At 44.0% G+C, this 54802-nt stretch overlaps 2 protein-coding genes across 3 annotated transcripts in view; one reads left to right on the top strand and one right to left on the bottom strand.

Annotated features, from left to right (window-relative positions):
• The window catches only part of LOC120051530 (OX-2 membrane glycoprotein-like), an 8945-nt gene extending 3468 nt beyond the window's left edge, over positions 1-5477 (bottom strand). Inside the window, exons 1-4 of the mRNA XM_038998456.1 lie at positions 5195-5477; positions 4646-4730; positions 4165-4506; positions 360-686 (exon numbers count right to left, since the gene is read on the bottom strand). Coding sequence (XP_038854384.1) covers positions 360-686; positions 4165-4506; positions 4646-4685 — 709 coding nt within the window. The 5' untranslated portion in view covers positions 4686-4730; positions 5195-5477. The remainder of the gene's footprint in view (positions 1-359; positions 687-4164; positions 4507-4645; positions 4731-5194) is intronic.
• An 11680-nt stretch (positions 5478-17157) lies between these two features.
• On the top strand, positions 17158-45500 carry LOC120051529 (OX-2 membrane glycoprotein-like). 2 transcript variants are annotated; one of them, XM_038998454.1, is made up of 8 exons: positions 17158-17344; positions 22335-22411; positions 22531-22612; positions 22821-23144; positions 26945-27274; positions 32376-32651; positions 36560-36661; positions 44888-45500. In XM_038998454.1, the coding sequence occupies exons 3-8, from the start codon at positions 22537-22539 to the stop codon at positions 44890-44892; spliced, it is 1113 nt and encodes a 370-aa protein (XP_038854382.1). In that variant the 5' UTR covers positions 17158-17344; positions 22335-22411; positions 22531-22536; the 3' UTR covers positions 44893-45500. The 2 variants fall into 2 exon arrangements, with proteins under 2 accessions (XP_038854382.1, XP_038854383.1); XM_038998455.1 differs by lacking the exons at positions 17158-17344; positions 22335-22411 and having other exon boundaries at positions 22484-22612.
• Positions 45501-54802: the final 9302 nt, after the last annotated feature.

The following is a 54802-nucleotide window of genomic DNA, read 5'->3' as shown; positions in this document are numbered from 1 at the left end:
ATATCATCCTTCATTTAGCTTCCCTGAGGGGCAGGAAACTACCCAGAACTCAAAAAAACACCTGACTCTACAGGGAGTGACTCATGATTCTTTACCACAGTAGTCAACATGAAACTTAACTGGTGAGATTAGATAACAGCACTACTAGCATCACAACATTAGGCTCTTGCAACCAGCCTGATCTCATTGTGCTCACCATTCTGTTAGAATGTTAGAATAGTGAGCTGTCGCATGATCTGGCTGGTTCACTAGGCTATCCTAACATGTCACTGGGGATGATGATGTTTTCAATGCTGTTTTCAAGTTGAACCATTCTGTACTGACACGCTAAAAGTATATGACACATCAACATCACGTACCCTCTTCAACCTCACTCTCTCCAGGGAGAATAGGAAGCAGGACCCGCTCGTGTCTCTGTGTCCTCATCCCATTGTTTATGATACAGTCCACATATCCCCCTGAGCCTGGCAACAGTTGGAGGGTGATGTTGCTATTGGCTGTGACAGTTTGGTCTTTGTTAATGACAGTCCAGTTGTTAGGTGTCTTTATGAGTGCTGCTGCAGAAATGTTCCATTGGATCCAAGGTGCTGGTTTACCTGTGGCAGAGCAGCTGACCACAACTTCCATGTCTGCTTTAGGTTCAGTGCTGGGGACTTTTTGCATTGTGGCTCTCACTTCAGATAAACCTTAGAATAGATGAAACAGGGAATATTAGCTAATATTGATTTTATTTATTTTACAAAGCAGGTCAATTAAGAATACATTATTATTTACAATGACAGCCAAAGGAATCCTGTGGCGCAGGATGCGGGGATTAAAAGTCTAGGACAAGACAGTCAACACAATAAATCTGAGAAGTCATAATTCCATTTCATATTTTGGTTAAAAAGACATAATAAACCCTTGGCCCATACTGTATGATTCAGAAATCATGCCTTAGGAAAGGTCCCACTGTAAGACTTTTCTGTAATTTCAACAGTAACACTGTAGGATGCATAGTATAATACCATACATGTGTTTCACAGGATTCATGCTGTAGATTTTACCCATAATGCAGTGCAATGCTGAAAAATATTGTTATTAACTGTAATTCAGAAGCTTCCTGTAAAAATTACTCTAACATACTGTAATGACCTGACTAGATCATAAATTAACAATTGTCCAGACAGAGGTTTGAGTTTGCGAATTGGCGGTTTATTAAACCATATTTACACAGGCTACTGTTTGGCCGTAGCCCACGCCAAATAAATGAACGATAACCACAAACCAATCGTGACCTTCTCTTGTGAAGCCCAGACGTAAGAGGGAGAACAAAGGCTAAACCTGGTCTTAACTTCCAATGCTCCATCCCCCTGCCCAACCCCCCTCCACGCCACTCCGCCAACCGCCAGGATGGCCGGCATCAGAACATTCCAGGCATTCCCGTGATTGGCAGATAGCAGGTTGATTGGCATGTCGGACCCCGCGAACACTGGGTACTGGTCAGTACAACACAACCACCTACTAGCCTAACACATAACACACAGCTGTCTGTGCGGGTCGCTACAATACTGTTTTTTTACAGTAATAGTTTATGCCTACTGTAGATTCAAATGATCCGTTTCAGGCGCCAACCTCATGCTGTCGGGTGAGACACATGAAGCTCACACTATTTTAGTAAATATATTTTTGAAGCGGCTGTGAAGTGGAATAATATTTTCAGTACCTTACCTTGTTTATAAGCATATATATTGCTAGCCAACCTTGAATTATTGCATGTTTCTTTAGCTAATCTAGCTAGATAGCTGGCTAACCTTTGCTAGCTAGCTAGCTCAAGTTGACAAAAGCCATTTCGGTCTGCTCTTAATTGCTCGTAGATATCTAGCTGTGCGACCTAGAAAAACATCAGAGAGAATATTGTAATTATAGGCTGTGTCGCAGCCTCTGAGTGCCATAGAGAATACACTCAGCGCAGATTCGTGACCTTCATTACTACAGAGAAAATGGCTTGTTCTCTAGCAGTTCAAAAGATGATTGACGGTCCGCATTGAACACATAAACCGCGTTGTGGGCCGTACTTGCGAGCCGCTAAAACTGACGCGAATAACCAGTGCACCATATTGTACCGAGGTGCCTGCCGACCTAAGGTGCAGTACAACTGGTCAGCTGTAGCCTAGCAGTGTCGTCGGTGGAAACTAGTAACGTGGCAAATTTCCCCCTCCCAGGATAATACAGTATTTCAAGTAGGATAGCAGCCAACACAAGAAATAACTAATATTGGTAGCCATCTAGATGTCACCGTTATTTATTCTACTCAATGGGGAGAACATAAATGACAAAAACACCAGGACAGAGGGCTACCTCCTTAGCTGTCACAACCATGTGTGATTCGGTTCACTTGGCTCTTATCTGCGTGACATAACTCATCGTTTTGTAGCCCATAATTGTCCATATTGTCTCCCGCTAACCATTTGTTTAATGTAAAAAAAAACATTGTTCCATAATATTAAATATTAGCTAAACCTGTTCACTTCACCAGTAGTTCGTAAACATTTGGTGGTGTAACAGATGTGAAATGGCTAGCTAGTTAGCGGTGGTGCGCGCTAATAGCGTTTCAATCGGTTACGTCACTCGCTTTGAGACCTTGAAGTAGTGGTTTCCCTTGCTCTGCAAGGGCCGTGGCTTTTGTGGAGCGATGGGTAACGATGCTTCGTGGGTGACTGTTGTTGATGTGTGCAGAGGGTCCCTGGTTCGCGCCCGTGTCGGGGCGAGGGGATGGACTAAAGTTAAACTGTTACATTGATGCTGTTGACCCGGATCACTGGTTGCTGCGGAAAAGGAGGAGGTCGAAAGGGGGGTGAGTGTAACGGATGTGAAATGGCTAGCTAGTTAGCGGTGGTGCGCGCTAATAGCGTTTCAATCGGTTACGTCACTTGCTTTGAGACCTTGAAGTAGTGGTTCCCCTTGCTCTGCAAGGGCCGCGGCCTTTGTGGAGCGATGGGTAACGATGCTTCGTGGGCGACCGTTGTTGATGTGTGCAGAGGGTCCCTGGTTCGCGCCAGAGTCGGGGCGTGGCACAGCTGTTATAGTGGCACAGCTAGAAATAAAAATGTTGTGAGTCTGGTAAAATACCATTGCCATTTCCATTGTTTTATTTAACTTAGTCCTGCATGTTGGAGCTCTGAATCGGAAGATCCACGAATGCACCCAGTCCCAATTTGAACTCCCGTCTCTCTCTCTCTTTGGCTTTCTCTCCCCCACAGCCCACACGCACAGGAACTCAATATCGTTTTTACCTTAGTGTAATGATTCTCTTATTTGGTTACATATGTGTTAACTTCTTGTTACTTATTTTGTCAATTATGTTGTTAATTCGTATTTAATGTTGTTACCAATTTGAATAAATGTATTGTAAGTTACAAATGTGTTGTTTTTCTTAAATGTAGATTTCAGGTAGAATTTCGCTGTAAATTTGCAGCATTATCCTGGCACCAGAGTTGGCATCTTAATAATGTAATTTTGCTTTACAGTACCATTTTCCTTACTGTAAAACATTACAGCATCCATTTACATGTACTGCAAGGATGCTGTAATATGTCTTTACAGTAAGGTAAATAGTACTGTAAAACATATTACAGCATCTCTGCTGTAAAGCAAAAATACAGTATTAAGCTGGCCACTGTGGTGCCAGTGTAATACTGTAATTTTACAGGGGAACGTTTTACAGTGATACTATAAAGGTTGACTAAAGGATTATGGTATTTGGCAAAGAATCAGATGTAAGGGCCTTTAGGCTTCGTTTTTCACAGGCAGCCCAATTCTTATATTTTTCCACTAATTGGTCTTTTGACCAATCAGATCAGCTCCTTTGCCAATAATTGGACAAAATTTCAGAATTGGGCTGCCTGTGTAAACAAAGCCTAACATTACCCTCTATTTTATGATTTTGCTCATAGTTGTGAATCATATATGTATTGTTACGACTTTATGAATACTGTATAAGACTGTTTTCCCAAACGGATTCTCTCCAAGAATACCCCCAGAGACTTTTTAGGGTCCTATACTACCAGCACACCTGATTCAACTAGGCCTAATTAAGGGCTGGATAATTCGTTGAGCAGTTAATTGGTTAATTAATTAGTAACTGGTAAATTAGTTAATTCGTCAATTCATTTGTTGACTAACCTTGAACGGTAAGACAAGTCTGCTTGCGTATTGAACCACTCGGGTAAACATTGAAGGAACAAATATAGCAGGCTTCGTCCGCCCATGTTACATTGTTCACGGTAATAGACGTCCAGTTGAGAGATGCCTCCGTGAAAACCACCTTGCCTCGGTGCGGGTCTATGATTTGAGCGCCAAACCGCTTGCTGTAGGTGGCCAGATTCTCCACCGAGTCGTCTTTGAACAGCCTCTGCCAGGTGACTTGCAGCACACCTGTCGGGTCTGCATGGGTGCAGGTATATGATGCGTCGGCATTGAAGTCAACCCTGGTGTCTCCTCTAGCTACGACGTTGACAGAGACGGCTAGAAATGGAAGGAATGTTAACAGGTAAATAAAAAAGTTTAGCCTTACAAAAAAATCAATGACCTGTCAAACGTGGGAAATGTTCCTTTATCTTATACGACCAGAATCAACTGGTCAGATCCATGAAAAAGAACGTACCTTCAGACAGCACGCATAAGATAATTAGGTAAGTGTTCATTCTCAGCTGGTGGATGTTGACAGCATCATGTTTCTGGCATTGGACCTTTTAAATATTGAGTGAAAGTGAAAGTTGGTGGCTGCGGTTGGGCGTTAGTAACATTAAAGTGACCCCATGTTTCCTGTAGCCAACGTGACATACTGTAGAATAAACATCGATAATGAAGTTGTCACGGAACTAGAATGAGTAAGTGATTCTATTTCTATGGAAGAAACAAGGTTGTTCTAGTATTTCTGTGTGGCTCACAATAAGCTTAATGTCATACTGCAGCTGCACTAAAAATAACCAGAAATGTGAAAAATACTGTATGTCTTTGCAGTTGATATACAGGGCCCCCGCGTGTAGATTTTGGCATTTGCGGGTAAAGATGTCTATTTCAACAGCCACGTTGACGAGTGGTCATGGCTCCACAGTGCGAGCATTTCACTCGCATTTGTGAATAAAAAAAAAGTCAAGTATGATCACATGTATAGTTAAATAAATGCTGCAGCAGCTGTTTTGTTTCATACCTGGTAAATTAATCGCACAAAGTCAAAGAACTACGAATCTTAAATAGCCTATTCCACCTCGCGCTGCAACACTGCATGGCTAGAGGCTTTTCTCCCGTGAAGAACGGAGTGAAAGATACATTTCCATATCAGCAGCGCTGTGCACAGGCATAAAAATAGCTCTAATTTACTTGAAAAAAATAATATTGAAGTGACAGTTCGTGTGTTTCTTGGCTATTTACATTTTGTTCACAAGCTAGGTTGATTTTGTATGTTTGAGTTTCAACTGCTAGGGTAGAGAAAACAACGCTTCTAAAGGCCAGAATGACTCAATTCAAAGGCACAAACACGACTCGAGTCACGTTACCACGGTAATCACCCGCCCTTTAAAGGGGCAGGGGCATTTTGTGTCATGATATTTTGGTTAAAAGTCGAAGGTCACAAAAAATGAAATTAAACAATATACCACATTACTTCTTACGAGTATAACATTACAAAGCATGCTCATACGTTTTTGTGTGTGTGTGTAATCTTTGCGCAAAAAACACATTTTGTTTTGTAAAAATCTGAGTAGCTGGTAGATTTTGGTCGAACAAAAAGTACATGTTATGCCCTGTTGACATAACATGGTTCAATGGCACTGTGTATTTTCCACTTGAAGGCAACCACATCAAAGGCATTATTAAGGCTACTGTAACCACAGCTAGTTCCAAAGCAAGTCTGCGTTGTTCCAGGTAAAATAGAACAATATAGTCTCCTAAATACCAGATTAATAGTCTTCTTAATATGTATAAAAGATGAAACAGTAAAAAAAAACAATAAGAACAAAGCATAAACTGAAGTCAATCTACATACAAAAAGTTTTGTAATGTGGGGAAATAGTGACTCCATGTTGTTGGGAAGAGGGTGAGGATTGTACTGTATGATCTAATGACTAGAAAATAGTTTCAAGGTAATTACTTATGTGTGTCATTGGAATTTACAGATTTGTCACTCAATGCTTGTCATTTGGATTTGCTGTTCTGGGGTGCAACCAGCAGTTTGTATTATTCTGTATGTAAATCTGAAACCTCCATTGAGTATGATCCGTTACGTTCGTTAGGTATGTATTCATTTGTGGATATCCATCACCTATTTCTAGACTAGGTTAGGCATTAGGGTTAAGGTTAGGGGAAGGTTAGGAGTTAGGGGAAGGTTAGCTAAAATGCTAAAGTTGTCCGTGATGAGATTCAAACACGCAACCTTTGAGTTGCTAGACATTTGTGTTATACATTTTTGCATTAAGTAACCATCTGTCTTATGTATGTAACCATACCAAACATAACATTATATATTGAGTGTCCTGGATTTAGCTTTACTATGTTACGTCTATGAGACCAGACTGGTGGTAAGGGTCATGTGCATGCTGAGGGGATGTGCAGTGAGGGACTTTGTTCCCACATGTCAAAGCAAATGGAGAAATTTGCAAGATGACCACTGCCCCAGAGTCTTGTATCCAAAAGGCATTATAGAAAAGGTGAAACCGAAAGATCTTTGAGTTTATCACTAGAAGCTAATGTCATAACCTTAGTATAATAACATAGTTAGATATGTTTTTTTATACTGATGTTTATTGTAGGCTGTCATAAAACATATTATATTCTCATAAAATGTCATATAAATTCCTCCTGTATCTCAGGCGGCAGGTAGCCTGGTGGGTAGGAGCGTTGGGCCAGCAACCATAAGGTTACTGCTGAATCCCAGAAGCGACAAGGAAAAAATCTGTCATTCTGCCCCTGAGCAGGGTTGGATTAAATGAGGAAGTCACATTTCAGTTGAATGCATTCTGACTCGCTATCCCCCTTTCCTTATACAACTGACTAGGTATCCCCCTGTCCCTGTACAACTGACTAGGTATCCCCCTGTCCCTGTACAACTGACTAGGTATCCCCCTGTCCCTGTACAACTGACTAGGTATCCCCCTGTCCCTGTACAACTGACTAGGTATCCCCCTGTCCCTGTACAACTGACTAGGTATCCCCCTGTCCCTGTACAACTGACTAGGTATCCCCCTGTCCCTGTACAACTGACTAGGTATCCCCCTGTCCCTGTACAACTGACTAGGTATCCCCCTGTCCCTGTACAACTGACTAGGTATCCCCCTGTCCCTGTACAACTGACTAGGTATCCCCCTGTCCCTGTACAACTGACTAGGTATCCCCCTGTCCCTGTACAACTGACTAGGTATCCCCCTGTCCCTGTACAACTGACTAGGTATCCCCCTGTCCCTGTACAACTGACTAGGCATCCCCCTGTCCCTGTACAACTGACTAGGCATCCCCCTGTCCCTGTACAACTGACTAGGCATCCCCCTGTCCCTGTACAACTGACTAGGCATCCCCCTGTCCCTGTACAACTGACTAGGTATCCCCCTGTCCCTGTACAACTGACTAGGTATCCCCCTGTCCCTGTACAACTGACTAGGCATCCCCCTGTCCCTGTACAACTGACTAGGTATCCCCCTGTCCCTGTACAACTGACTAGGTATCCCCCTGTCCCTGTACAACAGACTAGGTATCCCCCTGTCCCTGTACAACTGACTAGGTATCCCCCTGTCCCTGTACAACTGACTAGGCATCCCCCTGTCCCTGTACAACTGACTAGGCATCCCCCTGTCCCTGTACAACTGACTAGGTATCCCCCTGTCCCTGTACAACTGACTAGGTATCCCTCTGTCCCTGTACAACTGACTAGGTATCCCCCTGTCCCTGTACAACTGACTAGGTATCCCCCTGTCCCTGTACAACTGACTAGGTATCCCCCTGTACCTGTACAACTGACTAGGTGTCCCCCTGTACAACTGACTAGGTATCCCCCTGTCCCTGTACAACTGACTAGGTATCCCCCTGTCCCTGTACAACTGACTAGGTATCCCCCTGTCCCTGTACAACTGACTAGGTATCCCCCTGTCCCTGTACAACTGACTAGGTATCCCCCTGTCCCTGTACAACTGACTAGGCATCCCCCTGTCCCTGTACAACTGACTAGGCATCCCCCTGTCCCTGTACAACTGACTAGGTATCCCCCTGTCCCTGTACAACTGACTAGGTATCCCCCTGTCCCTGTACAACTGACTAGGTATCCCCCTGTCCCTGTACAACTGACTAGGCATCCCCCTGTCCCTGTACAACTGACTAGGCATCCCCCTGTCCCTGTACAACTGACTAGGCATCCCCCTGTCCCTGTACAACTGACTAGGTATCCCCCTGTCCCTGTACAACAGACTAGGTATCCCCCTGTCCCTGTACAACTGACTAGGCATCCCCCTGTCCCTGTACAACTGACTAGGTATCCCCCTGTCCCTGTACAACTGACTAGGTATCCCCCTGTCCCTGTACAACTGACTAGGTATCCCCCTGTCCCTGTACAACTGACTAGGTATCCCCCTGTCCCTGTACAACTGACTAGGTATCCCCCTGTCCCTGTACAACTGACTAGGTATCCCCCTGTACAACTGACTAGGTATCCCCCTGTACCTGTACAACTGACTAGGTGTCCCCCTGTACAACTGACTAGGTATCCCCCTGTCCCTGTACAACTGACTAGGTGTCCCTCTTTCCCTATACAACTGACTAGGTATCACCCTTTCCTCTTGTCATACCTGATTATGTACAGTCTTAGCTGGGAATAGTATTTGACCAAGCGGGAGGGCTGAGTCAAGGTTACTGTAGAGTAGAATCATAAATGAAAGAGAAACCGTCTGGGCTGCAGGGTTATTTCAATACTCTGACCACTCTCAGCCTCAAATCAAATGTATTGGTCACATGCACGTGTTTAGCAGATTTTATTGCGGGTGTAGCGAAATGCTTGTGCTGCTAGCTCCAACAGTGCAGTAATATCTAACAGTTTCACAACATATACCCAAAAAAGACTTAAATCTAAGTAAGAAATGGATTAAGAATATATACATGTATGTCAGAGCGGCATTGGACTAAGATACAGTGGTATAGAATACAGTATATATATGAGATGTCCAATGCCGCTCTGACATATATGTGTGTTTATATGGTCTCAGTGTTAAGTGTTATGCTGAATCCAGTAAAGGATGAGCAGTCAGAATGATACTTACAGTAGCCACTCCTTATCTGATGACTAAGCTACTGTAAACTTTGATATCCTGTGATTGAGTTCAAATGTGTACTGAGTCATCTGGTAGAACTGTAGGTAGCCTAGAGTTGGAGAGGCGGACCAGTAACACGAGGGTTGCTGGTTCGAATCACAGGTCCGTCAGGAAATACAGTATGATCCAGTGACGCTGCACCACAGCTGACACGCACCCTCAGGGTATGCATATTTCACTGTTTACAGTGTCAAAACACTGTATGGTGCCAAATGGATGTGTGTAGTTGCCATAGAAACCCCTGAAAGGAGAAATAGAGCAGCAAGGTGTTTTTAATCTGAACAAAACATTTTCATTATATCTTGGGAAGTACCTGCCTCATATTCTGGTTGGCTGGTGTGGTCTTATGTTACTGTGGTGACATTGATACATGTGAAGCTGTCTCACTCAACCAGAGGATGATTCCAGCTGCATCTCAATGCTTAAATCTAGAAACACAGACACTGAAGACAGACAATACATTTTCTGAAGTATACATCTTTCTTTGATCAATTAATGTAGAATATCCAGCATATGGACCATAAGGTACAGAACAAGTAGCAAACACTCGGTGGCACAACAATAAAAAGGTATGGATAGAAAATGCAGGACACAATCAGACGATGCAAGAGAATAAAGTAGACGGCCTGGGTCATGGAGAATTGTTGTTTGTTGAATGATTGCTGTGTTTTGATGTATTTTTGCTGAGCTCTTTTAAATGTTTTTTTTTTTTAAGCATAACCCTGAGGTTGGGACTGGCCAGAGTACTGTAATATCCACAGCAAGTTCCAAACCAATTGGCTGCTAATGCTCCACCCCAGAAGCTAAACACGCCTACACTTCATTCATAGGCCTAAAAGATAAGAACTTAAAATACAACTGCAACAAGAATAGCAGCATACATTTCAGTCAATTTACATAATTAAATGTTTTACAATGTGGGAAATGATGACTCCATGTTATGGGAATAGGGTGAGGATTTTATTTAGAGATTTTAAATCTATTACAGTAGTATGTGTGTGTCATAGAGGTTTACAGTTTTCCCTACATGCTTCTCACATGCCCAAAGTATGTGCGATTCTGGTAATTGAGTCAGCAGGAAGTTCCCCGATGCTGGTCCTGAGTCTCCTTCCGGTGTTAGGGGTCGTGGTCATGCCCGTCATGCCGAGGAGATTCATTACTTTGTTGCGTCATGACTTTGTTCCCACAATTGAAAAACATTCTATAATTGTACCAAGTAGCTTAGCTATGTGGCCCAACAGGGGGTCTGAGTCAGGGTTACTGTAGAAAAGAGTCAAATGAAAGAGGAACCATCTGGGCTGGAGGTTACAGTACTCTGGCCCCTCCCAACCTCAGGGTTATGCTTTAAAAAAATGTGTGTGACTGTCCTTGCCTTTTAGTACTTTGTTACATGTTTTGTGTTTTTTGCAGACCCCAGGAAGAGTAGCTGCGGCCTCTGCAAAAGCTAATGGGGATTCTAATAAACAAATATGCTGATTCCAAATCCAGGAAGGATACGCAGTCAGAAAGATACTTACAGGAGGCCCTCCTTATCTGATGACTAGACTGCTCTGGTAAAACTGTAGTTAACCTAGAGCAGTGGTCAACAACCTTTTCTGAGTCAAGGAAACTGTGCAGACCCGGTGATCTGAGCGGCCAGCGGTAGTCCTATAGGTGCACTTGATTTGCTCTTTGGGCCTGCCTGGTAGGTGGAGTTCTACCTTCTAGGGCTGCTGAATCAAGTGCACCTACCGCCATCGGTGTGAAACGGAAAAAAAATAGGAAGGCAAGGCTTTATCATTGGGTTTTTTACAGAAATGTTTGGTGATCGACTAGGAATGCCTTGGAGACTGACCATTCGATCACGATTGACCGGTTGGTGTAGAGGAGGCAGGCCAGCAACTGGAGGGTTGCTGGTTCGAATCCCATGTCTGTCAAGAAAGATGTTATGGTTCTAGAAATCTTTTGCATTTTAACAATTTTCCTGCAATTCTACACTATATTAATGGTGCGATATGCAGAAATTCCCATTTCCTGGTTGCTAAAGTTCTAGTAGTTCACCTAATTTCAGTTTGTGACAAAACAAGCAATGTTTAGTGTAGAGAATAATCTTAACCAATGTGAAATATATTTTTATTAAACCAAAACAATTGTGTTTTCAGATGTTTGAAGCATGTGTACAAAGCAATGTTTTGTGGGTTCGATTGCAGGCTCAAAATGTCCAGAAACAAAGAACTTTCTTCTGAAACTCGTCAGTCTATTCTTGTTCTGAGAAATGAAGGCTATTCCATGTGAGAAATTGCCAAGAAACTGAAGATCTCGTACAACGCTGTGTACTACTCCCTTCAAAGAACAGCACAAACTGGCCTTATGTAAATATTACAGTGAGATCCTTCGATTATCATGAAAAAATGTGAAGAAGGAATTTGAATACAAAACAAATGTGACTATGTGAATGAATATCGCCGACAACTATCTAAAGGTGACTTCTATCGCAAACTGAATAATGACCCAACCCAGAATTCCAGCATATTATCTCATCTACAGTGGAAAGCTGTTTGGAATCACCAAAAAAAGAATGTGAATTTCTATGTGTGAAATTTCCTAAGATACCAACTTGTTATACAGTTGCTAAATTACACAAACAAGTGTCTCCTTCCCCAGGTAGACCCATTGTAGCAGCAATTGACTCTGTGACGTCCAACATTTCTAAATTTGTGGATCACCACATTAAACCGATGGTTGAGAATCTCCCATCCTTATGTCAAAGACACTAGTCACATGATCTCATTGATAGAGAGACTAGAAGGATACCAGATGGCACCCTGCTGGCCACTTTTGATGTGGAGAACTTGTACACTAACATCCCACATACTGAGGCTTGCAGGTGCTGCAACACTTCCTTCAGCAGAGAGACTACCCTTGCTCCATCCAATGATTACATCTTACAACTTACTGAACTGGTATTATCCAAAAATGACTTTGTCTTTGAGTCAGACTTTTTCCTTCAAATTCGGGGTGTAGCCATGGGCTCCCCCTTTTCCCAACTATGCAAACCTGTATGTGGGACAATTTTAGGAAGCACTCCTTTACAAAACAGAGACACACACCCTACTTTCCTATGGAAAAGAGACATAGTGGCTGTCTTTGTGCTCTGGGAAGGAAGTCAGCAGGAACTAAATAAAGTCCAAACTATTAAACAAGAGCCTTGAATACCTCAAAATCACCATGCAGACTGATGAGAGAAAAATAAACTACCTGGACTTATGGATCATCAAAGAGAAGGATGCATTACATACAGACTTCTACACAAAGCCCACAGACTTCTACACAAGGCCCACAGACCACAATACCCTGCTATGTGCGGATAGTATCCTTCCCCTCTATAATGGTCTACCATATAGTCAGTTATGCAGGGTTAAACACATCTGTGGCCACCAGACAGATTGACAGCAATGCTAAAAAAAATGACAGATACATTTAAAATGAGAGGCTACAAGAACAAAATACTTGATGCTGCAATGATTAAAACATCTCAAATTGCTAGAATCTCAACCAGAGAAGAAAAACAACAACAGTATTTTGCAACAAGTACACCAAGTGTTTGGAGAAAATGAAAGCAATCCTGAAAAAGCACTGGCATATTCTGCAATCAGACAAAAAAAATCGCACACCTCTTAAAGGAACGCCAAGTAGTGGTCTATAAGCAAGGTTGCAATATTGGAGATAGCTTGGTGAGATCTGAGCTGGCCCCTGAGCCCACTCAGACACTCTTGACACACATTCCAAATGGGATCTACAAATGTGGCTCATGCGCACAGTGCAAAAGCACTATAAAACATCCTTCTTCAGACACCCACATACAGGTCAACATCAGAAACCCACATACAGGTCAACATCAGAAACCCACATACAGGTCAACATCAGACACCCACATACAGGTCAACATCAGAAACCCACATACAGGTCAACATCAGACACCCACATACAGGTCAACATCAGACACCCACATACAGGTCATCATCGGACACCCACATACAGGTCAACATCGGATACCCACATACAGGTCAACATCAGACACCCACATACAGGTCATCATCAGACACCCACATACAGGTCAACATCAGACACCCACATACAGGTCAACATCAGACACCCACATACAGGTCAACATCAGACACCCACATACAGGTCAACATCAGACACCCACATACAGGTCAACATCAGACACCCACATACAGGTCAACATCAGACACCCACATACAGGTCAACATCAGACACCCACATACAGGTCAACATCAGACACCCACATACAGGTCAACATCAGACACCCACATACAGGTCATCATCAGACACCCACATACAGGTCAACATCAGACACCCACATACAGGTCATCATCAGACACCCACATACGGGTCAACATCAGACACCCACATACAGGTCATAATCAGACACCCACATACAGGTCAACATCAGACACCCACATACAGGTCAACATCAGACACCCACATACAGGTCAACATCAGACACCCACATACAGGTCAACATCAGACACCCACATACAGGTCATAATCAGACACCCACATACAGGTCATAATCAGACACCCACATACAGGTCAACATCAGACACCCACATACAGGTCAACATCAGACACCCACATACAGGTCAACATCAGACACCCACATACAGGTCAACATCAGACACCCACATACAGGTCAACATCAGACACCCACATACAGGTCAACATCGGACACCCACATACAGGTCATCATCAGACACCCACATACAGGTCAACATCGGACACCCACATACAGGTCAACATCCCTGTTAGGGGGATCATCTCATCAAGACCAAGGGGGTAATCTATCTCATCACCTGTTCATGTGGGAAAGCCTACAAAGGGAGGCTTACTGGATATTCTATCTTAAAACATTGACCCCTAGTGGTCTGAATATTGACTTTGATCTCAGGCCCTTCTTATGAACAATTCTCTCTCTTATGAGCAAGTTGTATAAATGGATATATAGTCATTCTACAACTTATCAGAATATACCCAATATGTTCCCCCTGTTGAGGATACTTATTATGCATTATGGTTGAACCAAAATATTACATTAAACATTTTTTTTAATGAAATAGGAAACAATTAAATATATATGTGAAATTGAATTAAACAATAATGTATGTTGATGCTAATATTATGTACAATATTTAATTGTTTCCATATGATAACAATAGCTTAATATATTTAATATGCTATAAACTATTGTTTTTTAACAGTTTCACTCAATTCATTCTAATTAACTTAATAATTATCACACACTCCTCACTATTGTCATTGGTTGCACTAATTGCACTGTTTGTCTACGTAACCTGGTTCAAGCATTCATGACATTACCCTGAAGAAGGCACAGTGATGCCGAAACATTGGTGATTTGCCCAATAAATGTATGTATGGAGTGTGCAACTCTTTATTTTGTATAGCTTAAAGTTTATTCGCCGTTAGTCAGCACCTCTACATAATATAACTTTCTCTGGGTGTGCGCTAGCTCATGTTTTTTTAAATTCAACTTTAATAATTCAACACATGAACCCATACTTACAGTCAGTTTAAAAGCCTCTTCATTCATAACTTCCTCCTACTGTACCTAGACTAGATTATAGACTAGTTCTCTACTCCCCCTTCTGACCATTTTGAGTACTACACCACTATATTGTATAAAATCTAATTGTATTTGTCACATGCTTCGTAGACAACAGGTGTAGACTAACAATTAAATGCTTACTTAAATGTCATTTTCCAACAATGCAGAGTTTAAGATATGATTAAAATATAAATAAGAATAGTGACGCAAGGAATAAATCCACAGTGAATAACAGGAGTACCGCAACAGTCAATGTGCAGGGTACAAGGTAATTGGGGTAAAGTGACTAGGCAACAGGATAGATAGACAGTAGCAGCAGTGTGTGTTGGGGTGTCAGTGTAAGTATGTGTGACTGTGTGGGTGGAGTCCAGTGTGTGTGCATAAAGTCAGTGCAAAAAAGGGTCAAAGCAGGTAGTCCGGGTAGCCATTTGATTAGATATTTAGCTGTCTTGTTTAGAAGTCTTATGGCATGGGGGTAGAAGCAGTTAAGGGTCCTGTTGGTTTCAGACTTGGTGCATTGGTACCGCTTGCCGTGTGGTAGCAGAGAGAACAGTCTGTGGCTTTGGTGGCTGGAGTCTTTAAAAAAAAGTTTGGGCCTTCTGACACCGCCTGGTATAGAGGTCCTGGATGGCAGGGAGCTCGGCCCCAGCGATGTACTGGGCTGTACGCACATCCTATAAGTGTGTGTGTGTGTGTTGTAGTAGTTTTAAGTCATGTGTAACTCTCTTTGTGCAGGGCTCTCTCATCTGGTGAGAACACAGCAGGTTGTCACAGCAACCCTGGGAGAAAATGCAGTCTTAAACTGTGAACTCATGAAACCCAAAGACGTGCTGCAAGTCACCTGGAAAAAAATGACACAGGGGCAAAATGTGAACATTGGCTCCTATAGCAAACGATTTGGACCAGTAGTCAACCCACCTTTTGAGGGGAAAGTGGAGTTTGATGACGAGGGACTGCAGAACTGCTCTATTGTCATCAGAGGAGTGTCAAGAGGAGACGAGTCCTGCTACAGGTGTCTGTTTAACACCTTTTCAGATGGACCTATCAGTGGAACGACCTGCCTCAAAGTAAATGGTAAAAATCATGGATGGACCTTACTTTGACATTGTTTTTGTAAGTTTGACAATCAGTCTTTAGCCCAAACCCCACAGCCAATGACAGAGAACAGGAAGAACCATCAACACTCAACCATCAACATGATGACCCTGAAATCCACAGGTCTAATAAGACACATATTCAAATGAGTTGCATTCCTGCATTGTTGTTCTGATGTTACTCATGTCACTTATATACTTCATAAAACAAATATGTGAATTACCCTTATTTATACAGAACAATATGTTAATTACCATACATACGGAACAAGATGTCAATTACCCTCTTTACACACAACAATATGTTAATTACCCTCTTTATACACAACAACATGTTAATTACCCTTTTTAAACAGAGATTTTGTTTTAATTACCCTCTTTATACAGAACAATATGTTAATGACCCTCTTTATACAGAACGATATGTTAATTACCCTCTTTATACAGAACAATATGTTAATTACCCTCTTTATACAGAACAATATGTTAATTACCGTCTTTATACAGAACAATATGAAAACGTTTCTAAAGGATTACCGAGCGACTATCATACTGTCACACACACACACCTGTGTGGCTCGGAGACAGTTGAGTTGTCTCGGACAGATACTGATTAGCTGACTGAATGGTTGACACACATATAGTCCTGCGGGTTATCGTATAAATATGTTCATATGTAGCCTATGTAAATATATTAGCAGTTTGGTCATGAAGAAACGCTAGACGTGTATGTTGTTTCATTCTTCAATTTTTTTGAAATCTAAGTGTTGTAATATTATAGCCTACACAATGTCATCATAATGTACTCTGTGGTGTGTTTTGTGTGCGTTCTCGTTTTATTATTTCTTCACTTTATAAATCAAATGCTGCAACAATGTTGTAATGTATAGAATTGTCATAAATCTGCTGCTGGCAAAGCTTAAACGAATTGTCTGATTCTTCTGCCACTTGAGACCAGCCAATGTTGCAAACAATTGCCACTAGGGGTCGCCTGAATATAATTTAGGGAGAGGGGTGGTAGAGAAACGGTTTTGTATAGTTTTGCAGCGCTCATGCAACCCCGCCAACAGCGTACCCAAGACAGGCCGTAGACAGTCCGCTATATAGGTTCGCTTGACTTGACAGTCTGTTCTCTGACGCCACTCATGTAGAGGCGGAACGCATCTCACCCGATCTGTTCAGCTATGACTTTTGAAGCATGGTTTGATAGTCAAAGTGTAGACTATTGTGTTATTGCAGAGGACGGAATTAAATAAATCTCATTACCACTAACTCCATGCACTGCTCAACGGGTAAGTCGTTTTTTTTTAACCAGTTTTCATTTGTTATAGGGCCCAGTTAAAATAAAACATTGTGTTCTGTTTAATATGCATATAAATACGTTCATAATAACGTTGTCTATATTGCATTATTTTCTAAAGGTGGGAGAAGTCTGTAGGGTTAGCCTATACATTACGTCAGTGGTGTAAAGTAGCCTACTTAAGTAAAAACACTTTAAAGTATTACTTAAGCCGTTTATTGTAGGTATATGTACTTTATAATAAAATAAACTTTTACTGCTCAGGCAGGACAGAATTATGATCCAGTTCACGCACCTATCAATATAACGCGTTGTCTTCCCTACTGCCTCGGATCTGGCGGACTCACTAAACACAAATACTGCGTTTGTCGATGTCTGAGTGTTGATGTGCCCATGACTGTCCGTAAAAAAACAATAACAAGAAAATCGTGCCTTCTGGTTTGCTTAATATAAGGATTTTGATGTATAGCATTTACTTTTACTCAAGTATGACACTACTGTACACTCAAGTAGTATTTTACATGGCGACTTATTTTTACTTGAGTCATTTTCTATTAAAACATCTTTACGTTTACTCAAGTATGATCATTTAGTACTTTCCCACCACAGCATTACGTTAATAATATTGTTATAACAATTGTTTGTATCATGTTTATATATTTTTGTATCCCAGTGCAGTTTTTAATTAAGGATTATGACAAATATAGCATCATATTGAAGTTGGATGAAATTGTAATTGTATTTTGTGCAATTGCCTTTTTTGACTAGGGCCTCATTCAACTCATGTGGATCAACTTTTAGCCTACATATTGCTAGTAGGCTTATCTCAACCTTTTATTGAATTAATATCGTCAATGAATCACCTTATATGCTCAATAGACCCCCCCCCCCCCCCCTTTCCCCTCCAAAACAATGTCCTATTATAATCAAATTGCCTAATCACGGTATTGCATGGTAGTGAATCCGTCAACAGAACAATTACAGAAATCCCATAGGTTGGTACATCAACAAGCCTTAACAGGCTCTGTACTCCTCAAATGCCTACATTGAATCAAGTCTGCTGATCTAATCACATAGAATGTCTGGACTCCCCAGTCTTTGATTTGGACATTAGGGAGTCCACACACCTTGTTACTGACAACTAAACAAACAGCTGATGATGTTAACGCTCTGCGCACACTGTTTGGCCCTTGAGGACCAGTGTACTCTAACATGTTCCATTCTTGTATAGGCCTACTGCCTGTGAAAGGCCAGGTTTTCCTTTACTCCGTGGCAATCAGGTTGACTTTTAAGTTTGTTGGCTGTGCCATGCACCCTTTGATATGGAATCAGTCAAACATGGCCCAGTAATAATCTATGCTGTGATATTCAGTGAAATCCAAGTCAGTTTGATACAGGAATGGAGTTTCTGTGTCATGTTTTTCAAAGAGATGCATGAGGGGCATGGATTCCAGGGTCTGTTATGGGACTGTTTCATCTTGAAATACTGGTTGCTATGTTGACATTCACTCCATATACTATGTTTTATTAACGATAAGATGTCAGAACTACTTTTTTAATGTGTATAGTGGAAAAAGAGAGGAGCCGTTTTAAACTTTGCCCAACGGGCAGACGGCATGTTTGAACCCAGACGGTTTACGTCGTAAAAGACCCAATGAACTGCCTATAAAAGACTGGTGGGTTAGCTCTGATCTGGTCGTGTGGCTTATATCAGTTTCTTTTTCATTGTCTAAGTGGAGGTTGCCTCTGTAGCTGATCTGAGGTCAGTTTGGCTATGTACCTCCACAAGAGAAGGGATAATCATTGTGGTTGTGTAAACGGTTCCCAAATCAGCTCTTAGGGACACCCTCTGCCTGGAGGGCTGTTTCTCCTTGCTTTGTCACAACCTCCCACTGGCTCTCTTAAACAAGTGGATTTCCCGGCAATGCAGACACAGGAGCTTAACCACAAGTGTTTTTTATAGCCGCTGAACCACGCTGGGCTTGGCTGGCAGACCTCTAAGCCCATGCTCAGACAGACAGTGCTTTACAGTAGGCCTGAATCCTATAGGCTGCTGTATGTGTACATCCACCGTGCTCTATCATGGCTACTACTGGCTGTTATGGTGGTTCCTCTGTTTCTTTTGTCACGGACTCATCTTGCTTCGTTCACTGATTTTTGCTTCTGGTTTGATTGCACAAATGTGTTTTTTTGAGACCGGGGCCTGGTGCATTGCAGACATCAAAGCAGCACAGCTGGCCTTCTGTTTGCCAGGTGATTATAGTCCCAGTGAGTAGGAGTGCAGCACAGCTGACCTTCTGTTTGCCAGGTGATTACAGTCTCAGTGAGTAGGAGTGCAGCACAGCTGGCCTTCTGTTTGCCAGGTGATTATAGTCCCAGTGGGTAGGAGTGCAGCACAGCTGGCCTTCTGTTTGCCAGGTGATTATAGTCCCAGCGGGTAGGAGTGCAGCACAGCTGGCCTTCTGTTTGCCAGGTGATTATAGTCCCAGCGGGTAGGAGTGCAGCACAGCTGGCCTTCTGTTTGCCAGGTGATTACAGTCCCAGTGGGTAGGAGTGCAGCACAGCTGGCCTTCTGTTTGCCAGGTGATTATAGTCCCAGTGGGTAGGAGTGCAGCACAGCTGGCCTTCTGTTTGCCAGGTGATTACAGTCTCAGTGGGTAGGAGTGCAGCACAGCTGGCCTTCTGTTTGCCAGGTGATTATAGTCCCAGTGGGTAGGAGTGCAGCACAGCTGGCCTTCTGTTTGCCAGGTGATTACAGTCCCAGTGGGTAGGAGTGCAGCACAGCTGGCCTTCTGTTTGCCAGGTGATTATAGTCCCAGTGGGTAGGAGTGCAGCACAGCTGGCCTTCTGTTTGCCAGGTGATTACAGTCCCAGTGGGTAGGAGTGCAGCACAGCTGGCCTTCTGTTTGCCAGGTGATTATAGTCCCAGTGGGTAGGAGTGCAGCACAGCTGGCCTTCTGTTTGCCAGGTGATTATAGTCCCAGTGGGTAGGAGTGCAGCACAGCTGGCCTTCTGTTTGCCAGGTGATTACAGTCTCAGTGAGTAAGAGTGCAGCACAGGGGTTAAGACCTATAATCTGACAGAACTGATGAATATGCTGCTGCTGTTGTTGTTGATCTGTTGAGTCAATCCCCATGGCGATAGCCCCTCAGACTAACAACACTGTTTGTGTCACTTAGCGTAACCAACCTGGTGCGGTGCAATGCTACTGAAAATAAGCTCCAATTGATTAGAGCTACCGTGCCATTATCCAGTTTAGTTTTCATCCACTAAGTCGAGTGTTATAATGCTACAGTACATCAAAGGTTAGAATGCAACGTTATACAGTGGCAAGAAAAAGTATGTGAACCCTTTGGAATTACCTGGATAAGATCCGATCTTCATCTAAGTCACAACAACAGACAAACACAGTGTGCTAAAACTAATAACACTAAAATTATTGCATTTTTCTTGTCTATATTTAATACATAATTTAAATATTCACAGTGTAGGTTGGAAAAAGTATGTGAACCCCTAGGCTAATGACTTCTCCAAAAGCTAATTGGAGTCCGGAGTCAGTTTACCTGAAGTCCAATCAATGAGACAAGATTGGAGATGTTGGTTAGAGCTGCCCTGCCCTATTAAAAACACTCACAAAATGTGAGTTTGCTATTCACAAGAAGCATTGCCTGATGTGAACCATGTCTCGAACAAGAGAGATCTCAGAAGACCTAATTGTTGACTTGCATAAAGATGGAAAGTGTTCCAAAAGTATCTCTAAAAGCCTTGATGTTCATCAGTCCACAGTAAGACAAATTGTCTATAAGTGGAGAAAGTTCAGCACTGTTGCTACTCTCCCCAGGTGTGGCCGTCCTGCAAAGATGACTGCAAGAGCACAGAGCAGAATGCTCAATGAGGTTAAGAAGAATCCTAGAGTGTCAGCTAAAGACTTACAGAAATCTCTGGAACATGCTAACATCTCTGTTGACGAGTCTACGATACGTAAAACACTAAACAAGAATGGTGGTCATGGGAGGACACCACGGAAGAAGCCACTGCTGTCCAAAAAAAACCATTGCTGCACATCTGAAGTTTGCAAAAGTGCACCTGGATGTTCCACAGCGCTTCTGACAAGATATTATGTGGGCAGATTAAAATAAAGCTGAGTTGTTTGGAAGGAACACACAACACTATGTGTGGAAAAAAAGGCACAGCACATCAACATCAAAACCTCATCCCAACTGTAAAGTATGGTGGAGGGAGCATCATGGTTTGGGGCTGCTTTGCTGCCTCAGGGCCTGGACAGCTTACTATCATCGAGGGAAAAATGAATTCCCAAGTTTATCAAGACATTTTGCAGGAGAATGTAAGGCTATCCGCCAATTGAAGCTCAACAGAAGTTGGGTGATGCAACGGGACAACGACCCAAAACACAGAAGTAAATCAACAACAGAATGGCTTCAACAGAAGAAAATACGCCTTCTGGAGTCCTGACCTCAACCCGATTTGAGATTCTGTGGCATGACCTCAAAAGAGCGGTTCACACCAGACATCCCAAGAATATTGCTTAACTGAAACAGTTTTGTAAAGAGGAATGGTCCAAAATTCCTCCTGACCGTTGTGCAGGTCTGATCCGCAACTACAGAAAACGTTTGGTTGAAGTTATTTCTGCCAAAGGAGGGTCAACCAGTTATTAAATCCAAGGGTTCACTTACTTGTTCCACCCTGCACTGTGAATGTTTACACGGTGTGTTCAATAAAGACATGAAAACGTATAATTGTGTGTGTGTGTTATTAGTTTAAGCAGAACGTGTTTGTCTATTGTTGTGACCCAGATGAAGATCAGATCACATTTAATGATCAGTACAGGTAATTCCAAAGGGTTCACAAACTTTTTTTTCTTGCCACTGTAGGTTATAATGCTCTGTTATAATTGGTTATAATGCTGAATAGAGGGTTACAATGTTGAGAGAGTTGTGTCCTCCTGTGGTTCCTGGATCCAGCTACAGGAGTCCGTCTGCCAGTAAGATGAGGTTGCTACAACACTGACCGACAACACGTCTCACACACTGGATCACAGGTAGGGGAAGTCAAAATCAGATTCAACTTTATATGCTGAAGTTGTGGATGTTCCATGGTGCTATTTTTAACAATATTCATGTTCTCTATCGGTAACCTGTATGCAACACACTCCTGCAGACCAAGATGCGTGGATCTGCCCTGTCTCGGTGGCTGATGCTGTGTCTGCAGCTATTGGTGATGGTGGTTTTCAGGACACAAGGTAGCCAACACTCCACATATTTCACTACGTTACAGTAGGTTTAGGTGCCATGTTGAATCCAAAGTAGTGGATATTTCCAATAGAAAATGCTACTCTTCCCTTGCAGTGAGAAAGCATGTTTGACTTGGTATGTGGTCGACCACCTTAAAATAGTGAATTGTATTGAGTTTCAGTGCTTCTCGTTGATTGACTTCCTGTCATGTGTCAGGTGAGGTCATTGCCCCCTCCAGCATGACCGCTGTGGCGGGCCTCCCCTTCACGCTGGGCTGTAACGTCACCATAGCAACTGGCGACACTGTCAAGCAGGTCCGCTGGCTGAACAAACACAAGCAGGTTCTCTTGGCGTACGAGCCGGGCGAGTCGGTTAGAACCACCTCCCGCCAAGACAACGTGGAGCTAACTTCATCGCACAACAACGTCAGCGCCATCACCATCAAGAGTGCGGGGCCTAACGACGAGGGCTGCTACCACTGCATCTTTGACATCTACCCCAGCGGAGCACAGGAGGGAAAGACCTGCCTCAGTATCGAAGGTGAGTTTGGCCTCAGTCTAAACAAGGTGGTTTGGTAAACCACGCTCATGTGATGAGTAGCCTTGACTGAGACCTGAAGACTTGCATTAGTGCCCAGAGGTAATGCATAGGCTTTAGCTCAGCATGCTAACACTGTCTTGGGGGAGCACGATTTGAACCCGGGTCAGTCACACTAGCAAGGACTTCCAGATATACTGTAGATTCCAGGACTATGGCATGCAATAGTTTCCTTAATTTCTCCTCCTCAAATACTCTCTCTCCAGCACCAGGTGGCCTTCCTCATAGGGTTGGCACATTCCCAATTGTTGAATTTTTCTAAATTGTAAAACAAAGCCTCCTGTGAATTTGTTTATTTTTACAAGGCTTGTAGTTCCCATGTTTCTCAGCACAGTTGATTTGTCTGCTGATTCTGTGAGGTCATGAAAAGTCAGCATGCTCACTTGGCCCTCCCGTCCCGGAATAAATCAGTTGTGGATAATCAGAAACAGGAAGTGGGTTGAGGTCAGCCATACTCAACAGACCAGGGCCCCGATCCTTTCTCTAACTATAACGACCACAACAAGAGGACACCTCTACCCCTCTGTCGTATTACTGCCCCAAAAGATACACTATATATACAGCAGTATGTGGACACCCCTTCAAATTGGTTGATTCGACGATTTCAGCCACACCCATTGCTGACAGGTGTATAAAATCGAGTACACAGCCATAAAATCTCCATAGACAAACATTGGCAGTAGAATGGCCTTACTGAAGAGCTCAGTGACTTTCAACGTGGCACCGTTATAGGATGCCACCTTTCCAACAAGCCAGTTGGTCAAATTTCTGCCTTGCTAGAGCTGCCCCAGTCAACTGTAAGTGCTGTTATTGTGTAGTGGAAATGTCTAGGAGCCACAACGGCTCAGCCACGAAGTGGTAGGCCACACAAGCTCACAGAACGGGAGTGCTGAACGCATAGCGCATAATAATCATCTTTCCTCGGTTGTAACACCCACTACCAAGTTCTAAACTGCCTCTGGAAGCATCATCAGCACAATAACTGTTTGTCGGGAGCTTCATGAAATGGGTTTCCATGACCGAGCAGCCGCACACAAGCCTAAGATCACCCTGCTCAATGCCAAGCGTCGGCTGGAGTGGTGTAAAGCTCGCGCCATGGGACTATGGAGCAGTGGAAACGCGTTCTCTGGATTTATGAATCATGCTTCACCATCTGGCAGTCCGACGGACAAATCTGGGCTTGGCGGATGCCAGGAGAACACTACCTGCCCGAATGCATAGTGCCAACTCAAAATTTGGGTCTGGGGCTGTTTTTCATGGTTCGGGCTAGGCCCCTTAGTTCCTGTGAAGGGAAATATTTTTGTATATATATATCAATATCTTAAAAAATATATATTTCCCTTTATTATTTTCCCCTAACCCTACTACCTCTTCCCTAATTGGAATAAACTAATGGACAACAACACTTAGGCCTCTTCTTCCAGCGTATACATACTACAGTATATACATTTTACAGACACAATGTATTTGACAGTAATAATATTTTGTTTGTTTTTAATCCCATCCTTCAACTTCCCCCAACCCCTCTCATATACATTGGCAAGAAAAAATATGTGAACACTTTGGAATCACCTGGAATTCTGAATAAATTGGTCATATAATATAAAATTTGATCTGATCTTCATGTAAGTCACAACAATAGACACAGTCTGCTTAAACTAATAACACACAAACAATTATACGTTTTCATGTCTTAATTGATCACACCGTGTAAACATTCACAGTGTAGGGTGGGGAAAGTATGTGAACCCTTGGATTTAATAACTGGTTGACCCTCCTTTGGCAGAAATAACCTCAACCAAACGTTTTCTGTAGTTGCGGATCAGACCTGCACAATGGTCAGGAGGAATTGTGGACCATTCCTCTTTACAAAACTGTTTCAGTTCAGCAATATTCTTGGGATGTCTGGTGTGAACCGCTCTTTTGAGGTCATGCCACAGCATCTCAACTGGGTTGAAGTCAGGACTGGGCCTGGGTTGAAGTCAGGACTGGGCCTGGGTTGAAGTCAGGACTGGGCCTGGGTTGAAGTCAGGACTGGGCCACTCCAGAAGGCGTATTTTCTTTTTTTTCTGTTGAAACAATTCTATTGATTTACTTGTGTTTTGGGTCGTTGTCCCGTTGCATCACCCAACTTCTGTTGAGCTTCAATTAGCGGACAGATAGCCTTACATTCTCCAGCAAAATGGCTTGATACATTTGGGAATTCATTTTCCCAGACAGCAAAGCAGCCCCAAACCATGATGCTCCCTTCACTATACATTACAGTTGGGATGAGGTTTTGATTTTGGTGTGCTGTGCCTTTTCTTTCTCCACACATAGTGTTGTGTGTTCCTTCCAAACAACTCAACTTTAGTTTAATCTTTCCACCGAATATTTAGTCAGTAGGCTGTGGAACATCCAGGTGCACTTTTGCAAATGTCAGACTTGCAGCAATGTTTTTTTTGGACAGCAGTGGCTTCTTCGGTGGTGTCCTCCCATGAACACCATTCTTGTTTAGTGTTTTACGTATCGAAGACTCGTCAACAGAGATGTTAGCATGTTCCAGACATTTCTGTCAGTCTTTAGCTGACACTCTAGGATTCTTCTTAACCTCATTGAGCATTCTGCTCTGTGCTCTTGCAGTCATCTTTGCAGGACGGCCACTCCTAGGGAGAGTAGCAACAAAGATACTTTAGAGATACTTTTGTAACCCTTTCCAGCTTTATTCAAGTCAACAATTCTTAATCTTAGGTCTTCTGAGATCTCCTTTGTTCGAGGCATGGTTCACATCTGGCAATGCTTCTTGTACATTTTTGTGAGTGTTTTTATAGGGCAGGGCAGCTCTAACCAACATCTCCAATCTTGTCTCATTGATTGGACTCCAGGTTAGCTGACTCCTGACTAGCCTAGGGGTTCACATACTTTTTCCCAATGTTTAAATTATGTATTCAACATAGACAAGAAAAATGCAATAATTTGTGTGTTATTAGTTTAAGCAGACTGTGTCTGTCTATTGTTGTCTTAGATGAAGATCAGATCAAGTTTTATGACCAATTTATTCAGAAATCCAGGTAATTCCAAACGGTTTACATGCTTTCTCTTGCCACTGTATCTCTGAAGACCATCCAGTGAAGGGAAATCTTAACGCTACAACATACGACATTCTAGACAATTTTGTGCTTCCAACTTTGTGGCAAAAGTTTGGGGAAGGCCCTTTCCTGTTTCAGCATGACAATGCCCCCGTGCACAAAGCGAGGTCCATACAGAAATGGTTTATTGAGATCGGTATGGAAGAACTTGACTGGCCTGTACAGAGCCCTGACCTCAACCCCATTGAACACCTTTGGGATGAATTGGAACGCCTACTGCGAACCAGGCCTAATCGCCCAACATCAGTGCCCAACCTCACTAATGCTCTTGTGGCTGAATGGAAGCAAGTTCCCACAGCAATGTTCCAACATCTAGTAGAAAGTCTTCCCAGAAGAGTGGAGGCTGTTATAACAGCAGAGGGGGGACCAACTCCATATTAATGCCCATGATTTTTTAATGAGATGTTCGACGAGCAAGGGTCAACATACTTTTGGTCATGTAGTGTGCGTAAGGTTTTAAATGGAGCCAAATGATTTCTATATTTAAATGCCTTGCTGAAATGTAAGCCTCCAAACACTTTGTCTTATCTCTCTAACCCACCACTATGAATGTGCTCCTCCCATTCCAATGCTCACCTATTGATACCTTCCTCTGTCTCCCTGTGTCTGACCCAGTCAAAGTGGGCAACGAGGGTAATAAAACAGCCATCAGCGGGAAGCTGGCCACCATGTCCTGCTGGTACGGCCTCCCAGACAGGGTACGCCAGATCCTGTGGAGAAAGACTGCAGAGCAGGGCGACACGACCACGTTGGCCTCCTTTGCCAAGCGAGGCCAACCCAGCATTGAGGAACCTTATCGGGGACGTATGACCCTGAACCCCTCCCTGGGAGACACCCAGCTGTCCATCAGGCCGGTGAAGACGGAGGACGAGGGCTGCTACACCTGCGAGTTCCACACCTACCCAGAAGGCACCAGGAGCGCCACGGCCTGCCTCTTTGTATATGGTGTGTATGGATGGGGGTTATTAGGGGTCATTTGGAAGGTTGTATTGTTGAAATGAACTTATATCTCAGGGAGTATTATCCACTGAGGCTATTGCTGTAAGGAAAGTTTGAATTGATAATGGTTTATTGCTGGAATTTCCTGCTCCCAATCTTCACTGATAAAGATGTGGCTCAAAACCAGTAGCAGCCATCTACTGCCCAGCTATTCTAGTATACTTTATATTTAGTTTGTTGGAAAACGTAGCCATGTGCCCCAAGGTAGTCAGTTGTTGTGCTCATTGAAGGCCAAACAGATCCATTGAGACTGGATGAGAGGATGTGTGTGTGTCTATACACTCCAGGTCATTAAAGTGCCATGTGTAATCACACTGTAATCACACTGTAAAAATGTGATGGTTTCCCGGATGATGTTGTCATAATAGACATTCTAATAGTAGATAGGAAGGAAGTCGTATTATAAGATGATACACACACACAGACAGGGAGAAGTGTGTGTGTGTGTGTTTCCTAGATATAGCACAGGAAAGGGAAGAGCTTTATGTAGCCGGTGGGAGGAGCCAGAGTGGGTCACAATGCTACTGTTTAGACCTGCTGTGGAGATACTTTATTGTACAATTATTAAACCCAGGGCCCTTTAGGAGTGGAAGGCTACCCTTTAGTGCAGGGCTGCCCAACCCTGTTCCTGGAGAGAAACCTACAGGAGGGTAAATACTCCAACCCTGGAGGATGGTACCTCTCCAGGAACAGGGTTGGAGTATAAACCTACAGGAGGTTATCTCTCCAGGAACAGGGTTGGAGTATAAACCTACAGGAGGGTATCTCTCCAGGAACAGGGTTGGAGTATAAACCTACAGGAGGGTATCTCTCCAGGAACAGGGTTGGGCTGTTTTAGTGCATTCTGCCCACTGAAATATAAGAACCACAAATGTTATGCCCTTGGTGGCATACTGAGATAGATACGAGTATTTCACACTGGAGACTCAACATTGCCTATTGTAATTTCACAGTTATGGAATGGAAGTTATAGAATTTGACTTTGATAGAATGCCTCTTAGATGCTGTGTGGCTGGCTATGGACTGATTACAGAATGCCTCTTAGATGCTGTGTGGCTGGCTATGGACTGATTACAGAATGCCTCTTAGATGCTGTGTGGCTGGCTATGGACTGATTACAGAATGCCTCTTAGATGCTGTGTGGCTGCCTATGGACTGATTACAGAACTCCTCTTAGATGCGGTGTGGCTGGCTATGGACTGATTACAGAAGTCCTCTTAGATGCGGTGTGGCAGGCTATGGACTGATTACAGAACTCCTCTTAGATGCTGTGTGGCAGGCTATGGACTGATTACAGAATGTGAGTGTTGGGACTTGGGAGTGATAAAGTTGTTAGAGGGAGGGGTGACGATTCTGGAGACAGGAAAGAGGTGATTTAAATGGGCTGAGACCCAAGGGATGACTGGGTCACTGTTTTCCCTAGACACAGGCCCTCTCTGTCTGTCTGTCTGTCTGTCTGTCTGTCTGTGTGTGTGTGTGTGTGTGTGTGTGTGTGTGTGTGTGTGTGTGTGTGTGTGTGTGTGTGTGTGTGTGTGTGTGTGTGTGTGTGTGTGTGTGTGTGTGTGTGTGTGTGTGTGTGTGTGTGTGTGGTGCTCTGATCAGTATGTCTCTGTGTGAGTCCCTCTGCTCCAATCTCATCCGAACAGCTCTGCTTTTGTCCACTGTAAAAACAGCAGTAAACCCAGGCACCGATGCCCATCTGTCGTTCCGTCCTGTTTCCATGTTGTCCAGTCTGATATAGTGAGGTGTCAGATGGAGACTGGAGGGTTGGAGGCCATGTCCTGTTTCCATGTTGCCCAGTCTGATATAGTGAGGTCTCATTGTGTCAGATGGAGACTGGAGGGTTGGAGGCCATGCCCTGTTTCCATGTTGCCCAGTCTGATATAGTGAGGTCTCATTGTGTCAGATGGAGACTGGAGGGTTGGAGGCCATGTCCTGTTTCCATGTTGTCCAGTCTGATATAGTGAGGTCTCATTGTGTTAGATGGAGACTGGAGGGTTGGAGGCCATGTCCTGTTTCCATGTTGTCCAGTCTGATATAGTGAGGTCTCATTGTGTCAGATGGAGACTGGAGGGTTGGAGGCCATGCCCTGTTTCCATGTTGCCCAGTCTGATATAGTGAGGTCTCATTGTGTCAGATGGAGACTGGAGGGTTGGAGGCCACGCCCTGTTTCCATGTTGCCCAGTCTGATATAGTGAGGTCTCATTGTGTCAGATGGAGACTGGAGGGTTGGAGGCCATGTCCTGTTTCCATGTTGTCCAGTCTGATATAGTGAGGTCTCATTGTGTTAGATGGAGACTGGAGGGTTGGAGGCCATGTCCTGTTTCCATGTTGTCCAGTCTGATATAGTGAGGTCTCATTGTGTCAGATGGAGACTGGAGGGTTGGAGGCCATGCCCTGTTTCCATGTTGCCCAGTCTGATATAGTGAGGTCTCATTGTGTCAGATGGAGACTGGAGGGTTGGAGGCCATGCCCTGTTTCCATGTTGCCCAGTCTGATATAGTTAAGTCTCATTGTGTTAGATGGAGACTGGAGGGTTGGAGGCCATGCCCTGTTTCCATGTTGCCCAGTCTGATATAGTGAGGTCTCATTGTGTTAGATGGAGACTGGAGGGTTGGAGGCCATGTCCTGTTTCCATGTTGTCCAGTCTGATATAGTGAGGTCTCATTGTGTCAGATGGAGACTGGAGGGTTGGAGGCCATGCCCTGTTTCCATGTTGCCCAGTCTGATATAGTGAGGTCTCATTGTGTCAGATGGAGACTGGAGGGTTGGAGGCCATGCCCTGTTTCCATGTTGTCCAGTCTGATATAGTGAGGTCTCATTGTGTCAGATGGAGACTGGAGGGTTGGAGGCCATGCCCTGTTTCCATGTTGTCCAGTCTGATATAGTGAGGTCTCATTGTGTTAGATGGAGACTGGAGGGTTGGAGGCCATGTCCTGTTTCCATGTTGTCCAGTCTGATATAGTGAGGTCTCATTGTGTTAGATGGAGACTGGAGGGTTGGAGGCCATGCCCTGTTTCCATGTTGTCCAGTCTGATATAGTGAGGTCTCATTGTGTCAGATGGAGACTGGAGGGTTGGAGGCCATGCCCTGTTTCCATGTTGTCCAGTCTGATATAGTGAGGTCTCATTGTGTCAGATGGAGACTGGAGGGTTGGAGGCCATGTCCTGTTTCCATGTTGTCCAGTCTGATATAGTGAGGTCTCATTGTGTCAGATGGAGACTGGAGGGTTGGAGGCCATGCCCTGTTTCCATGTTGCCCAGTCTGATATAGTTAAGTCTCATTGTGTCAGATGGAGACTGGAGGGTTGGAGGCCATGTCCTGTTTCCATGTTGCCCAGTCTGATATAGTGAGGTCTCATTGTGTCAGATGGAGACTGGAGGGTTGGAGGCCATGCCCTGTTTCCATGTTGCCCAGTCTGATATAGTGAGGTCTCATTGTGTCAGATGGAGACTGGAGGGTTGGAGGCCATGCCCTGTTTCCATGTTGTCCAGTCTGATATAGTGAGGTCTCATTGTGTCAGATGGAGACTGGAGGGTTGGAGGCCATGCCCTGTTTCCATGTTGTCCAGTCTGATATAGTGAGGTCTCATTGTGTCAGATGGAGACTGGAGGGTTGGAGGCCATGCCCTGTTTCCATGTTGCCCAGTCTGATATAGTGAGGTCTCATTGTGTCAGATGGAGACTGGAGGGTTGGAGGCCATGTCCTGTTTCCATGTTGCCCAGTCTGATATAGTGAGGTCTCATTGTGTCAGATGGAGACTGGAGGGTTGGAGGCCATGCCCTGTTTCCATGTTGTCCAGTCTGATATAGTGAGGTCTCATTGTGTCAGATGGAGACTGGAGGGTTGGAGGCCATGTCCTGTTTCCATGTTGCCCAGTCTGATATAGTGAGGTCTCATTGTGTCAGATGGAGACTGGAGGGTTGGAGGCCATGCCCTGTTTCCATGTTGTCCAGTCTGATATAGTGAGGTCTCATTGTGTCAGATGGAGACTGGAGGGTTGGAGGCCATGTCCTGTTTCCATGTTGCCCAGTCTGATATAGTGAGGTCTCATTGTGTCAGATGGAGACTGGAGGGTTGGAGGCCATGCCCTGTTTCCATGTTGCCCAGTCTGATATAGTTAAGTCTCATTGTGTCAGATGGAGACTGGAGGGTTGGAGGCCATGCCCTGTTTCCATGTTGCCCAGTCTGATATAGTTAAGTCTCATTGTGTCAGATGGAGACTGGAGGGTTGGAGGCCATGTCCTGTTTCCATGTTGCCCAGTCTGATATAGTTAAGTCTCATTGTGTCAGATGGAGACTGGAGGGTTGGAGGCCATGTCCTGTTTCCATGTTGTCCAGTCTGATATAGTGAGGTCTCATTGTGTCAGATGGAGACTGGAGGGTTGGAGGCCATGTCCTGTTTCCATGTTGTCCAGTCTGATATAGTGAGGTCTCATTGTGTCAGATGGAGACTGGAGGGTTGGAGGCCATGCCCTGTTTCTGAGTCTGTTATGCCATGATGAAGACAGAGGAACTAACACAATGCCAACACCAGACAGCACAATAAAACAACAAATATCAGACAAGATAACATCAGTCTGACTGCACCAGACAAGATAACACCAGTCAGACTGCACCAGACAAGATAACACCAGTCAGACTGCACCAGTCAGACTGCACCAGACAAGACAACACCAGACAAGACAACACCAGACAAGACAACACCAGACAAGACAACACCAGACAGACAACACCAGACAGCACAATAAAACAACAAATATCAGACAAGATAACACCAGACAAGATAACATCAGTCAGACCACACCAGACGAGATAACACCAGTTAGACCACACCAGACGAGATTGCACCAGACAAGATAACACCAGTTAGACCACACCAGACGAGATTACACCAGACAAGATAACACCAGCCAGACCACACCACTGGAGAACCACTGTTGGGGGTCCTGGAGGACTGGAGTTGTGAACCACTGCCTTACACTGTATATACTGTCATTCACCATAAACATGATCTCTCATCCATTGTGTGTGATGTCTCCCTCAGTGCTGCCCAACCCAGAGATCACCCACGTGACCTCCAGCGGGGTCATCGAGGCCAACTGCACGGCCGCAGCCCGTCCTGCAGCCCAGATGGTATGGAATGTGGAGGGGGACAACCGGACGCTAGGGCCGTCCGTGTCCTCGTCTTACGACCAGGGGGACGGCACCACCCTGGTCACCAGCACCCTCCTCCTCCAGGAGGGCCTGCCCCACGACCTGTCCGTCAAATGCATGGTGCACCACCGAGGCCTGGACTCGCCCATGTCAGTCAACCTCAATGGTGAGCAGCTCAGAGAATCACATTGGCTTAATAAAGATGTATATATTAGCAGTAAATCATTAATATATGTCTTATAGATCTAATAATGGTATATTAATGATCCTTTTTTAATAAAATGTCACCCAGATTTTTTCTGCTTATGAAGACAAGTCTGCTTAACAGCCCTCGCAATCTGACAGTGCTGGGTTCAAATAGTCTTTTTCTTCTTCTTTCAAATGCCGTACATGGAGTGCGGTGGGCAGGGTTTGCACTTTTAGGACTATTGTTTTGGGTCCATTCCGCCAGGCGAGGTCAATCAAGCCCAGGACTTGGGACCGCTATTTGAACCCAGGTCTGCATTGTGGTTCAACATGTGTAGAGTTGTGTGTTGAAATCCTGTATTGTAACACTGTCCTGATCTAGTTTTGTGATTGTATCCATTTGGGGGAGTGATTCCTAGGAAAGCTTCAGTTGCTATTCTAGTTATGTACAATTATGGCTCGTTTGATAGACCATTAAGTGCTACAGTTTCCAGGAAGTGGAAAACCAAAATAAGCATCACGCCTTTTCCACAGTATGTCTATCTCTCTTGTTGTGAAGCTCATATCATGAGTTATGGTCAAAATGAGGCATAGTTTAATGTCCTTGAAGTCAATATTGTGGTCCTGTCTGGCTCAGTTGGTCATGACGCTAGCAACGCCAGGGTCCTGGCTTCCATTCCCGGGGGGTCAGATTTGTTTACCAAAATGTATGCGCTCACTGTACTGTAAGTCATTTTGGATAAATGCGTCTGCTCAATGGTATATGCTATCAAATCAAATTGTATTTGTCACATGCGCCGAATACAACAGGTGTAGACCTTACAGTGAAATGCTTACTTACAAGCCCTTAACCAACAATGCAGTTTTAAGAAAAATACATAAAGAGATTTTAAAGAAATAAAGAGATAAGAATAACAAATATTTATAGAGCATAAGTAAATAACAATAGCGGGGTTATATACAGGGGGTACCGGTACAGAGTCAATGTGCGGGGGCACCGGTGTCGAGGTAATTGAGGTAATATGTACATGTAGGTAGAGTTATTAAAGTGACTATGCATAGATAACAGAGTAGCAGCAGCGTAGAAGGGGGGGGGTTTGACAATGTAAATAGTCTGGATAGCCATTTGATAAGCTGTTCAGGAGTCTTATGGCTTGGGGTAGAAGCTGTTTAGAAGCCTCTTGGACCTAGACTTGGCGCTCCGGTACCGCTTGCCATGCGGTAGCAGAGAGAACAGTCTATGACTAGGGTGGCTGGAGTCTTTGACGATTTTTAGGACCTTCCTCTGATACCAGCTGGTATAGAGGTCCTGGATGGCAGGAAGCTTGCCCCAGTGATGTACTGGGCCGTACACACTACCCTCTGTAGTGTCTTGCGTTCGGAGGCCGAGCAGTTGCCATACCAGACAGTGACGCAACCCGTCAGGATGATCTCGATGGTGCAGCTGTAAAATCTTTTGAGGATCTAAGGACCCATGCCAAATCTTTTCAGTTTCCTGAGGGGGAATAGGTTTTGTTGTGCCCTCTTCACGACTGTCTTGGGTCATGTTAGTTTGTTGGTGATGTGGATGCCAAGGAACTTGAAGCTCTCAACCTGCTCCACCACAGCCCCGTCGATGAGAATGGGGGCGTGCTCGGTCCTCCTTTTCCTGTCGTCCACAATCATCTCCTTTGTCTTGATCACATTGAGGGAGAGGTTGTTGTCCTTGCACAACACGGTCAGGTCTCTGACCTGCACCCTATAGGCTGTCTCATCGTTGTCGGTGATCAGGCCTACCACTGTTGTCATCAGCAAACTTAATGATGGTGTTGGAGTCATGCCTGGCCATGCAGTCATGAGTGAACAGGGAGTACAGGAGGGGACTGAGCACGCACCCCTGAGGGGCCCCCGTGTTGAGGATCAGCGTGGCGGATGTGTTGTTACCTGCCCTTACCACCTGCGGATGGCCCGTCAGGAAGTCCAGGATCCAGTTGCAGAGGGAGGTTTTTAGTCCCAGAGTCCTTAGCTTACTGATGAGCTTTGAGGGCACTATGGTGTTGAACGCTGAGCTGTAGTCAATGAATAGCATTCTCACATAGGTGTTCCTTTTGTCCAGGTATGAAAGGGCAGTGTGGAGTGTAATAGAGATTGCATCATCTGTGGATCTGTTGGTGCGGTATGCAAATTGGAGTGGGTCTAGGGGTTCTGGGATAATGGGATAATGGTGTTGATGTGAGCCATGACCAGCCTTTCAAAGCATTTCATGGCTACAGTCGTGAGTGCTACGGGTCGGTAGTCATTTAGGCAGGTTACCTGAGTGTTCTTGGGCAATGGGACTATGGTGGTCTGCTTGAAACATGTTGGTATTACAGACTCGGACAGGGAGAGGTTGAAAATGTCAGTGAAGACACCTGCCAGTTGGTCAGCACATGCTCGCAGTATACGTCCTGGTAGTCCGTCTGGGCCTGTGGCCTTGTGAATGTTGACCTGTTTAAAGGTCTTACTCACATCGGCTGCGGAGAGCGTGATCACACAGTCGTCCGGAACAGCTGATGCTCTCATGCATATTTCAGTGTTACTTGCCTCGAAGCGAGCATAGAAGTTATTTAGCTCGTCTGGTAGGCTTGTGTCACTGGGAAACTCTGTGCTTCCCTTTGTAGTCTGTAATAGTTTGCAAGCCCTGCCACATCTGACGAGCGTCGGAGCCGGTGTAGTATGATTCGATCTATGTCATGTATTGATGCTTTGCCTGTTTGATGGTTCGTCGGAGGGCATAGCGGGATTTCTTATAAGCTTCTGGGTTAGAGTCCCGCTCCTTGAAAGCGGCAGCTCTACCCTTTAGCCCAGTGCGAATGTTGCCTGTAATCCATGGCTTCTGGTTGGGCTATGTACGTACAGTCACTGTGGGGACAACGTCCTCGATGCACTTATTGATAAAGCCAGTGACTGATGTGGTGTACTCCTCAATGCCATTGGAAGAATCGCAGAACATATTTCAGTCTGTGCTAGCAAAACAGTCCTGTAGTTTAGCATCTGCTTCATCTGACCACTTTTTTTTATAGACCACTGGTGTCACTGGTGCTTTCTGCTTTAATTTTTTATTGTAAGCAGGAATCAGGAGGATAGAAATATGGTCAGATTTGCCAAATTGAGGTCAAGGGAGAGCTTTGTACGCATCTCTGTGTGTGGAGTAAAGGTGGTCTAGAATCTCTAGGTAGATAGTGTGGGCTACAGCTTATCATGAGATACCTCAGGTGAGCAAAACCTCGGGACTTCCTTAGATATTGTGCACCAGCTGTTGTTTGCAAATAAGCATAGGCCCCCGCCAAGTGTCTTACCAGAGGCTGCTGTTCTATCCTGCCGATAGTGTATAACCCGCCAGCTGTATGTTCTTAATGTCGTCGTTCAGCCATGACTCTGTGAAAGATAAGATATTACCGTTTTTAATGTCCCGTTGGTAGGATATACGTGCTTTCAGTTCGTCCCACTTATTTTCCAGCGATTGAACGTTAGGTAGCAGGACAGAAGGCAGATTAGCCACTCGTTGCCTGATCCTCACAAGACACCCTGATCCTTTTCCGCAAAATCTCAGTTTCCTTCTCCAGCCAATGACGGGGATCTGGGCATGTTCGTGTGTCTGTAGTATATCCCTCCCGTCCGACTCAAGAAAAACTCTTTGTTTAATCTGAGGTGAGTAATCGCAGTTCTGATGTCCAGAAGCTCTTTTAGGTCATAAGAGACGGTAGCAGCAACATTATGTACTAAACAAGTTACGAACAACGCGAAAAAACAAACAAAATCGCATGGTTGGTTGAGCCGATAAGACGGCAGCCATCCCCTCCGGCGCCATCCACATCTCATGGGTTGTCATATGTCTGTTGGTAAACATGCTGTGTGTGTGTGTTGCAGTTGGTCCGGCCCTCACTACTATCATCTCAGTATCCTGTGTGGCAGCCCTGCTCCTGTGCTGTCTGTGTGTGTGCCTCTGCAAGTGCTTCCTGTGCCGAGACGGTGAGTAGCCAATCAGCTTCTGATCCTCCTTGAGTTTATTTCCTGGTCGAAGAGGTGACACTCCATGGGCTTATTTAGTGGGGCGCAACATTCTCATGTAACCTGAACATATAGAGGGGACACGATTCTCTCATTCAGAATAGAGGACCCAGTCCATTCAATATACATTGTAATTATATCTGCAATGTTTCAAATGTTGTGTCCTACTCAATACACTCCCTAGGTGTTTTGTAAACAGTCACAAAAAGGACTTTACTGCTATTTTTGTGTAGTCTCCAACACCATGGATGTGTTGTTGCCATGGTGAGGCTAATGATAGCAGTGTCCTTCAGAATCCTGGGAACAAGCCTCTTCAGAGGCTGCTGACACAGCAGACACAGTGTGACCGGGTTATGTTTGCCAAGTTATGAGTGCTTCTCATAACCCTGGTCATCTGTCTCCTACTGTGGTTGTTTCATGTGTTCTTGATGAAGAGGAGACTTTTTGTTGGCATCGGAATGTGACGTCCCTGAGATCTACGATCTCTAAAAGCCAACTGTCAATCTCAGGGTGAAAAGTGAACATCTTGCTCTGTGAGTTTGCACGGTTGGACCATGTCATATAAACACAATGTAGAAGGCAGCTCAAATGTTTAATTGATTGCGACTCCATCTTGATTGCAACTTCCACTGGTTAGCATGGGAGGGGCGGTTTTGGGTCAATCACTTTAACTGTATGGGGAACAAACTGAACCTTAATTTAACAAATTTCCCCTCTGGGATGAATAAAGTATTTATAATATGGGGTCAAGGCCTCGTCATTATATCTCTGTGGACTCTCAGGATCTCCACTAGGGCTTAGTAGAGAGTAGTAATAACAGTTGATTTAAACTAATTGTTTTATCTCTTTGGTAATAAGTATCTCAAACTTCTACGACTATCAGTGTTGTTAAAGAACACTCAGTAACAGCTGGCACAAAGCTTGATACAAAAACACAACAGTATGACCTTCAAAATGTACACTGATGGAAAGTTACCATCCCCCTAAATCACAAAACCAACGTCACAAAGGTAAGGAAACATGACTCAAAAGGATAACTCTTTGAGAGTGATGACATCTTTTAACATGGAGGTGGGAGGTCCACAGGAAAGTGAAAGGGGATACGCCAGTCCTCTGTCATCTTCGCTCCCTTGACCCTTGACCTCTAACACCTTTTCCCATGACCTCTTCAGGGTGGGGTGAAATGGCAATAATAATAGGACTTCCCAGTTCCCAGGTAGATGCAGGAAACAGAACAGATCACTCTACCGACAACAGTTGCCGTCAAAGTTAGCTTTTTGGTCGGCCAAAGGAGAGAGATTTCAGGAAAGGTCAATTTTTTTGTTGTTCTATTTCCGACTGTGAAATCCTGTGGGGACAGTTTCTGGCAGCACTAGTTTCCATTGGTAGTTACCTGGCATTAAAAAGGAAATTGTATGAGTACTTTCAGGTAGTTCCTTCAAGGAATTCAACACAACAGTATTACTCAGTTTCCTACTGAGAAATCCTCCTGCCGTTTCAACATGTTTACGTCTCAACATGTTGAAACTGAAGAGGCTCATTACGCTCACTAATGATAAGATTTAGCCAATGAGAGGGAAGTGGTTCTGGGGTTACTGTGGTCTATGATAAGCAGTGGTTCTGGGGTTACTGTGGTCTATGATAAGCAGTGGTTCTGGGGTTACTGTGGTCTATGATAAGCAGTGGTGGGAGGGGTGAGTGGTATGTTCTGAAAGAGGTGTAGTCTGCAAAACACTGCTGCTAAATCTGGCACTGAGGTGTCAAGATAAGCCAGGTAGGGTTGTGGAGGAATTATAATGACTGTCCATGAGTGTTGGCTCTGTTGGCTCATGGCTATATCTTAGAAGTGGTCTAGCATTTAGCAATAGGGACAATTTGATTTCTCAATTCTTACAGATAGGCCAAGACATTTTAGAAGTTGATCGGATTCGTGGGATCTCTTTTGCACTCTTATAAAGTTTAAGGGACATTGAACGAACCGTCCATGGTTTGCGTACTGTGTAGGTTTAGTAATTATTTTAGTTTCCATAGCCGATGAAAGTGTCCGACTTGACTCATAAGTTCTGACCCACTGGTCGGTCAGAGCTCTCATCACGATGTTGCTCTTCCTCATTGCTGTGTTCTTATGTGTTAAGAAAGGCTGGAACTGATGAGGAAGACCTCTGCCATGTGGGTAGATGTGTTGAGGAGACAGATTCGCTGGTACTCATCTACTCCAAACTACTCAACACTCTTTCCTGTTGAGTTACTTTTCTCAGACTGCTCCAGACTGCCAGCAAAGGCTCCAAAATCAACATCCTGGAGGGCAGACATAGACATGTCCTTGTTGGTTCACCCCCTGAATCATGATGTGGATTCAAGACCACAGATGCGTCCCAAATGGCACCCTATTCCCTATGGGTCCTGTTCTAAAGTAGTGCCCTATGGGTCCTGGTCTAAAGTAGTGCCCTATGGGTCCTGGTCTAAAGTAGTGCCCTATGGGTCCTGTTCTAAAGTAGTGCCCTATGGGTCCTGGTCTAAAGTAGTACCCTATGGGTCCTGTTCTAAAGTAGTGCCCTATGGGTCCTGTTCTAAAGTAGTGCCCTATGGGTCCTGGTCTAAAGTAGTGCCCTATGGGTCCTGGTCTAAAGTAGTGCCCTATGGGTCCTGGTCTAAAGTAGTGCCCTATGGGTCCTGGTCTAAAGTAGTGCCCTATGTCCTATGCGTCCTGGTCTAACGTAGTGCCCTATGTCCTATGCGTCCTGGTCTAAAGTAGTGCCCTATGCATCCTGGTCTAAAGTAGTGCCCTATGGGTCCTGGTCTAAAGTAGTGCACTATGGGTCCTGGTCTAAAGTAGTGCCCTATGCATCCTGGTCTAAAGTAGTGCCCTATGCATCCTGGTCTAAAGTAGTGCCCTATGCGTCCTGGTCTAAAGTAGTGCCCTATGGGTCCTGGTCTAAAGTAGTGCCCTATGTCCTATGGGTCCTGGTCTAAAGTAGTACCCTATGCGTCCTGGTCTAAAGTAGTGCCCTATGGGCCCTGGTCTATAGTAGTGCACTATGCCCTATGGGTCCTGGTCTAAAGTAGTGCACTACCTGCAATTACCTGTGGAGGTAATAATTTACTTTGCATAGCTGTTTCTCATAAAGTCATTATGAGAAATATTCCGATTGGTAAATAGAATATGTGTGAGTAAATGTAACTTGCTATGATTTAATGTGTGTACAGAACTTAGAGGTGACACACTGTCACCCCTGCCAAAAAACACCACAGAGGTAATTTATTTTTACTAATTTAGTTTGTTTTAAGTGTTGTCTATGGTTCGTGCTCCTCTCCTCTCCCCACAGAACAACAAGTGATTGTGCTGGCTGTCCAGTGCTAGTTTCTCAGTAGAAAGGACTTTCTCTAATCCGCTACTTGGAGCCAGATTCACACAAGGGGCCAGGAGGAGGGAAGAGGGGGCAGAAAGAACCCAAAATCTGACAAACTGCCCAGTGGATAACAACGCCTCTCTTTTTGTCAGACTGTTCCTGCCGCATGCTAGCCCGGCCCTCACTCATGGCTGTGCCCTCAATGACATTGTGCAGAGTGCCGTGATTAATCACCTGATGGGGTCAGAAGACGGTTCTGATTATGACGTTGCTGTGAGGTGGTTGTATCAGGAGAGGCACCTGCATCTCTGATTTCAGATGTATCTCCCACTGTGTTGTATTATAGGTCAAACAACTGTATGTCAGCGGCTGAAATTACACCAACACTTGCGATGGAATGAGAGATGGCTTCTCTAATTGATCTAATATAATCTCATAATTGACAATTACCTTTGTCCATTTTGAAAATAGGATATTTGTGTGTCTAACTTTCTCACTCATCATTATTCCCGATTCGTTCAGGATTATCTTTAATCATGGTAGCATCCACATGAATGTAGAAGTGTTAAGAAACATTCTATTCTTATTTACAATAAAAGTGACTCAATCCATTATTTACCATTCATTTCTATTGGGCACAAAATCATCTGAAACAACCAAAACAAACAGCAAGTGCATCCACACAAGTTTGTAGAGTCACAGAGTTTGATGTCATCATTGTGTGCTGGGAATATGGGACCAAATACTCAACTTTTGACTACTTTAATACACATACAAGTGAATTTGTCCCAATACTTTTGGTCCCCTAAAATGGGTGGACTATGTACAAAAAGTGCTGTAATTTCTAAAGGGTTCAAAAGAAATAGATTAAAAAATACCCTCGAATGAAAGCGGACAGTCTGCACTTTAACCTCATAGTCATTGTATCATTTCAAATCCCAAACAACAAAACATTTGTCACTGTCCCAATACTTTTGGAGCTCAGAGATGTGGCTAGTCTGGATGGTGGAGCAGATTATTGACATGTGTGGGGAGAGACTGGGAGCAGCATGGAACCACAAGTGGGTTTCTGTGGTTCTACTATGGTTCTACTAAATCAATGGGCCAAAGTGGTGTCTGTCTGCTTCAATTACAGCTGGGAAATAGAACCCAACCCAGAACTGAAGGTATTTCAGTCAAATTCTCCAGTTCTATTTATGTCTACACAGAGTTAGCGTTTGTATGAAAACATAGTCGTGGCACGCAGGAGACCCGGTCGTCAGACATACTGTTAAAAAGCTTCATGTGTATCTTGTGGGATATGAGCCTCAGCCAGTCATGCAGAAAGTAAAGTCCAGATAAGAACTTCCGTTATTTGATGAAAGGAGAGGTTGCATGGGGCACTTTTAATCTGCAACACAGGAGGAAGTGCGGGGAGTAACCATATCCTGTCCGGCACACAAACATGCTCAACCGACCTTACCTCGCCATGAGTGCAGCACTGTCGGCAAAACTCTGATTGGTTGTGGGGAAGTAGGGAAGACCGTTTCAGAAACAGTCTAAGAGAAGAAGGGAAATAACATTATCACCTTCACGTTATCTTGACCGTTAAGCATGGTCATATATCTCCAATCTGGCAACCTGGTTAGAGATCCTCTGATTGGATGGTTAGGAGACACCTGCTGGTGGTTGCCTGTACATGTTCATTTACCTTTCAAGGCAAAGAAAGTTTAAAAAAAGTTGATGCCTATTTTACTGATAAACCACCACTGACTATCACACACTCACAAACGTACACTACTGTGGAATTTCAGCCATGCTTTACTTCTTTTTATTTATTTATTATTTCACCTTTATTTAACCAGGTAGGCTAGTCGAGAACAAGTTCTCATTTACAACTGCGACCTGGCCAAGATAAAGCAAAGCAGATCGACACATACAACAACACACAGTTACACATGGAATAAACAAACATACAATCAATAATAACAGTAGAAAAATCGAAATACCGCATGTGCAAATGAGGTAGGTTAAGAGAGGTAATGCAATAAATAGGCCGTAGTGGCGAAGTAATTACAATATAGCAATTAAACACTGGAATGGTAGAATGTGCAGAAGATGAATGTGCAAGTAGAGGGGTGCAAAGGAGCAAAATAAATCAAATAAATAACAGTATGGGGGATGAGGTAGTTGGATGGGCTATTTACAGATGGGCTATGTACAGGTGCAGTGATCTGTGAGCTACTCTGACAGCTGGTGCTTAAAGTTAGTGAGGGAGATATGAGTCTCCAGTTTCAGTGATTTTTGCAGTTCGTTCCTGTCATTGGCAGCAGAGAACTAGAAGGAGAGGCGACCGAAGGAAGAATTGGCTTTGGGGGTGACCAGTGAGATATACCTGCTGGAGCGTGTGCTACGGGTAGGTGCTGCTATGGTGACCAGTGAGCTGAGATAAGGCGGGGCTTTACCTAGTAGAGACTTGTAGATGACCTGGAGCCAGTGGGTTTGGCGACGAGTATGAAGCGAGGGCCAGCCAACGAGAGCATACAGGTCGCAGTGTTGGGTAGTATATGGGGCTTTGGTGACAAAACGGATGGCACTGTGGTAGACTGCATCCAATTTGTTGAGTAGAGTGTTGGAGGCTATTTTGTAAATGACATCGCCGAAGTCGAGGATCGGTAGGATAGTCAGTTTTACGAGGGTATGTTTGGCAGCATGAGTGAAGGATGCTTTGTTGCGGAATAAGAAGCCGATTCTAGATTGAATTTTGGATTGGAGATGTTTAATGTGAGTCTGGAAGGAGAGTTTGCAGTCTAACCAGACACCTAGGTATTTGTAGTTGTCCACATATTCTAAGTCAGAACCGTCCAGAGTAGTGATGCTGGATGGGCGGGCAGGTGCGGGCAACAATCGGTTGAAGAGCATGCATTTAGTTTTACTTGCATTTAAGAGTAGTTGGAGGCCACGGAAGGAGAGTTGTATGGCGTTGAAGCTCGTTTGGAGGTTAGTTAACACAGTGTCCAAAGAAGGGCCAGAGGTATACAGAATGGTGTCGTCTGTGTAGAGGTGGATCAAAGAATTACCAGCAGCAAGAGCGACATCATTGATGTATACAGAGAAAAGAGTCGGCCCGAGAATTGAACCCTGTGGCACCCCCATAGAGACTGCCAGAGGTCCGGACAACAGGCCCTCCGATTTGACACACTGAACTCTATCAGAGAAGTAGTTGGTGAGTTCTAAGTGTGCATGTGGTCTTTCAGGGCTGGTTGTGTGTTTGGGGGTTTCCTCTGTTCCTGGAAACGGGTGGAATGCGTGTACTGTAGACACCCTCTATAACACAGGAAGTTGGTAGCACCTTAAATGGGGAGGACGGGCTCGGGGTAATGACTGGAGCGAAATGAGTGTAATGGTATCAAATACATCAAACACGTGGTTGCCAGATGTTTGATGCCATTCCAGCCTCCACTGCTCTATAATGTGTCTGGACGAGTGTCACGCTTGGCCAGGATGTTATGATGTTTTTGGCAGGGAACATTTAAACATTTAATCACTTTCAGGAAGAATAATAAGACAAGTTTTGGTCCTGCTCCTTAAGCAAACCAGCGGAAGTCTCTACTCCGATGTAGGCCTTTATTCTTTCAAAGACAAAGGTGTTGATATCTCGCCCTGCGGCAGACTTCTCGCCCTACGGCAGACTGTGATCTGTCTCCACATGATGCTGCCTGCCTGTTTCTGTGAGGAGGACATTAGAGGGTCAGGAAGAGGGAGTGACTGACGGGACTGTTTTTTGGAGTTGAAACTGTGGAGTAGATGATGGTAGAACTAGCACAATAACACCTCGTTTTTGGATATGATGATGAATTAAATATCTCTCTCTCTACCCCCCCTCTTACACACTCTCTCTCTCTCTCTCTCTCTCTCTCTCTCTATCTCTCTCCATGTCTCTCTGTGCCTCTCTTTGCCTCTCTGTGTCTCTCTGTGTCTCTCTGTGTGTGTGTCTTTCCCGCCTCTCTCTGCCCACCCTCTCTCTCTCAATTCAATTCAAGGGGCTTTATTGGCATGGGAAACATATGTTAACATTGCCAATGCAAGTGAGGTAGATAATATACAAAAGTGAAATAAACAATAAAAATGAACAGAAAGAAGTTCCAAAAGAATAAAGACATTACAAATGTCATATTATGTCTATATACAGTGTTGTAACGATGTGCAAATGGTTAGTACAAAAGGGAAGTGCAAAAGGGAAAATAAATAAACATAAATATGGGTTGTATTTACAATGGTGTTTGTTCTTCACTGGTTGACCTTTTCTTGTGGCAACATGTTACAAATCTTGCTGCTGTGATGGCACACTGTGGTATTTCACCCAGTAGATATGGGAGTTTATCAAAATTGGGTTTGTTTTTTAATTCTTTGTGGATCTGTGTAATCTGAGGGAAATATGTGTCTCTAATATAGTCATACATTGGGCAGGAGGTTAGGAAGTGCAGCTCAGTTTCCACCTCATTTTGTGGACAGTGTGCACATAGCCTGTCTTCTCTTAAGAGCCAGGTCTGCCTACGGCGGCCTTTCTCAATAGCAAGGCTATGCTCACTGAGTCTGTACATAGTCAAAGCTTTCCTTAAGTTTGGGTCAGTCACAGTGGTCAGGTATTCTGCCACTGTGTACTCTTTGTTTAGGGCCAAATAGCATTCTAGTTTGCTCTGTTTTTTTGTTAATTCTTTCCAATGTGTCAAGTAATTATCTTTTTGTTTTCTCATGATTTGGTTTGGTCTAATTGTCTCTCTCTCTCTCTCGCTGTGTCTCTCCCCCCTCTCTCTGGCCCCCTTTCCTCCCACTCTCTCTCTCTCCCACCGTCCAGATTGAGATTTGACCTGGAATGGTGGAAGAAGGACTGTTTTGATGAGAAGCCAGAGTTCTGGTCATCCAGCTAGACCTATCAGCTCCTCAGCACCATATGCTCCATGTCTGTTAGAAGGAACAGCTCACTACAGTGCTACACATCACCAACAGCTGTTTCTCCAGGCCCCACTGGGTGAACTGGACATAAACCTTCATCCCACCAGTGACAACAACATCAACAACACTAAAGCCATGTTTCTATTAACAGTAGATATAAAGACACTTATCAAAATGTGACTTTGATGTTTAGTCTGTCGAGAATGGTCCCAGATCAGTTTGTAATGACTTGCCAACTCCTATAGTCATTGTTACGCCAATGGCTCAACAGATCTGGGATCAGGCTATAATCGGTCCACTCGATGAAGAAAAAAAAGTCTAGGACAAAGGCCGTTATTACAAAGTGCTTTAAAAGTAGGAGGTTTTTAAATGATACGTTCGCTAAAACGTTCTAATTACACACTGTAATGTATTTTAACAGTTACAGTGTGTTTAAGGACCAGGCTGCTTTTTTGTGTAGGAGTTCTCCTGTTATTTGTTTGTGTGATTTTGCTGCTGTATTGGGGGGGGGGGGTTGTTGTATGTGTATGTGTGTGTGACATATATCTTTATTTTATGACTCAAAAACACACAAGTTGACTTCATGGGAGTTCCAGTATTAAAATACAATTGCAATTTGCCATGTATATTACAGTTAGCTATATGACATCATTTAGAATATAAATAATATATATATTTCTCATGCTCAATATTTAACTTACATATTTACAACAGGGTATGACCACATGTCTGTGTGCCTTTCCTATTGCAGCATATTCCTACCATCTGCCCATTTGAATTGAAGGTGTAATTATAGCAGGAAAATGGCTTCCATACTTTTCAGCCTGTTTAAACCTCACAACAGATGTATGAATACAATTGAATCACTACTGTTTATTAGCAATAAACTCTTCAGCATCTTCCTAAAGTCAGTATTACAAATCCTATAGTTTAACGTCACACCAAATCAGCTTACCCAAAATAGTCGAGACAACGATGGAAGTTGACGTGATTGTGTCAATGAAATATGCTTATGATCTCAGGTTGGGTAAATCAGAATAGCTTTTTAGGCGACTGTCCCTTACGACACTGTGAATATTCCTGTTGGAGTGTCAAACAGCACTAATAGTGAGCTTAGCTGTGTGTTTCTAAATGATGCCTGAGGATCACTGGTGAATAGATCTACAGCGGCTTCAGAAAGTATTCCCCCTTTGTCGTTCCCCACATGTTGTTGTGTTACAGTCTGAATTTAAAATGGATTACATTGAGATTTTGTGTCACTGGCTTATTACAAAGTAATTAAAAATGAAGGCTGAAATGTCTTGAGTCAATTTAGTATTCAACCTCTTTGTTATGGCAAGTCAAAATAAGTTCAGGAGTAAAAATGTGCTTAACAAGTCACGTAATAAGTTGCATGGACTCATGATTTTTGAATGACTACCTCATCTCTGTTCCCCACACATACAATTATATGTAAGGTCCCTCAGTTGAGCAGTGAATTTCAAACACAGATTCAACAACAAAGACCAGGGAGAATTTCCAATGCCTCACGAATAAGAGCACCAATTAGACGATGGGTAAAAAAAAAGAGCTGAGGATCAATAGCGGTGGGCAATTTTTCAACCTACTGTATATGTTGTGATAATTGCATTGTTTGCTCTGTAACCTGTTAGTTCATATGCCTTGCCACTGTGATATATAGGCCTAAAGGCCGAGACAATAAGAAGACACAGTGGCAGAATAAATTCTACCACACCTTTGTTTCACCACAGAACCGGAGAGAAACATCTGTCTGGTGAAGTCCAGAAAGCATATAACAAACAGTTACATGACCTACAGCATGGTAGAACAAGTACATGTTTCAGACATTTTCAGACTACTAAACTATTGATTTAGAACCACAGAGAGTTACCGCAAGTCGCAAAAGAAAACAAGCGCTGCCTCCACTAATCCAGCACCATTTCAACTTCTAATCACCTATGCTGTGATCCTGCGACTACCGTTTCTCAGTAAAGTATTATGTTTATCCTTAACAACTGATTCCCGGTCTGGTCTCTTCTCTGCACCTGGGTCCAACCTCACCACATCACAAAGACTTAAATGGCTGTCTAGCAATGATCAACCACCAACTTGACAAAGCTTGAATAATTTTTTTAAGAATAATGCGCAAATATTGTACAATCCAGGTGTGCAAAACTCTTAGACTGACCCTGAAAGACTGACAGCTGTAATCACTGGCAAGGTGATACTAACATGTAATGACTCAGGAGTGGGAATATTAATGTAAATGGCATATTTCTCTATTTCATTTTCAATACATTTACAAAAAATGTCTATAAACATATATTCACTTTGTCATTATGGGGTATTATGTGTAGATGGGTGAGAGAGTGTTTCGCGGAGCAGGTGAACCCAAGTGCAGACTCCGACGTGGAGACTGGGATAAGGTATTTAAGGTATTTATTGAAAAGCGGGGGGGGGGGGGGGGGGTGCAGGCCAGGGTGAAGCTCGGGCGGGTAGCAGGGATCCAGGAACTGAGGCTGAGGCAAGGGGAGTAGGGGCAGGGTAAGCAGGTCCAGAGCAGAATCCAAGGAAGCAGTAGTGCGGGGGTCCAGGGCAGGAAGCAGGACTGACGAGACGGGGGACTGGAGACAGTGACGAGTCAGAGCGAACGGAACTGTAGCGGAGAGAAAAGCAGAGTCAGGGAAAACCAGGCACAAGAGGATAACAAGATCTATGCAGGAACAAACAGCTTGAACCGCAGACTGACTGAGCAGAGGCTACGAACTAGCAGCGTGGAAGTGGCAGGGCTGGGTATTTGTAAAGGCCTTGATTATGGAACATGTTGCAGCTGGTGGGGATCTGCTCCGCCTCCAGCACATCTGTCTCCACTCACACAATCACACACACACACACACACACACACACACACACACACACACACACACACACACACACACACACACACACACACACACACACACAGAGAGGGAGAGAGCACTGGGGAAGTGGCGGCAGGTTAGGGAGACACAGGATGAGAAGTAGATGGCATGGCAGGAGCAGATGTAACAGAGAGAAAAAATCTATTTAATACCTTTTTGAATTCAGGCTGTAACACCACAAAATGTGGAGTAAGTCAAGGAGTGTGAATCCTTCCTGAAGGCGCTGTATGTACAGTATATAATGCACTATTACAGGACCTACATGGACAATTAAACCATCCAGAGATGCTCTTTATTTCACTCTGTTAATCTTCATTATCAAATTAATTGTTGCAGAATTACTCTGTTGCCTTTTGAAACTATGCTTTTTAAAGTATGTATTATGTGTTTATGATAATTAGTGGACCTCACCATTGGAACCGCTCCTCCTTGTACCAGGATCTGAAAGTCTTGCTTGACTTCAGAGATGTTTGTGTGCCCCTTGCATCCTCCAAACGATACAAGCGTGGCACCAGCCAGGCTTATTTCATTAGGTGCCAGATTTATCAGACCTATGCTTTCTGAAGATGTTTCTACTTTGAAGGGCTTAGTGAGCCACAACATACTTGTTGAGTGTGGGTGTGTTTACGGGTGTGTGTACCTGTATGAATTAGTGTGTGTTGTTCTTGAAGATTATTCACCAGGATTTCACCACAAGAGTCCCTTTGGAAACAGAGGGTCAGAATAGATTGTGGGAGGTAAACTAACAACAAGCCCATTCAGTCTGCCCCTCTTGTGCCCAGTTTGGACTCAATGCTGTTTCTCTTGGACCGTCTGAATGGCACTGCTTTTTAAACATATCTACTCTTAAATGTTCTGTGACTAACTTCCTTTCCAGACTATTGTGGCACTGAAAGTTCTGAAATAGCCTCAAAACAAACACACACCCAGTCGCACTCCAGTTTCAGGTAGTCATATGAGTCAGGGAAACTGGGCCTACACATAAACACACACACACACACACACACACACACACACACACACACACACACACACACACACACACACACACACACACACACACACACACACACACACACACACACACACACACACACACACACACACTCATCCTGCCTACAATTGTGATTCTCTTCAGCATGTCTGTCATGTCTTGACTTGACCTGTCTTGGTCTGTCTTGTCCCTTTCTTGTCTTTCCCTGTCCTGTCTTGGTCTATCTTGTCCCTTTCCTGTCTTGGTCTGTCTTGTCCTGTCTTGTCTTTGCCTGTCCGGCCTTGTCTGTCTTGTTTTGATCTGTCTTGTTTTGGTCTGTCTTGTTTTGGTCTGTCTTGGTCTGTTTTGGTCTGTCTTGTCCGGGTCTGTCTTAATAGAACAGTGTTTAAACAGTGGGATCAGAACAGTGTTTAAACAGTGGGATCCTAACAGAACCGTGTTTAAACAGTGTGATCTTGTCACAGCTCTACTGGCCTCAGTTGGAATGTCTGCTTTAGTTGTATAGGATATTTTGTCCATTTATGGTTAAAATGCAAATGCCAATAAATCTATGAATGGTTATAATGCAACTAATGGAGTGTTGGGTGGCCAGCTCTTCCTAGAGCTGCCCAGCCAAACTGAGCAATCGGGGGAGAAGGGCCTTAGTCAGGGAGGTGACCAAGAACCCGAGTCATTCTGACAGAGCTCTAGAGTTCCTCTGTGGAGATGTGAGAACCTTCCAGAAGGACAACCATCTCTACAGCACTCCACCAATCAGGCCTTTATGGTAGAGTGTCCAGACAGAAGCCACTTCTCAGTAAAAGGCACATGATGGTCCGCTTGGAGTTTACCAAAAGGAACCTAAAGAGTCTCAGACCATGAGAAACAAGATTCTCTGGTCTGATGAAACCAAGTTTAAACTCTTTGGCCTGAATGCCAAGTGTTACGTCTGGAGGAAACCTGGCACCATCTCTAAGGTGAAACATGGTGGTGGCAGCACCATGCTGCGGGGATGTTTTTCAACGGCAGGGACTGGGAGACTAGTCAGGATCGAGGCAAAGATGAACGGAGCAAGGTACAGAGAGATCCTTGATGAAACCTGCTCCAGAGCGCTCAGGACCTCAGACTGGGGGCGAAGATTTACCTTCCAACAGGACAACGACTCTAAGCACACAGCCAAGAGAATGCAGGAGTGGATTCGGGACAAGTCTCTGAATGTCCTTGAGTGGCCCAGCCAGAGCCCGGACTTGAACCTGATAGAACATCTCTGGAGAGACCTGAAAATAGCTGTGCAGCAACACTCCCCATCAAACATGACATAGCTTGAGAGGATCTGTAGAGAAGAATGGGAGAAACTTCCCAAATACAGGTGTGCCAAGCTTGTAGCGTCATACCAAAGAAGACTTGATGCTCTAATCGCTGCCAAAAGTGCTTCAACAAAGTACTGAGTAAAGGGTCTGAATACTTATGTTAATGTGATATTTCAGTTTTTTATTTGTAATACATTTGCAAAAAATTCTAAATATCTATTTTTGCTTTGTCATTATGGGTTATTATGTGTAGATGGATGAGAAAAAAACAAATATTTAATCAATTTTAGGACTAAGCTGTAACGTAACAAAAAGTGGAAAAAGTAAAGGGGTCTGAATACTTTCCGAAGGAACTGTAACCCCCCCCAGAGTCCACACATGGTAATACTAGATATGTATGTTAGTTCTGTTGACTGCATGGTGAAACTGGAGCACTTCACAATGACAGGAAAGTGAACACAATCCATTCCGTACAAACAAACGTTTATTTTTGAGAATGTTCTGAATATTATTAAAGTTCTAAAAGCAAATAATTAAACTAGGAGTGTAAATCAAAGGCTTATCTGGAGGAAACCCTTTGTTACCTATGAATGAACCTCTTGACTCTGGAACTTGGCATCACTGATTGTTCTTTGTCCCCCTGACTCCACAACTCTGTGAGACCAAAGACATTTATCATTATGTCCAACTCTGTTAGACCAAAGACATTTATCATTATGTCCAACTCTGTCAGACCAAAGACATTTATCATTATGTCCAACTCTGTTAGACCAAAGACATTTATCATTATGTCCAACTCTATCAGATCAAAGACATTTATCATTATGTCCAACTCTGTTAGACCAAAGACATTTATCATTATGTCCAACTCTGTCAGACCAAAGACATTTATCATTATGTCCAACTCTGTCAGACCAAAGACATTTATCATTATATTGAATGTGTTTTTTCTTCATTTGAGTTGACGTAACATGAAATAAATTTGTAAAGTCTTCATAAGCACTACAAAGGGTCATGTGACAGGTCTGACTGTACATCTGGTTCTTTATCAAATGTGGCATAACCTTTTTTCTACCCGTTTATATAGCATCACATTGGCTTATGGATGACTTATGAAGCATCTATAAGTCTTCATTATGCCTTAAAGGTTAAGCCTGGTTTTATGTGGGACCTACATATTTTAGTGGTCATACCCTGCCTCTTAACCTGAGACCGAGCAGCAGGTCATGGTCTTATGTTGAAACTAGATGAATACATTTGGATTGAACCCGTTCATAACAATATTATCAGTCCGAAACAAGATAACAGCAGTGGGAGGTTTAGCTAATTGTGTGCTATATGCTATACATCCACTAGAGGGCACTCTAGATCATCTTCTGTAAATTAACCCTTTAATTACCCCCTACAGCCATTAACTCTGTAGTGGTGGTTCTAATATAAGCAACTTTAAGGTGGTCCACCTGTTTTGTATTTATATAGTTTTCGGATCTCTAATCTTGGTCCTCTGATGTCAGTTAAGCACATTTTTCAGACACATACTCGTTTACCTGTAGAAGTATGTGAAATATCCAACTTCCTCCTGAGAGCAGAACAGGGAATTGAGACATGAGAATAACCCGTGTTATGGTGCTTGTATAGTACGAACACACACACACAAACATGCACACACACCCCAGCTAGACTTTATTGATTGCCTTATGAGGGTGATTAAAAATAAATGTTAATGGCAAGTTTTCTGCTCAAAATCTTTTCAGGTGTTGTTTTTCTCACTTCTACACATCCTCCCCTCCTCAGTGTCAGAGGTCAGGAGTCAGCCACACAGTCTACTGTCGGTGTAGGTCTACACATCCTCCCCTCAGTGTCAGAGGTCAGGGGTCAGCCACACAGTCTACTGTCGGTGTAGGTCTACACATCCTCCCCTCCTCAGTGTCAGAGGTCAGGGGTCAGCCACACAGTCTACTGTCGGTGTAGGTCTACACATCCTCCCCTCCTCAGTGTCAGGGGTCAGGGGTCAGCCACACAGTCTACTGTCGGTGTAGGTCTACACATCCTCCCCTCAGTGTCAGGGGTCAGGGGTCAGCCACACAGTCTACTGTCGGTGTAGGTCTACACATCCTCCCCTCAGTGTCAGGGGTCAGCCACACAGTCTACTGTCGGTGTAGGTCTACACATCCTCCCCTCAGTGTCAGGGGTCAGGGGTCAGCCACACAGTCTATTGTCGGTCTACACATCCTCCCCTCCTCAGTGTCAGGGGTCAGCCACACAGTCTACTGTCGGTGTAGGTCTACACATCCTCCCCTCCTCAGTGTCAGGGGTCAGGGGTCAGCCACACAGTCTATTGTCGGTCTACACATCCTCCCCTCCTCAGTGTCAGGGGTCAGCCACACAGTCTACTATCGGTGTAGGTCAGGGGTCGGGAACCTATGGTTCCCGAGCCAGGTGTGGCTCTTTTGATGATTGCATCTGGCTCGCAGATAAAACAAAATATTCTCACTTGTTTTAATCCATCCATCGATTTTTCACTGCTCATGTCCTGTTCAGGGCTGCAGGAGCAATTGTCCATTATTTTAATTAAATGATACTGGCCTACGTTGGCCGTTGCTAGGTAAAACAGGTAAACGCCTCCTTTTGAATCAGTCTGCTCGGTCATTAGCTCAAAGCTAACCCTTCGACGAAGAAGATGGCGAAAAGAAAAAAAGATGACGAGTATCGTACATTTCAGGACGAATGGACCGAAGAATTCGCCTTTGTGGAGAGAGCAGGTTCTGCGGTGTGTCTAATTTGCAATGACAAAATTACATCGATGAAACGGTCGAATGTAAAGCGGCACTTCGACACGCGCCATGCTACCTTTGCATCAAAATACCCTGCGGGAGACAGCAGAAAGAAAGCGTGCCAAGAGCTACTGAGCAGGGTGCAAGCTAGCCAGCAGCAACTCCGCGTATGGACCCGGCAAGGTGACTATAATTCCGCTAGCTTTGCTGGATCTTTAGCAATAGTGAGGAACGGAAAACCATTCACAGATGGCGAGTATGCTAAAACGTTCATGCTGGATGTAGCTAAAACGTTCATGCTGGATGTAGCCAATGAACTTTTTGATGATCTTCCGAACAAAGACAAGATAATTAAACGGATACAAGACATGCCTCTGTCGGCAAGAACTGTTCATGATCGTACCATCGTGATGGCAAACAAAGTGGAGGAAACGCAAGTGAAGGACATAAATGCAGCGCCGTTCTTTTCCCTGGCTTTGGATGAGTCAACAGACGTGAGCCATTTGTCGCAGTTCAGCGTGATTGCAAGATATGCTGTTGGTGACACACTGCGCAAAGAAAGTCTTGCAGTTCTGCCATTAAAAGGGTCCACAAGAGGTGAGGATTTATTTAAGTCTTTCATGGAGTTTGCTCAAGAAAAAAATCTACCTATGGATAAACTTCTCTCAGTGTGTACTGATGGTGCTCCGTGTATGGTGGGGAATAAAAAAGGATTTGTGGCGCTTCTCCGTGAAGATGAAAATAGACCCATCCTAAGTTTCCATTGCATTCTACACCAGGAGGCACTTTGTGCTCAGATGTGTGACAGGCAGTTTGGCGAAGTGATGTCGCTGGTCATTCGTGTGATCAACTTTATTGTTGCTCGAGCCTTAAATGATCGCCAGTTTAAAACACTGCTGGATGAAGTTTGAAATAACTATCCTGGTCTGCTTTTGCACAGCAATGTGCGTTGGTTGTCAAGAGGGAAGGTGCTTAGCCGTTTTGCGGCTTGCCTGAAAGAAATCCGGACTTTCCTTGAAATGAAAGGCATCGAGCATCCTGAGCTAGCCGAAACTGAGTGGCTCCTCAAGTTTTACTATCTCGTAGATATGACTGAACATCTGAACCAGCTCAACGTGAAAATGCAAGGCATTGGAAATACAGTGTTATCCCTTCAACAAGCTGTGTTTGCTTTTGAAAACAAGCTAGAACTTTTCATCATGGATCTTGAAACAGGTCGTTTACTACATTTTGAAAAACTGAGCCAATTTAAAGATGCATGCACAGCAAGTGAGCCTATTCAAAACTTTGATCTCCACCAGCTAGCTCGCTGCACATCCAGTCTCCTACAGTCCTTCAAAGCACGCTTTGGAGAATTTCGTGAGCACACTCGTCTTTTTAAGTTCATCACCCTTCCAAACGAGTGTTCACTGAACACAGCCGACCTGAGTTACATTCCTGGTGTCTCCGTCAGAGATTTTGAAGCAGAAGTGGCTGACCTGAAGGCCTCAGACATGTGGGTGAATAAGTTCAAGTCACTGAATGAAGATTTGGAAAGAATCACACGACAGAAAGCGGAGTTGGCGAGCAAGCACATGTGGACAGAAATGAAAAAACTTCAACCCGAAGACCAGCTGATTCTCAAAACTTGGAACGCGCTTCCTGTCACATACCACACACTGCAGCGTGTGAGTATTGCTGTATTGACCATGTTTGGATCTACGTATGCATGTGAGCAGTCATTCTCACATCTTAAAAACATCAAGTCCAACCTACGATCACGTTTAACGGATGAAAGCCTCAACGCTTGCATGAAGCTTAACCTCACCAAGTACCAACCAGACTACAAAGACATCAGCA

This window comes from Salvelinus namaycush, chromosome 7 (assembly GCF_016432855.1).
Source record: "Salvelinus namaycush isolate Seneca chromosome 7, SaNama_1.0, whole genome shotgun sequence".
Lineage (NCBI taxonomy): Eukaryota > Metazoa > Chordata > Actinopteri > Salmoniformes > Salmonidae > Salvelinus > Salvelinus namaycush.
This window is presented reverse-complemented; position numbering and strand designations above follow the sequence as displayed.

Excerpts from the sequence above, each read along its gene's own strand:
- LOC120051529 (XM_038998454.1), top strand. The coding sequence starts at position 22,537 with ATGCGTGGATCTGCCCTGTCTCGGTGGCTGATGCTGTGTCTGCAGCTA. Across the intron at positions 22,613-22,820 it reads GGTGGTTTTCAGGACACAAG|GTGAGGTCATTGCCCCCTCC; the intron begins GTAGCCAACACT and ends GTCATGTGTCAG. Across the intron at positions 23,145-26,944 it reads GACCTGCCTCAGTATCGAAG|TCAAAGTGGGCAACGAGGGT; the intron begins GTGAGTTTGGCC and ends TGTCTGACCCAG.